Below are 72,089 nucleotides of genomic sequence, written 5' to 3' on the forward strand. Positions count from 1 at the left end.
ACAAAGTCCTTTTAGTCATTAGTCAGTTTATTTAGTCTTTAACACAAGTCAAACAAACGGTTAGCACATATAATAAATACAAGCAAGGGTGCACAAGTAGTTCACATAGTCACAAGATGAGTTTGCAACCTAACCATGGCTCTAGTTCTCTAAAGTTCGAGGATATTGGTTAAGTCAAAAAGGTCCATGGTTAAGAATCCATATGCATTGCACACAAGCCTACCGGGAGGGTTGGAGCGAATGGACAGGATTCCGCGAGTGCGAGATGAGCTCGGACTCGACTCCTATGGTTTGGTGGATTCACAAACATTACACGTACCCAAATCTGAACTTTGCACATGATCGTGGGATATTCCATTGGGCAGGTGAAGCAGGAACCCCCAGAGGGTTATTTCCATATGTAGAACACATATGGTTCAGAAAAGTGAGAAAATGACTCAATCAATAAGCAAAATCGAGCTAACAACACTAGAAATGGTCAAAGCAAGAAGGCAGACCCCTGGCTCGGTATTGGAAGAACTTGGCGCCAGACTACAGGGACTGTCGCCGCAAAAAAGCTTCTGTCGCCAGGCGACAGAACTGTCGCCAGGCGACAGAAACTTTTTACGGGCGACAAGCCCTGTTTTCTAGACGCTAGTTCCTACATGCCTTGGCAAGTTTCTGTGTCCTTCGAATTTTCCAGATTTCGCATCATCTTTTCGATTCTAGTCATGAAAGATATTTCCCAAATTTCCTACGTGTAAAATTCCTATGGATTGACTCATGGGGTGCTCCCATGAGGACCTTTTAATGCATATGACAATAATGTTAATCAAATTACGCACATGAAATACTTAGAATTTTTCGAGTCTCATCCGCTCATTCTAAATAATTGCCAAAATTAAATAAATTTCAGGAATATAAATAGAAATCCTCCCCAGTGGAGTCGCCAAAAACTGTAGGGAATATTTCAAGCATTATGACCCCAAACTTGAACCCCACTGTGATCATACACTAAAGTACGGTGGCGTTCCAAAGGGAAAGACAAAGAGCAAAAAGAGTCGCCAACAAGTTTTAGGAACTTGTAAACCCAAAAGACAATCCAAAGGACCATCAACTACTCCATAAGGTCTTGAACCAAATAGGGTCCGGGGATGAAGGTACGAATCCAATCTACAAAAGAAAGGACCCGCCCTATAAAATAGGCCTCTACTTTGTTCTACTCGTATTCATGTGCGCTTTTCGAATAACATACAAACATTATATTAAACCTACCCTGTTTAATCTATGTTGGTTGAAATTAATGCACAAATAAAACTATTATTGGCGATCACTTGAATTAAAATCACATTAGCCTAAACCAAATTAATAATTATCTTATTAAGCGTGATTTCAAGTACAAATTCCCTTTAACAATCATAAAAGGTGTGATCAAGCAATAACAATAAAAATATAAATCAAGCAACATAAGCATAATAATGATAATAGCATGATAAGACATAATAAAGCTTGATAATAATAGCAAGATCCTAGGCATGATACTAACAAGATTAATAACAAATCCTAGCATGTCACTAAACAATAAAGATCGAAGCTTCAACCTAACATGGTACTAACATGATATTAGAAAGAACAAAGGCATCCTAAACATGATACTAGAAAGCAATAAATAACATCCTAACATGATACTAGAAAGCATTAAAAGCATCCTAACATGATACTAGAAATCATAAAACAATAATAAGCATGCAATCTACATTGAAAGAGAGTAATAAGATTACATACTTTGAAGCCTCGTACCTCTTTCTAATAACAAAATACACAAGTTAGTAAACTTCAATGAAAATAAATAAAGAATAATTAAAGAATTAAAGAATAATCAAACTAAATAAAGTTTAGACTAGTTTTGGACCAAACCCTCAGAAATATCAAACCTTGCACGTCTAGGGCGAAGGCAACTTCGAACTTGGCTAAGAGACTCTAAGTCTTGTGAATGCGGAATATTGTATGTAAAAAGGCTAGTTTAGAAAAAGAGAATTAAGAAAAGAATTAAGAATAAGAGAAAGAGAGAAAGAGTTGATGAGAATATTGTTTGTAGATGATTGTAGATAATTGTTGATGATTGTGAAAACAGGGATTCGGACGCTATTTATAATGAAAATAATCCGGAAAAACATAGAATTTGATAAGGAATAAAACTCCACGCTGTCGCCAGGAATTAACCCTGTCGCGACGCGACAAGGTCTGTCGCGCGGCGACAAAGTCTGTCGCCACGTTTGGCGACAGACTTGTTGTTTGGCGACAGCCTGTATTAGCGCGTTTTTCTTCACGCGGAATCCGATCTTTAATCAACTTGATCTACGAAATCCGTACAGAAGATAAAATATATTTTTAAGATAATAAAACCATATTTTATTCCAAATAAAAATCTTTTAAAAAATAATTAATTATTAAATCTAACAATATTAGAATTAAAAGGAACTTTCTGAAACTTCTAGAAAACCATAATTAATCCTAATAATTTTTGGAATAACAGTTAATATTGGGCCCTTCTCTAGATCATTGGGCCGTATTAAAATAAACAACCGGGCCCAGTTTAGTATTTTGACCATAACTTCCTCAATATTCATCGGAATCGGGCTTATAATATATCGTTGGAAAGGTCTTTTCGAGCCCCATCCAACTACACCATTATTGGACCCTTATGATGGACCAAAATAAACTGAAATGGACGTTTTCAAATAAACAAAGTCATTTTCAAAAACAGAGAGAAAAGAATTTAATTAAAACTAAACCGCAACACTTGACTTTCGAACCACTTTCACATAATTCGATAATAACACAACGTGCAAGGCATTCATCACTGGGTTTGGTTTTGGGGAGACACAAATGGGTGTCTACACTTACGAACCAAGAAAGGCAGTGAAGGGTCAAGCATTTGCCGACTTCATTATCGAAATGACAAGGCTGGTTGCTCCGGACAATCCTTATCAGGTTTGGAAAGTGTATGTAGACGGGAGCTCTACTATGAACGGCTGTGGTGTAGGCATAATATGTCAGTCTCCCGAAGGGGACAAATATGAGTATGCACTACAGTTCAAGTTCCAGGCCTTAAACAACGAGGCAGAATATGAAGCCCTGCTAGCCGGCATCCGCATGTGCAAAGCGGCAAGGGCAACAAAAATTGACGCCTGCTCTGACTCTCAGTTGGTCGTTAGCAATACCATAGTGATTATGAAGCCACCCATCCGGCTATGATCAAATACCTTCAAGCGGTCAAAGCTGAAGCTGGACACTTGAAGAGTTCAATCTAAGTCTAGTGCCTAGATCTAAAAACAATCATGCGGATGCACTGTCGAAATTGGCATCCTCTGCCTCCTGTGATACGCCTTGGTCAGTCTTCTGAGAAGTTATGGAAAAACGAAGTATAACTGAAGAAGAGCCCATTGGAGTACTTGACCGAAGCTCTACTTGGATGGATAGAATCCAGGCATATCTTTCAGACGGCACGCTGCCTGATTCACCTCAAGAAGCGGCTGTTTTGAAGAAGCGAGCAGCAAACTTCGAGATGAGAAACGGAGAACTCTTCAAGGTGGGGTTCCTTAAACCCTTGTTGAAGTGTGTTACCCCAGAAAAGGGGAAGGAAGTTCTTGAAGAGCAGCATGCGGGATACTGCGCCTCTCAGATAGACAGCAGATCTTTGGCTGTCAGGACCAGGCGACAGGGTTACTTCTGGCCCACTCTTGAGTTAGACGCCACGGAGATGGTCAATAAATGTGACAAGTGCCAAAGATTTGGCAAGCTCATCCATCAGCCAGCAACTGACCTGACAGCAATCCACAGCCCGGTCCCGTTTGCTAAATGGGGCATGGACATTCTGGGTCCTTACACGCCTGCACCAGGCGCACAGCGTTATATTCTGGTGGCTGTGGACTACTTCACCAAGTGGGTGGAGCCAGAGGCAGAGGCGGTCAAGAACATCAAGACAAAGGATGTCATCTCTTTAATTTGGAAGAACATCATCACCCGGTTTGGGGTACCTATGTCTATGGTGTTTGATAATGGCCCTTAGTTTGAAACGCCTCAACTCAAGACTTGGTTGGGAGATCAAGAGATTTCTTATTGTTTTGCATCAGTCGGCCAACCCCAAGCAAACGGCCAGGTTGAAGCCTTCAAAAAACTCATCTCAGATGGCATCAAAAAGAAAATTGAAAGAGCCGGTGGTTTATGGGACGAAGAATTAATTCATGTCCTATGGGCCATCCGGACAACTGAAAAGGGGGCAACCGGTGAAACCCAATTTCTCATGGTTTACGGTGTTGAAGCCGTCTTTCCCGTCGAGTATTATGAGCCGACTCTACGAGTCATGCTATACGAGTATACGATGAAGAGGCAAACTAGGAGGCCAAGCGGCTAACATTGGACTCGCTCCCGGAACGCAGGGGACTTTGCGTTACGGAATGCCGCCTTACGTCGTCATGAGATCTACCGTCTGAGAATGACCCGTGCCTACAACAAAAGAGTACACAAACGGCCCTTAAAAGTTGGGGACTTTGCGTTACGGAAAATGGAGGCAACCGGTAGGGCCAATGAGCATGGAAAGCTATCTCCTAATTGGGAAGGCCCCTACTGGATCTATGAAGAAGTAAGAGACGGAACCTACTTCCTAGAAACTCCAGACGGCAGGCGGCTGCCTAGATTTTGGAATGTAGACAACTTGAAAAAGTACTACTTCTGAAACTTGTAAATTTTTGTAAATGAAAAGCCTATCAATGAAAAAGTTGCTTTTTGTTTTCAATTATGTTATTTAATTTTTACATGCGCAATGTTTAAAGCACCGCCTGTGTAATGCATAGACGATCGACTGTCACAATGCTAAAAATTAAACTAAGTTAAAAACTTAGTGGCTAAATTAATGTTCAAAAAACAAGAGGCCAATGGCCGGATGATATTTATTTTATAAGTTCGTCTGCTCCAATATGAGTACGGCGTCCGGCGACGCCCATCCGGGTGGAATCGTCGCAGAGAGTATCTCCCATTCGAGTTACAAAGTGCTCTACCAATCCATACAGACGGCAAAGATTGAACGACCTTATTGGTCAACTCATAGCCGTCTGACCAGAATAATCTAAAGAACGACTAAGTCTCCCAAAATCAGATGTCTAAGGACATTAGCCGGTAACCGGCCGAAGTTCTAACTTAGATTATTTTTTGAAAGTATGAGAGTCCTCCCAATGAGGCAAAAGGACATTGTGTAATTGGATTGCAGACACCCCAGGCAGAGGAGAAGAAGTTCAGTACAACTACATCATCGCCTAGGCTGACGGCTACCCGCTTGAATGCTTGGACGGCTGTGTACTTGGTTTGGGGCAATCACTATTGTGATTGATTGACTTAGGAACTTCTCATACTCTTTAAAGTATCAGAAGTTCCCAAGCCTATCAATCAGCAAGTACTGAAACCAACCACACAGCCACCCAGGGGCAAGTACAACTGGTTTGTTATCTGCCGCATGGAGAGTTAGGCAAAAAATTCAAATATATATATGCAAAATTTAAACGCAAAAGATAAGAAAAATCGACTCAGACGGTACTGTCATAAAATTAAAAACCCAACCAAAACGGCTGGGTAAAGTAATGTTGACTGGATAATCATCCGGGAAAAAGGAAAGATTGTTGGATCACCCGACTCCTCAGTCGGTAAAATTACATAAATACGCGGCACGCAGGCCGGAGAAAACATAAATGGCATATTGCCGCTGAAAGCTTATGGTTGCTAGAGGGGAGGCCTCTGCTCTGATTGGTTAGGCGGGAGATCAGCCTCAGTTGGGTCAACTGGGGTTAGCTCCTGTAGCTCTTCTTCATTCTCCTCTTTAGAGTGAATCTCAACCGCTTCACTGGGTGCAGGCTGAGTAGGCTCCTCAATTTCAGTGTGTGCCCAGGCTTTGAACGATTCAGGCACTGGCATGCTTTTCTCTTTCAGGTACACGACATCCTCAGCATATTGGAAAGCCAGCGCCCAAATACCGTACTCCTTCCCTGGATATAGCGCATCCCATGCAATCTTCATCCGGGTGTTAGAGTCGGTCTCGTTCTCAGCAATAAGGCAGTCTTGCTCCGCCTCCAAGGTGGCCTTGAAGTTCTCCTAGACCTGGGCTGCCTCTTTCTTCAGACGTTCAACGTCTGCCTTAAGATTAGTGTTTTCCTAGGCAACACCCTTTAGGGTCTTGAGGTCCGCCTAAGCCTTTTTTAGGGAGGTTTCAGCATCGTTGGCCCTCTTCTTGGCAGTCTCCAGAGCAGCCGTCAAGTTCTTGATGTTCTCCGCTTGTTTAAGTGCCACGGCTTTAGATTCAAGTTCATTTATTGTACATTGATATTGAGCAACGTCGTAAGAATCCCTAACTAATTTATTTTCTCGTTTTACCTCCTCTCTCTTTCGAGTGTAAGGTCTCTTGAGTCCATCCACCCTCAGCATAGCCTGCAAACACAAGCGGTGTGAAAAATACAGGCAAAAGTGTACTTGCTATTTCGCAAAGAGAAATTATACCTCAGACAGGAGGACCAAGATGCGTTCCAGATTGAATGTCTCTATGCCTGGAATGGCGTCCTTCTCCCTTTTGGGGATGGCGTCAAACATAGCCTTGGCATGCACCTGCACATCCGGCCATCGGGGGGATTAATCTGCACCATATGTAATAGTGGGTGAGTGAGCTATATAGGCGGCACCAACTTGTTGCCGGCTGTCCAACGAAGAGGTTTGTTGATAGTGTGATTTCGCTCGCAAAGGCCAGCCAAGCACAGGCGGGGTTTCGAAAGGATTAGCCATACCTTCGGTAATCTGTAGGTTAGCACCACCTATAGGTGTAGTGAGGCTGGCTGAAGTCAGAGTGCTCTTGACCAAGTCCAGGCCAATGCCGAAACCTCCCAACGTGATGCTCTTCCCCCTGATGCGCATGCGGCCTTTCCCAGATGAAGCTTCTGGAGCCGTCTGGGCGGATAAAGTCTTCTGAGACTTAGCAGGGGTGGAGGCGCCGTCGTCTCGTCCCCGAGCTTGTAAAAGGACCTGGGAACCTCCCCGCCTTGCAAATGAAGTTGCATAGTAATTATGCAACCGGCAAATCATCTTTATGGAGTGAATTTAATGGAGTAGAGGGTCAGACAGGTTCTTAGCTTGGCCTTTATTTGGGCTGCTCTAGCCTCCGCAAGATCCTTGCGGATTTGGCCGGAGGACCGCCTAGGGCTCTTGTCTTCTGGGAGCATTGCCAAAGCGTCTTCTGCAAAAAAGCAAAGAAACAATCAGTTCAATAGACTAACAAGATTGACAGTGCAATAATACAGACGGCAAGTAGCCAGATGTGCAATAAACCTACGCTTTGAAAACATTATGCTCCAACCGCAGGCGGACAAGAACTCCTCGTCTCTTAATGCACTCATGGGTATCCAATTCTTAGAACCTTTATTACGTCCCCGGTTGAGAGAGTTTCTGTTTCAAGTTCAAAGAACTTTGATTTTATTATTTTCTCATAGTCCTCCTCTGGAATCCGAGGGAGGGCACACTTCTGACCCAGAAGGTCAGGCTTCTTTTTATACCGGCAGAACTCTCAATTTTCACGCTGAGTAGGAGCAGACAGTAGATAGAACCGGTGTTTCCAGTTATCATATTTGGATACCATGTCCAAGGTCATCTGATACTTAGGGTAAGTGGTCAAAGTGTCCCACGCCCTCCAGCCGTTTGGGCTGCGGCTAAGATAATGCATGTGGGCGAACGCCTCCCAGCCGGGATGCAGACCCTGCATCTCGCAGGCGACAACGTACCCCAGAATATTAACCCAAGAGTTTGGGGTCAATTGTCAGACGCCTAGGTCATAACCCCGTAAGATGGCCTTCACAACATCGTAGATGGGGAACCGGAGGCCAGCCAAAAATGTCGCCTCATAGCAGCCGAAATAGGCGTTGGCGTTCTCTTGGTCATCCTTCCAAGAGATGGTGCCCAACTTAAGCGGCACCCGGATCTTGTATTCCTCCCCAAGAGGCTGCTTGAGTTTAAAATGCTCAAGTCCCTTCTCCATACTTTCCCTCTCTTTGGTAGAGACGTGGATTTTAAAGGGATCTACCTTCTCGTTCCATTTTTTCCTCTCCTCAACCTCGCTATCCTCAAGCGGGGATAAGGGCTCATCATTGCTCTCTGAGCTAGAGGCGGAGTCACCCCCATTTCTGTCAGAGGGGGCCTTATCATCTTGAGAGCTAGAGGCGACTTCTTCACCATCTCCTTGTTCCGATTTCTCCAAGATGGAATCACCTGGAGTTGGGGGAGCACCCACAGGAGATCTGCTCTCCTCTACAGTCGGGTTTGTCTCCTCAGTCGACTCCTCCCCAGGCGGAAGACCATCTGAGCCTTCCTCTCAATATTCTGGATTTGGGTCGTCCACATAATCCGAGCCATTGTGTCCCGCACAGACACAGAGACGGTCGAATTTGGAGAAGCACAAGGGTGGTCCCAACACCCAGAGGCGGCACTCCCAGTCCTAAACTCAGCCGCACTTGGAGACTGGCTGGATGCTAACCTAGGCTGTGCTGTGTTGGTGATGCATCCATTTATTGTAAATATATACAAGAGGAAAAAGTAAGAATGAGCTGAAGGGGGTAGAGACGGTACCTTTAAATTTGACTCTGAAAGGGGTCAAGCGTTGACTGACTGCAACAGGCGGGTTGAAGGTGATCTTGCTTGTATGTGGCACAAGTGGTTGCTAAACCGGCTGGGGCAGGCGGGTGAAAAGAAGTTTGTGTGTTTGACACAGACAGTGGTCATAGCTTCTCTCTCTAGAACTCTTTGACTTTCTCTCTCTAAAAAGTTTTTGGAAACGTCCAAAGAGAGGGTGGTAAAACTTGTATTTATAGAGGGGTAAATACAGGGGCATTTTCGTAATTTCCCTAGAATGTGAAAAGTTAAAGTTCATAGTAAAAATCCAACCAGTGGCAGAGTGACACGTGTCACAGATGCCACGTGGCGTGCCACGTCACATCTGTGAGAGGCAAATGTTTTGGGTAATTTTTACCCAAGCCACGTGGGCCAACCAGGTGGCGACACGTATTAGACAAAGATTAGTCCAAATTGGACCAATCCCCATTTGACACGTGGTGTTCCCAGAATTTCGGAGAAAAGACGGCCTTTAGGGCTCAAATCCCGAGATAAGTCGTAATTCGGCGCAGCCCATCAGAATTAGGTCAGAGTGACCTAATCTGGGGCACATTTACTGATGACCCTATAAATAGGGAGATTCCCCCTATTTTGGGGGCATCTACAATTTATTACAGCATACCGTACATTCTCTTACATCAGAGAAAACACTTGATCTCGGATATGAGAAGATCTTACTTTTACCTTTCCGCACTTTTTACCTTCTCCAACGCGTTCTAACTTGATCGTTGGAGGCGGAGCTCCTACCAACCGGAATCTCCGTGTTTTGCAGGTACAGACCGCGCCGGACCAGTTTTCGAGCCGTAACTCTCCCGAGGGACAAAAACACCCAAAACAGGGGGGACAGATGGAAAATCGCAAGACGTGACAAAAATGTTAGGAAAAAAAATTGACACAAAAATAATTAAATAGCTAAAGTTTAGGTTGTTAAATATTTGACATGTAAATAGTTATTAAGTAGTCGAAAAAATGATGGTTTCCTTCGAATTTCATTCTTTCTAATAGGAATTCTCAAAAATCAAGTTGTTTTCATGTTGTCTTAGACTAGTTTGAATTAAGTGAATCATTTGGCATGTCATGAATCAATTACCAATTTACTATATACGAAGTATATTTTTACAATCAAATTATCAAAAAACTTAAATTAAATAACTACTCGTAGTAAGTTAACAACCGAAAAACCTTTATATTCTAATAGAATAACATAATTTTATACTCCGTAATATCTAATTCAAGCAATGTGGGATTTAAATTTCAACATACACCTCAAGTAATAATCCAATATATACATACAAAATTTTATCATACAAACAATTAGAAATTGCTTCATATGATTACTGTAGAAAATATAGTTAAATTTTATATAGTAGTTAACTAACTAATGATCGGGAAAAAAAAAATCTTAATATAAATACAAGTTAGAAAAAAATAATTAAAATATATATATATATATATATATATATATATATATATATATATATATATATATATATTTTTAAAAAAAAAAAAACCTGAAATTTTTTTTAAGTGGGGACAGCTATCCCCCCTTGTACCCCCCTCCCTCCGCCACTAGCCATAACCCCTGCTTATATATTCAAATACCAAAAGATATACTTCGTACGAAATAGTAGTTAGTCAAATGTTACTGTTAAAAATAAAAGATTAGTATGTCATTAAAACTAATGATAACTAAAGTGTATAAAACCACCTACATGATAAGAAATAAAAAACAATTAATCTAGCCAAACAACATCATTAATAAGATCAATTGAATTACATTCATCATGGGTTGGATAAAAATTATTTGACTCGTGTATAGGCACTTGATACTTAAAACGTTTCAATGATGCTTCTACTATTTCAAATTGTGATGAGTCTAGTGAATAATATAATTAATTGCAGATTTTGATGAGAATATTTAGTAGTTGGAGTTGGAAAGATTTTAATTGGAATATTTAGCTACTAATATTATAGGCAACAAAATATTACAAATATTTCATTGAAACAAATAGTTTGACATATTTAGATTCTTAAATATCACGAGCTGCGAGTAAATAATTTGCCTTGGAAATGATTTTTTTGCCTTTGTTAGCACCCTTTAAAAGTGTTATACAACCTTTTCCCTCCTTTTTTTTTCTATTTTTGCTCGCGATTTCCACCCAAACCCACTACTATGGCCCCGTTCTCTTCACCTTATTTTTGTTGAATTGAAATTATTTTTACTGAAATAAAATTATATTTGCTGAACTTAAATTAATTTTACTGAATTGAAATTATTTTTGTTGAACTGAAATTATTTTTACTGATTTTCTATTATAATTCTTCTTTAAGAAAACTGAATTTTACTGAACTGAACTTATTTTTACTGAACTGAAATTAATTTTACTGAATTGAAATTAATTTTACTGAACTAAATTTATTTTTAATGAACTGAAATTATTTTTACTTAATATTATTTTTTTAAGGTGAAGAGAACAAGGCCTATGCCTTTTTTAAAAATTAATTCTTTCCTTTTACATCTTTTTTTTTCCACTAAATTATTGAGCCCACTAGTTTGTTTACTAATTTTTAATATTCCAACTCCCACTTACTCCTTCTGTTTCTAATATTTTGTCTAATTTGACTTTATACATTATTTAAAATGCATATTTTAAAGTATATATCTCTAAATCTATATGAGTAAAAATTATAAAAACTTGATACTTTAAGAGTTTAAGGGTATGTTCTATCCACCTGATTTTTACTTATCTGAACTTATCTGATCTTATCTGAATTTATCTGAACTTATTATCCCTTATTAGAACTTATTTTAGTTATAAATTAAACTTGGGTAGCCCTAATTAACCCTTATACAACTTATCTGAATTTATCTGAACTTATTTTTCCTGAACTTATCTTATCTGAACTTATTAACCCTGAAATAAATGAAAATAAGGTGAACAGAATAGATCTTAAAATGAGATGAATTCAACATGATCTCACATGGCTGTATAGTATTTTTTTTTTTTTTTTTTTTTTATAATATTAACGAGAATTTATAGTCAAAGTTATTAAATTATGACTGCAATGGGGCAAAATATTTAGGACAGATATAATATTATATAAAGATCAATTAAATTGGCTAAAATTATGTAACGGTTAAAATGTAAATCTTTAAAGATAAAGTGAGAGTATACGTATAATTCTCCCTCGTCTCTTATTTTTTTTTGCCCCATTATAGATATATGGGTCAAACTTTTAAAACTTTAACCATGAATTCTTGTTAATGTTAAGTGATAATATATTCAAGTGAGATCTTGTTAGAATCATCTCATTATACGAGTATATTTATTTATATTAAGCCTAGTATAATTTTTACGCGTATAAAAAACTCATTTTAAAGACCGTAAAAAGTTAAATAAGACAAAAAAAATAGGGGGTTGTTATTTGTCGCTCCCATTTTACCGGGTAACGCTCCCCTTTTTTCTTGAAATTCCAATTTTACCCCTAATATATAAATACGGTTTTTCCTTCCCGACCAACATTTCTCACTTCTTTACTTCTCTTTCTAACTCTCTTACTCTCAAACTCTTACTCTCTAACTCTCTAAAACAATTTTTTTTTTTTAAAAAAAAATTCCAAAATTGTTCTTCAATTTTTTAAAAAACAACAATCATCATAAACACAAAAGAAAATGGGTGATTCGAGGCGGATTAGGCTGAGATTCGGAGGGAGGACCTTCGGCGGCGCTGGTGGCAGGGGCGTAGGCGGCGGCGATGGTGGAGACGAGGTATTTGTTTTTTTTTTTATTTTCGGATCCGGAAATTCCAGGCAGATTCTCCATGGAACTTCCGGAATTTTTGGGCGGAAGTTCCAATTTTTTTTTTTTTTTTTTTTTTTTTTTTTTTTTTTTTTTTTGGCCCGTTAATAAAATTGTTAATTTTTTTTTTTCGGATTTTGGTTTTTTTTTTGTTTTTTTGAAGTGTTATGGTGATTATTGTTGATATTATTATTATTGTTGTTGTTATTATTGTGCTTATTATATTTTAAAAAATATGATAATTTTTATTATTTTGTTGATATTAGGTTTTTAATATTAATGTTAAGGTTATTGTTGTTGTTGTTAATTTGTTTTTTTTTTTTTTTGGATTTTGTTATTTTGAAGTGTTATGGTTAGTATTATTATTATTGTTGTTATTATTATTGTTGATATTATTATTATTATTATTATTATTGTTATTATTGTTATTATTATTATTATCATTATTATTATTATTATTATTATTATTATAATTATTATTAGTGTTATTATTTTTAAAAATATGATTAGTATTATTATTAAACTAATTTGATATTAGGGTTTTCATGGTTATTGTTGTTGATTTTTTTTTTTTTTTTTTTTTTGTTGTTGTTGTTATAATAATATTATTATTAGTGTTATTAGTAGTACTATTATTAATATTTTTTAATTATGATTAGTATTATAGTTGTTGATATTAGTGTTATTATTATTGTTATTATGGTTATTGTTGTTGTTAATTTGTATTTGTTGTTGTTGTTGTTAGTTATTGTTGTTGTTAAGGTTATATTTGTTGTTGTTAATTTGTATTTGTTGTTGTTTTTGTTGTTGTTATTATTGTTGTTGTTATTATTATTGTGGTTATTATGGTTATTGTTATTACTAAATCGGATTATTTTTTAATTTTATGTAGATCGAGGGTTCTGGTGCTCGACATGCAATATCACGACGTCTGAATGCGTCTGTTAGGAGACAGACATCTCGATCTTCACCGGTTCAGCCCGAGCAGCAGCAATACGGGTCTACTAGTGGTTGGTCGAGAGACCAACAGTCTGGTAGTAGTCGGCCCTTGTACTCTGCAAGTGGAGCACCCATATCTGACGAGGAAGACGAATGTTCGGGTAGTCATGCTGGTGGCCGGGATGAAGAACAGGACCCTCAGGATTTCCATATGGTATATAGGGGTCAGTTTGGGAGATTTGTTGGTAGTGGGTCGAGTCAGCCTACTTCCAGCTCTGCAGAGGCATGGTTAGTGCAGGAACCGATGCCGGGTGGGCCTGAGGATGGGTCAGTTATCCCTAGTTTTGGCGGTCACGTGGCACGGTATATCTGGATGGAGCAGGAGCGTAGTGTTTTGCGCTGTTTGAGTAGGACAAAGTTATGTTCTGACTTGTGTACTTGGCGAGGCCGTCAATCTGTGGAGGCCATTGCGGAGATTGATGCTAGTTGGTTGTCTCACTTGCCCGGCCTGATGTTTAAGAGACTTGATTGGCCGTTGATTTCTGCTTTTGTTGAGAGGTGGCAGCCAGATACGAACACCTTTCACATGCCATTTGGGGAGATTACGATCTTGCTGCACGACGTGTACAACATACTTGGGTTACGGGTTGCAGGCAATATGGTGTCCACTACTCCTAGCACGGACGTGTTACGGGACGAGTGCTCGGTCACCATGGATATGACTCCAGATGATCTGTCTGAGGTTTGCGGCACAAAGACCATTTGGCAGGGTAGTGGGGTGTTGACTGATAAGATTTTTGAGTCGACATTGGCGGTCGACCGGGATTTTAGTGAGCAATATTGATGCATACTTGTGGTTAGTGCTTGGAGGTACACTGTTTGTAGACAAGAGTGGTAACCGTACGCATCCTTCCTTCCTCCACGAGCTATGTCACACGGATGTCCCTATTAACGAGTATGCTTGGGGAACAGCTGCACTGGCCTACTTGTATCGGCAACTGGGCACGGCATCACGGAAAGGTGCTGATTCGATTGCTGGTTGTCTCACGCTTCTGCAAGCGTGGATTTACGAGTACTTTCCGTGCTTTCGGCCACAGCAGGGTACCTTGACCCGGGACCTTCAAATGCCTCGTGCGTCTGCTTGGGATGTAGGAGCGGGATGTCCTAGCAAGAACCTGGAGCGCCTGTTAGCTTTTCGTACTAGGATTGATGCGCTTACCGACCGTTGGGTGGTTATGTGTCCCGGTGTGATCATTTTTCGCAATGATCTTCCAACTTTCGGTGCTGACATCATAATATATCTTGATGTAGAATGGACAACCATTAGCTTTGGTTTTGGTGTCCTTCCGTATCACGTTCTCCAAATCTCTCGGCTTGCTCCTTCGTGACCGATCACATCGCAAATACCGATACGACCGACCATATCTGGTTTTGTTATAAGACGATTTCACCAATATAAATCCCAATTTTATGGAAACACCTTCAGCCCATGTAACAACATCGTCAAATGTAGGAAAAAACGTATCGGTGACAAAATTCCCACTGTAATTCACACCGTCACCGCCTTCCTCAGATTCCATATCCTATACAAATTAAACAAAACATGCTTTATGTCAAAATAATAATAATAAAAACAATAATAATAATAATAATAATTATAATTAAAATAATAAAAATAATAAAAACAATACTAATAATAATAATAATAATAATAATAACAATAACAATACTAATAACAATACTAATAATAATAACAACAAATACAAAACAATAACAATATTAATGATAATAAAAAATTATAACAACAACTACAAAACAATTTATAAGACCATAACGTTAATTAATAAATAAATAATAATAATAATAACAATAACAACAACAATAATAATAATAATAATATTAATAATATTAATATTAATATTAAAATTATATTTCTACTAATTAATAATAACAATATTAATAATATTAATATTAATATTAAAATTATATTTCTACTAATTAATAATAACAATATCAACAACAACAATAAAAATAACAGCAACAACAACAATAATAATATCAACTACAACAACAACAATAATATCAACATATTACTAATAATAATAATAATAATAATAATAATAATAATAATGAAACAAAAAATAAACATATTACTAATAATCATATTAATACAACAAAATTACATTAATTATCAAATACTAAATCACAACAATAATCACAAGACCACGAAAAAAAAATACATAAAAAAAACTTAATAAACGTACTTAAAAAAAAAAAAAAAAAATATAGGGACATCTGCCTAAAATTTCCAGATGTCCCTAGGTACATCCGCTTGAAATTTCCGGATGTTCCTTGGTACATCCGGAAATTTTAGGCGGATGTACCTAGGACATCCGGAAATTTTAGGCGGATGTCCTAATTACCGAAAAAAAAACAACTTACAGAATGTTTCGACGCATTCTCCGGCGTACGTATGTTCCACTCGCCGTCCATGACCCAAGACCCGTCGGCAAATTTAACGTTTTTTGAAAATAGAAAATTTAGGTGGTCGTGGGGACTGATTTGGTTGCAAGGTCGTGGGGACCAATTTTGGGAAGCTCGGGACAACAATGTTGTGAAGTAAGGGGACCGTTTCATGCATTGTGTCCAAATGGGGAACAAGGTCCTTTTTATAAGCCAAATTGCATAAAGGGCATAGTGGTCCATTCAAATCAAAAAGGGAGCGTTACCTGGTAAAATGGGAGCGACAAATAGCAGTTTAAGTTACTAAGAGAATATTACATTAAAAAAAATGTAAACCAAGAAAAAATGAAAAGAAGTGGGTGGAAACTGGAGTAGAAAACCCCAAAAAATGAAATTTTCAAAAAACGCAGCTTTTACACCAAGCAGCATCCATCCATCCGACCCCACTTTCTCCTCGATCCCTGTAATAAAATAACCTCCTCACTCTCTCTCCTCTTCCTACACTACCAGTAATAATAAAGACAAAATCCTTTAAAAATAAAAACAAAATATTTAGAGAGAGAAAAACAAATACACAGTTTCTGCCACCTGCACTCTTCCACCTTCCCTTCCCCACTTCACTACATCACCAACAAAATCAATCCATCAAATAAAAACCATTATTTTAACATTTTTTAGAGAGAGAAACCATAATTAAGAGAGAGAAAATAGAAAGAAGGCGCAATTTTTCAGACATATTCAGTTTTGCCAAATTTTCGCAATTCCTTCAAAATTCCGCGCCTCTTCAACTTCTCTCTCTTTACTTCACTCTTTTCCATACACACTCTCTCTCTTTCTTCCTCTGCTTCTTCGCCTACCTTTCTCTCTCCTCTTTTTTTTTTTTCCCCCTAACTTTCTCCGATTTTCGTCAAACCCTAAATCATTTCTTATTTTTTTTGTAAGCTTCTCATCATTTTTCCTGCTATTACAACAATTTGTAAGAATCCGTTTCAATTTTATTTTTTTCTGTTCATGAATGTTTGATGCTGATGTTGTTCTTCAGTTTTTGATTTTTTTTTTCTTTTCATTTTGTGATTTTATTGTTGTTTAGATGACTGCATTTTGCATGAATTTTGTGGTATTGTTACTGACGTTGCTGGAAATTGTTGTGTAATCGGATCATATACTGCGAGTTTTTGATGATTTTGTGATGATATTGATATTTTTTCAAATTTGATTGGAATTGGTGTTGATTACAGGTTACTCTAATGGCGGAAATGGAGGTAGAGAAATATGTGGAGGTGATAGAGAATAAGGTGGAGATGATAGAGAAGAAGGTGGAGGAGGAAGAGAAGAAGGTGGATGAAGGGAGGAGGAAAAGTGACAGGACACGTGGAAAGCGAGTGTCGTATAATGAAAAATTTTTGGCGAAAATTGAGGAAGTGAGTCCGAAGAAGAAGAGGAAGAATCAGCGGAGTAGTGGTGGTCGGAAGTCGGCGAAGGTGCCGGCAGTGATAAGGGAGAATGAGGGAACAGAGATGGAGATCATGAGGGGTATGATTGGTCACGGTACTGATCCCGGGAATGGGTTGATGGATTTGGGGTTGAAATTAGAGGAGGTTCAAAAGGATGGTAATGGGGTGGAAGTGGAGAAGAGTGATCACTACAAAGTTAAGGAAACTCTTAGAATATTCAACAACTATTACCTGCATCTTATTCAGGTGCGTGTGTTTTTATGTTTAAGTATTGTTTTTTGAATTGTAGTACTGTTTTCCGACCCCACTTATGGGATTAAGGCGTTCAAGCACAAGAAGAATAAGAATTGTGCTACTGTTTTAACATGTTAAGTATGTGATTATTGTTGTTTATGATTTATGTTAGGAAGAGGAGAATAGATGCAAGCTGTTTGAAGCAGAAAAGAAGAAGGTTGATGTTATTTCTTCACGTTTGATTTTCATTTTTTCATTATAATTTGTAACATATGTTTCTGATTTTGATGGTTTTTTTGGGTTCTTAGAAGGGTTTAGTGGACAAAAGAGTACCTCATAAACGTCCAGATCTTAAGGCAATTACCAAGGTAAGATGTGCTTGATTTTTGTGTGGTATTGGCATTGTAATTTATGTGGACATTTTTCAAGTCTGGTATTCTAGGGTAACTTGGTTTGTTCTGCACATGCTAGTATGCACATTGTAATAGCAAAGATTGTATTTGCAATTGCTGCCTGTACATGCTAATTATATGGTGAGGGGTGCTAGAACCATTAATGCAGAATTTCAATGCATTCATGATAGATTAGACATAGTTGTTTTCAGATTTTACAACAAAGAAAAAGGAAGATGAACCAAGTTAGTATCAGTATTACTCCCTCCGTTCAGAAATAAATGCCTCAATTCAATCAGCACAATTTTCAACGTGTAATGTTGACCTATAATATACATTGTCCAATTACTCCAATAATATTTTTAATTATAAAAAATTATTAATTCTAAAAAGTATCCACATGATTATATTTAGTCTTTATCTAAAGCACAAACGGAGGTCAAAGTGGTGTATCTAAATTGTGCAAAAGTAAAATTGTGGCATTTACTTTGGAACAAAGGGAGTTATAAAAAAAATTGTAGGATAACTTTGGCCAAGATTTTTATGTCTACAATATTACATCATGGACGAAGAACTTGAAGAGACACTATATCACAGAATGTCTTTAATCAATTATGTTAAGTGTTTCTCTATCAAATATATGTTGATTCAGCCATAATATGTTCCCTGTGTATACTAATGTATTCACTTATTTGATAAATTGTTTTCTTTTGTTCAATCACTGTACCTTTTTGTTTAAAATTTTCATTTTTTTTTTTGCTCCAAGTATCATTCTACAACTGCTGCTAAAGACAAAGTTGTTATGTTACCTCAATATTTCTTTTATCTTCTCTTAACAGCACAGTTGCCTTTTTTAATTACCTGATGTTGTGTAATCTATTCATGACTAAAACAAGTACTATATTTCTTTCTCTAGCTATTATATATTAATGATAAAGTAAAAGGAAGGTGTGTCAATGTTTCTGCTTGTTTGTATATTGTTCAGATTTTGGGGCTTTATAGGGGTTATAGAGAAATAACATTTTTATAGCTGTCATTTTGCTGCCGATGCTGATTTTAGCATTGAAAGGCTTCCTTGTGGTTTAGCAATTATGTGTAGTTTTAAATTAATATCTTGGGTATGTGAGAACTTTAATAAGAAAAAAGCTTTGTATTTACTCATTTAAATAGAAAATATAGTTGATGTTATCATGCTACCCAAAATGGCTACTTATCCTGTATAGTAATACATGTCCATTTTGAAACAATAATGGATTCAGTCAACACCAAGGCTATGCACTTACATACCCTGGTTGCTTATATAAAATCAAGTTGAAGGGAAATGTGCGTAGATAAGTGAGTGCAGCTTGCTGATAAATGAGTGTCTTTAGAGTGATTGGTGCCTTTGGTGGGTTTTTGTAATCGTAATCTTGAGTTCGAATCTAGTTAACCCATCTTCAACTCCTTCTTTCCCTTTACTTATTTCCTTATTTATGATATTGTTAGATTTTTTTCCAATCATTGCTATTTCATTCTTCAACGTGTTTCTACGTCTATGTTTGTAGATCAACTTTTAAAGAAATAATTATGAGCAATAATTGGCTTTCCATTTAATGATCCAAATGTAGAAATACTACCTGATAAGGTAGTAGTTATGTAGAATAAATACGGAGTACAGGATAATGAAGGCGGTTTTGGGTTATTGTTTTCATAATTGTGCATATTCTGAACTTAGATTCTGGATATGCCACTGTTTCAAAATAGGTATACTGAAGATTGTGGAGAACATAAAGTTTGTGAGAAATATTTTCTACTTCCTCTATTGAAAACAGTTTGTCTCAAACCTGCTACTAGAATTAAGAGTTCTAAATGATCTTCCAAACTATCAATATAATTTTTACTGTGCTACTCTTCATCACATGTTCCAAGTTTGGTGCTTGGTAAAGTAAATCATTAGCATTACAACTAGCATTTTAAAACAACTGCCACTCTTTTCTGTATGTCTCGATGTGCGTTCCTCACTGGTGATGCTTTAAAAGATTTAAATTTTTTGTCTGATTGTGCATTTGTGCATATCCATTACAAAATTTATGGGTGCCTGTGATATTATGGAGTTTTATTTCTCTGTTTTATCTGGGAATATTATTTTATGGTGTAGTAAATGTAATTCCTTTTGCTCTCATTGTATTTTGCATGTGAATTGTTTATGTTGGAAACCAAGTCTTACTTGATCCTTGCTCATGGAATGTGGCAGATGTCAGATACTGGTAAAGTGTTGTATCCCATCAAGCAGTTTGGGGCTATTCCTGGTAGGTGTAGTACACTCTAAATTCTAGAACAAATGAACATAGTCTCACTGATGAAAAGTACTCCGTAGTATTTATGCCTTTGCTGTTTCATGGATGCAGGTGTTGATGTTGGCCACCAGTTCTTTTCACGGGCAGAAATGGTTGCAGTAGGTTTCCACAGTCACTGGCTTAATGGAATTGATTATATGGGCGTCTCATATTGCAATGGGGTAATGCATTTTGTCATTTCATCAACCCGCTGTCCTTTGACTGATGAATTTTGTTTTGTTAGGGTAAAAATGATTAGTAATACTTTTTTCATATGCTCCTAGTGTACTTTAGTATTACTAGTTGATATTTTGTTTTTCTCAATTGCATCTTGAGAGTTGAGATGCTTAGTTGTTTGGTCCTTTAGAACTTTACATTCTTTTCTGTGAGATTAGACTTTCATACCTTCAGTGTGCTTTTATAATATGAATACTTGGGATTTTGTGATAATGTATTTTACTTAAGTTGTGAAAGGTCCTTACATGCTCATATCATCTTTAGTCTTTGTACTCTTTCTTGAGATAGTGTGATGCTGAATTTATTAATGGTTCTGTTTTCTGAAATTCTATTTTTGTTATTTTGCAGGAATATAGCAGATATACCTTTCCTATTGCTGTTGCTATCGTCCTTTCAGGCCAATATGAGGATGATTTAGACAATTCAGAGGATATTGTCTACACAGGTCAAGGTGGAAACAATCTACTAGGTGATAAGAAGCAGAATAAAGATCAGAAAATGTTGCGCGGCAATCTAGCACTGAAGGTTTGCTAAAGCAGATACTAGATTGAACTTTTTTGAATATGTTTGTTAGCTTCTCTCTGTAAATGAATTGTTCATGTATGCATATCTGATTTGAGTAGATTTTGAAATGTATAGAGGTTGTAATTGCAGGAAGTTATCATTCAGTGATTAGAAATAGAATGAGTATAAATAGTTACATCATGACTATCAGGATATCTTTGCTGCTGTTTTTTTTTTCCTTTTTTTTTAATCTAAAATTATATTGAATTTTATCTGGAATTGCCGAATAGTTTCCGCTGCTTACTACTCTTGTGAATTTTTAGTGAAGTATATCTTTTCTGATCTCAACTGAAACATAGATACTTTCGATGGCATTTCTTACTAAAATTGCCTCTGTGTTTATTTATTGCCTATTCCTGCTACTTTTATCTTTTAAAGTTTCAAATTAGGCTTTATTTAGTAATGTGCATATTATATTTTAAATTAATTTATTTTCGTTTGTGTATAATTCTTTCAGTAACCTATTTATTTACCTAATGTGTTTCACTTTTCACGAATGGTTCCTTAAGATGATTCATTTTAGCCAACCTTAAATCATTTGAAACTAAGGCTTTGTTTTTGCTGTATAAATTTTCTAATAAATTGTATCGTTGACAATGTATATAATTGTTTATTTGCAGAATAGTATGGAGCAGGGACTGCCTGTGCGAGTTGTTCGTGGCCACTCTTCTAAAAGCAGTTATGTTGGAAAAGTGTACACTTATGATGGTTTGTATCAGGTAATTATCTGTTAGTCTAGTAATTTCAGTGAGGGTTGGTATTTGGGGGGACATTACAATAAAAGAAGTTGCCTCAACTTCTTTTCCATTATGTAAGACTCTCTCTGTCCCATAATATAGTACTCGTTTATCATTTTCCACCAGAATAAGGGTTGTATAGAGTGTAAATTTTTTTAAAGTAAGACGTAAGAGTATATTTCATGGGAAAAGGTACAAAAAAGTAAATTTGATGAAGCTTTTAGTGTGTAGATAGTTTATATGGAAATTATAATAAAAGTAGATAGTGGCGTGAAAATTTAGGGAAATATAGGGGTAATTTATATAGGAAAGGTAAATATAGGTGTATTACGGTAATACTACATGTAAATTGAAAATAGAATTATTAGAAATAGGCACAACATTCTAGGACACCTAAAAAGAATGCAGACACTATACTGTAGGGACTAGGGAGTACTTTTTATAAATGCAGTTTATCTTGTGATGTCCTATGTTTCAATTGGAACAGTATTCAATCAGTCACATTATTATGTTGTTATAATCTTGTATCGTGGTTCATGCAAGAATGGTTTTTGGTGACTTGCAAATGATGAAACAATGCGCGATAGTTTAATGTTTCAATAAGTAATTTTTGCTGTGGAGATATACATGTTTCATGTGGTATCCTGCAAACCTCTTTCTTTTTGTGCTACATCGCGTTTAATATAAATGACTAATGTTTTGGGCAGGTTGTGAATTATTGGGCAGAGAAAGGCATCTCTGGTTATACTGTTTATAAGTTTCGCTTGAAGCGGCTTGAAGGCCAGCCTGAGTTGACTACCACCCAGGTTTCTGCTTTCTCTCAAATTTTTGTATGTTAAATTGCTAACAAGATTGTTGATGTGGGCATGATGTTCTCTTTCTTTCTCTTAATTTATTTATTGATAGGCTGAATTTCTGACTTGTGGAAGTCCTCATTATTTGTCTTCATTGTTGCTTTAGACTTGTAATATATTTTGAGATGTGTTTGGGAACCAGTAATGGTCATGAACTCATGATCTGCATGAACTCAAGAATTGATGTTGAAGTTTAGCATAAATCTTTGTCCTTACAGAATAAATTGCTTTTTCTCCAGCTGTAGAATTTGTGGGAAAAACACGTATCTGGATTGCTCAGGTGCAATTCAACTGTGCTTTGTTCTTGATTAGGATCTTACAATGAGACCTCATACCTTGACTATTTATTTTGGGTGCAATATCTTCAAATTTTTTTTTAAAAAAGAAATGCCTCAACTTGGTGTTCTGCTATTACATGATCTGCATCTTTGTTTAATTTATCTTGAGCACATCTTTTTAATGTATGCATACCAGTGGGTTTCCCGCTGCCAGTCCCAAGCCTGGATAAAGGAGGAGGGTTACGGTAGGCCAGTGACAGCCAGTATAAAACTTCGTCACATCCCATGACATGAGCCAAACAGATACTTTCGTGGGGGCGTTCCCTACTCAGCGACGCGCTGCACTTCCTAGACCCGGGTGTAGTGATAAGTATGCAAGGGTTGCTAGGTCGTCGCCCAGAAGCGACGCGCCACATTGCCCGAGTGTGGTGTCAAATGAGCAAGGGCGTGCCATTGGGGCGTTCCCTACTGAGCGACGCGCTGCACTTCCCAGACCCGGGTGCAGTGATAAGTATGTAAGGGTTGCTAGGTCGTCGCCCAGAAGCGACGCGCCATATTGCCCAATTGTGGTGTCAAATAATCAAGGACTTGGAGTTGGGATCAGGAGGGAGCGTGGGAGAAAAGAATTTAGTTTGCGGATTGGTTCTTGGAATGTGGGGTCTCTTACGGGAAAATCAGCAGAATTGGTAGAAGTAATGAAAAGACGACGCGTGAACATCATGTGCCTCCAAGAGACAAGATGGACAGGAGAAGGAGCTCGAGGCTTGGTTTTGGGGTATAAGGTATGGTATGTTGGGCAAGAAACGAGCCACAGAACAAGGAATGGTGGAGCTAGGAACGGAGTTGGTGTGGTTCTCGATGAGAGGTTGGCAAAAGAGGTGATCGAGGTCTATCGGAAGAACGATAGGTTGATAAGGCTGAAGTTGCTATGTGGCAAGGAGATTGTGAATGTTATCAGTGCTTATGCTCCCCAAGTGGGTTTAGATGCAGAAGAGAAACGACAATTTTGGGAGGACCTAGACGAGGTGGTGCAGGGTGTCCACCACTCAGAGAAGTTATATATTGGAGGGGATCTAAATGGGCACGTTGGGGCGAGCCGAGATGGCTATGAGAGTGTCCATGGAGGCTTTGGGTATGGGCAGAGGGACGCCGGTGGTGAAGCTATTATGGATTTTGCCCAATCATATGATTTAATTTTGGCTAATACTTGGTTTAAGAAGAGGGATTCACACTTGATAACTTTTCGGAATGGAGCAAATGCAACTCAAATAGACTTCCTGCTCACAAGGAGCATAGATAGACAAAGTTGCATAAACTGTAAGGTTATCCCAGGGGAGAGTGTGGTCACCCAACACCGGCTATTGGTAATGACTATTCGTCTGAAAGAGAAGGCGAAGAAAAAAGTTAGACAAGAAGAACCAAGGATAAGATGGTGGACCCTAAGGGATGCAAAAGCTAAGGTTTTTACAGAAAAGGTAATTGAAGAAGCGGATTGGGATGGAGAGGTGGATCCGGACATGACCTGGTTACGAATGAAGAACTGTTTCCTAAGAGTGGCCAAAGAGGTCTTAGGGGAAGTAAGGGGAAGAACTTCGGTACAGAGAGATACTTCGTGGTGGAATGAAGAGGTGAAAGCAGTAATTAAGCAAAAAAGGGAATGCTATCAAGCCTTAGGAAAATGTAGGAGTGATGAAACCTTTGCAGCGTATAAGGAGGCTAAGAGTAAGGCAAAGGCAGCTGTTCGCCAAGCAAAAGAAAAGGCATATCAGGAGGTTTATGAAAAGCTTGATTCCAAGGAGGGAGAAAGGATCATTTATAAGATGGCAAAGAGAAGACAAGAGGCAAGGAAGGATATTGGCATGGTGAAGTGTGTCAAAGATAAGAACCAAATGGTCCTAGTGCAAGAGGAGGGCATCAAGGACAGGTGGAAGGGGTACTTCGATGAATTATTTAATGGAAGTAATGGAGTTGTGATAGGAGATACCTCTATGAGTGATGAAGAAATCAACATGGAGTATGTGCGAAGGATTAGGAGAGTAGAGGTGGAGATTGCACTGAGGAAGATGAAACCTAAGAAGGCGGTTGGCCCTGATGGGGTACCGATAGAGGTGTGGAGGTGTTTGGGTAAGATTGGTATTGATTGGTTAACAAACCTTTTCAACAAGATATGGACGGCTACAAGGATCCCACAAGATTGGAGGAAGAGCACCTTGGTCCCGGTTTATAAAAACAAAGGAGACGCTCAAGATTGTTCTAACTATCGAGGAATTAAGCTTATGAGCCATACTATGAAGTTGTGGGAAAGGGTGATTGAACAAAGGTTGAGGGCATGCACAAGCATTTCAGATAACCAATTTGGTTTTATGCCTGGGAGATCTACTATGGACGCAATCCATTTGATAAGACAAATGATGGAGTTTTATAGGGTAAAGAAGAAAGATCTTCATATGGTCTTTATTGATTTAGAGAAGGCATATGACAAGGTGCCAAGAGAGATACTTTGGTGGGCAATGTTGAAGAAAGGTATCCCACGAAGGTATGTAGACCTAGTTAAGGATATGTATCGGGATGTGTCAACAAATGTGAGGACATGCGGAGGGTTGACAAAAGATTTCCCTATTACAATCGGATTGCATCAAGGGTCTGCATTAAGCCCTTTTCTTTTTGCAACGGTTCTAGACGAATTAACTAGACCAATTCAAGATGAGGTTCCATGGTGTATGCTGTTCGCAGATGATATCGTTTTGGTGGATGAGACTAAGGATGGGGTTAATGTCAAGTTGGAGCAATGGAGGCAAAGGTTGGAATCTAGAGGGTTTAAGCTAAGTCGGAGTAAGACTGAATATTTGGTATGTCGTTTTGGCACTCAGAGGGGGACAAGCAATGAAGTGGTGAGTTTGGATGGAAAGGATTTGACCATGAGTGAATGTTTTAAGTACCTAGGGTCGATCATCCAGAAGAATGGTGACATTGATCAAGACGTGACCCACAGGATTAAGTCAGGGTGGCTTAAATGGAGAGCGGCCACGGGAGTGCTATGCGACCGCAGCATTCCCTTAAAGTTGAAGGGAAAATTCTACAGGACTGCCATAAGACCAGTGTTGCTCTATGGTACAGAATGTTGGGCTTCTAAGAAAGAGCATATTAAAAAGATGGAGGTTACGGAAATGCGCATGTTAAGGTGGATGTGTGGAAACACTTTAAGAGATAGAATCAGAAATGAGGTTATTCGCAAGAAAGTAGGTGTGGCGGGCATTGTAGATAAATTAAGGGAAAATCGTCTGCGTTGGTTTGGACATGTAAGACGGAGACCCGAGGGTGCACCGGTGCGAAGAGTGGAAGAGTGGGACCATGGAGGGATTAAACGAGGAAGAGGGAGACCAAAGATGACTTGGTTGGAAGGAGTGAGGAAGGATATGAAGTGCATGGATTTACGTGAGGATGAAGTTTTGGATCGTAAGGGATGGAGGAGAAAGATTTATGTTGATGACTACACGGAATAATCAAATTTGGTTCATGTTAGCCGACCCCACTTTTGGGATTAAGGCTTTGATTGATTGATTGATTGATTGATATATGGTAGAACAGTTTCAGTGTTCCAAATCTATTTGTGACACTTCTCTCCCTAACAGTTATCATTCATAATTCCTCCGTTTCTGTTTTATTTTTGTATACACTTAAGCCTGTGTTAACCTAATGGGTTATATTTCATAAGTAGAAGCATTAAAGAAATATATTTAAAGCCTAGTTTCTGGTATGGGCTTCAGATAGTACGAGCATATAGTTGATTGAAAAACTCTTTAGTTGATATCCTTTTTTGATAGTGTTATTCTGTGCTTTTAGTGCTCTTTTATCCTCCTGTTTATTGTTTTCTGCTCAATTTTGGTAATGTTGGAGCTCCTGTGTAGCTGAATCCCGTGGAATCTTTGGCTTAGTTTATTGCTTCTCGCTTGCCAACCCCTAATTATTTATTTTATTATAATAACTGAAATCTTTCAAGTGGATGCTTCTCAATGCTGTTTCTTATATTGCTTAAACTATTGTGACAGGTTCAATTTATCCGAGGACGTATTCCTGATTCTGTTTCTGAAGTTCGAGGGTACGTGTTACAGTTTCTTAGTGTATGCTAATCTATTTCTGTAGGTAATATTGACTATATTTCATGGTGTTAATGCTGATTTTCTTGTTTAATTTAGGTTGGTTTGTGAGGATATTTCTGGAGGTCAGGAGAATATTCCTATTCCTGCAACAAATTTAGTTGATGATCCTCCTGTACCACCTACTGGTGAGTTTGCCTACTCGTTCATGTTTGTTTGCTGTTTTTTGACTTTTGTTCTTTAGCTGTGGTTTATAATGAATGGCTAGCCAAGTTTATTTTTGGTGAGTTAATTTTATGCTATTATAAGGGTAATTTAATGATATGAAAATATATTGACCTAGGTTCAGTATATGAAGTTGGATATAACTTGGTCAGATTTTGTGATTAATGACATCGGACCTGTCTTGTTCCTAATATTGAATAGAAATTTAGGAATAAAAGATTTGGTTGATTATGATCACATTCCATATGGAAATGAATCTTTTAGTTTTCTCTCTCTCTTTTTTTTTTTTTTTTTTTTTTTTTTTTTTGAAGGGAAATGGATTTTAAGTTGGTGTTGATTTTTGGGAACAAAATCATGAGATATAATGAGAATGGATTTGAACCCGCTACTTTGGGAATCCATTCTTGTCTTACACCCCTCCCTCTCTCCCCTGCTCTCTTATTTTCTTTCCCTCTTCTTTCATTTTTCTGACTCCCTCTCCCACATCTCCCTTTTTGTTACTCCTTTTCACCCCCTGTTATTTGTTCATTTTGTCATTAATAAGCTTTGAAAGTAGTTGCATGTCATATAAAAAACTATCTTAAAATAAAGGCCTTAGGATGTCAGGCCTTAAATTCTACAAGAACTCATTGGCTTCTAAAATCCTGTTACTTAGATTGAAAGATGTCAGTTAGAATGACCCCTTGTTTGAAATTTTAAGCATTTGTGTCTTTAATTATGTAATTGAGAAGGATTCTGTTATTCTATGTTATCATTGTCAATTAATCTGTGAGATGCTATGGCTATTTAGTATGCAGTTTATTGTGTGCTCGATTTCCTTCTATTTGATTGAGATGGCACATTTTAGGTTTCAAATACTTCAAATCTATCCAAGTTGCGGACAATGTTAAAATTCCTGCCCCTACTCGTGGATGTGATTGCATCGATGGTTGCACCAATCCTAATATATGTGCTTGTGCTCGGCTTAATGGTTCAGACTTCCCATATGTTCATAGGGATGGTGGCAGGTAAAACAATATTCAAAAGATAGTAGTGTTTGAAAGCTTTTGAAACTCTTCATTTAGTTATAAATGAGCTTGTTTACACTTCTGCTCATTTCTTACATGATGCTTGTTTTCTTTTAGGCTCATTGAAGCAAAGGCTGTTGTGTTTGAGTGTGGCCCAAAGTGTGGCTGCGGTCCTTCTTGCATCAACCGTGTTTCCCAGAAAGGCTTGAGATACCGCTTTGAGGTGCTAATGTTTTTCCAATTAAAATTTATATATTTACTAAATTACTTTTCTGATATGGTATAACGTTGGTTTTATTCTACGTAGGTTTTCCGTACGCCAAAGAAGGGTTGGGGTGTGAGGTCGTGGGACTACATACCAGCTGGTGCCCCAATATGTGAATATACCGGAATTCTGAAGAGATCGGATGAGGGTGACAGTGTTTTGGAAAACAATTTCATCTTCGACATAGATTGCCTTCAAACCATGAAGGGACTTGATGGGAGACAGGTATTAGAGGATGTGTTTTATCTTTTGAGGTTTAATTTAATTGTCTCACCCTAAACTTGTTCACTTTCCTCATGTCATTAATACCATCCATGGAAGAGTGGATGAAAGTGGATTGTATGAACTTTGGGGTATTAAAGTAGGCTGCCTACTGGTGGCACTGCAGAAAGACCACATTTGTTTGTCAGATTGCCTGCTTACCTAAATTTATGAGTATTTCCTGGCCTTTTCTGGGTGGATGAATGACATTACGCTTTGAGGATTTAGATTGTTCAAGTATTTAAGATATTTAAAATCTCACAAAAGTCGCAATGAATTCTGTATTGAAGTCTCATCTTTCCTTGTCAAATGATCAAGACACCAGATGATTATTTTTCTTTTCTTTTTTTGAAAATGTGGTTGCACACTTGCACCCATTTGTAGCTCTACATGTACTGATAATATTTTTATATGGATAATTAGCATAGTGGACAGTTGTGTTGAACTCCTTTCTTCTTTTCACTGATACCTGTTTGATGTCTGTCTGTCACTGTACCTGACCAAACCTGTATACAGTATTAGGTGTGATTGCTGGTTAAAGCTGAATACTCCTCATTGTTATAATGTTTGTCATCAGATGAGATTGCGAGACGTGTCTATCCCCGCTGAAAGTGCTCATGAGAAACCTGAGGAGAAGGTTGTTGATAGTATGGTGGAGTTCTGCATTGATGCTGGTGTCACAGGAAATCTAGCCAGGTTTATCAATCATAGTTGCGAACCAAACCTCTTTGTACAATGTGTGTTGAGTTCGCATCATGACATCAAATTGGCTAGGGTGATGCTCTTTGCTGCTGACAACATACCACCTCTACAAGTAATTGGTTTCTACTTTTAACAATTTTTATTAGTAGATAATTAGAGTTACTAATGCTCAAAGTCGTGTGTTGCGAAGCATGAAAGTCAAATGCTTTTTTTTAAAGAATAGAGGAAGTATATGTTTGTGAAGCTGCTCAAACTCGTGAAGTTTTAGTGTTGGTTATATTAATTCAGATTTTTCAGTCATTGTGGGTACTTGTTTGCCATTTTAAAGCTGTTGTATTAACTGACAATTGTTGTTTCTTGATAGGAGCTTACATATGACTATGGCTATGCGCTCGACAGTGTCATTGGCCCTGATGGGAAGGTAAAGCAGATGGCTTGCTATTGTGGTGCTGAGGGTTGTCGCAAGCGACTTTTTTAAGCTGCTAATTGGCTTCAGCAACCAGTTTTTTGTCAGTCTGTTACTGCTGGACAGTGTTTGAATTTGTGAATGTGATAGAATGCTGTATAGAATGCTAACAGTTAGGTGTATTCTTTTTGCTCTTATGAGAAAACTGAGGGCTCGAATCCAGCCTCGAGTTTATAGATATGAAATACAGTCTGAGGTTGTGCTGCTTAAAAATAGAAGAGTATAGGGGCCAATTTTTTGTAAGATACAATATATTAGAACTGATATTAGAAAAAAATGTAGTTAAAGGCGATGGTCAAAATTTTTTGCTTTCAGCAGTTGGTGTTTCCTCTTGCTATATTCATTCACTACTTGTAGATTCAGTAGTCTATTTTCCCACCTCTTCAGAGTTCAGATATATAAAGGTAACTGTACATTTGACATTTGTTTCTCATGGAGTTGCATTTTCCGAGAAGCGCGGAAATAATATAAAAAATAAAACTCTGCATATATATGTTAGCCACAATAAGAATATGTAAAGGTAAAAAATCAGCTGCCATTGTTCTTTTGGCTATGATGTGGGTTTATTAAAGACATAGTTGTAAATAATTCATCAGGTAAACATCAATTTCCTAGCAGGGCCTTTTGAAAACTTGTAACAGACATACGTAAACTCTCAAATGCTGTTTACCCATGTAGATATACCCATTTTATTGTCTAGGATATTGCCAAGCTCAGTCTCAAACATTGCATGACAATTGCTTAAAAGCCATACATTAGCTCCCCTTAATAGAGGGCGAACAAGCTAGTTTGTATCCTTAAAACCCCACAATCCTCATTGAATGTTGGAAGCTTTTGTTGTTATTGTTGTATTGAAAATTCTCGATGATCAAATTTGATTTGATCACCTTAAGCTATCGGCTATCCTATGTGACACAATGTAGACCACAATAAAAGAGTGGTCCCCCCCCCTTTTTTTTTTTTTTTTCGCCTACTTTTTTATCAGATTTTATTTGATCACCATAGAGACATCTTGTGTGTAGTCTTAGTCCATCATTATTCAAATTTAGGCTTTGGGTACAATTCTGACGTAGAACAAATCCAAGTTCTCTTCCTTGAATCCTTGATCCTTACCCACAATATAAGAGTAAGTAACATAGAACAATTAAGCCTTTTAATTGTGTTTCTATTGAGAAAAGTACAAAGTTGATTGAAGTTCACATGCATATAGTCTTTAACTGGTTAATGCAATGTAACCTAATACAATAATGCTAGTTTTAATATTGTAAAACTTTGCCTATAAAAGGGCAAGTTCACATTTGTGAACTGATGCAGTGAAAAATATAATTCTACTACACAATTTACTCTCCATTTCTACTTCTTTACTTATTTACCTATTTCTATTGGTAAAGTTTTAAACAGTTTCACTATTGTTGTCATTTTTTGAAAACATTTTTTTGTACTTTTTGACTAGTTAGGTAATTTTTTTTCGGGAAGTAAATCACCTACTTGTTAATTTACAAAAGTTCTTATGATACAGAGTATTAAAATATTGTAATAATCTGGTAATTTCCTGCTCCAATTTCCTCACATAGCTCTAGCTCCGACTTAATTAGTCAGGCGATTAAAATATTGTAGGAGTGCATTCTCTTCATCACAAAGGACCATCCTTGGGTATGAAATTACGAAAGTAGGCTAGGGCTTATAAGATATTCAATATACTAAGATGTTGAAAGTTACACTTGGTACGGAATGTAATATTATGACACTCTTGAGAGTAAAGGGAATCATGGATCTTTTTTACTAGCAGAGTACATCAGAAGCACTAATTCTAGGCTTATAATATACAGGACAATAACACATTTGAATATTCTATTCCTGAGATGTGTAATGTTTAAAGCTAAACTAGTTACATAACCCATCATGCAGTTTTTTCTAGCCATACATTAACTATCATGCTCATTAGATTCCTCAATAATTTTGGAGCGATATTTACGAGCTGCTCTTTTTCCATTACCAACCTTCAAGACTGGAGTTTCTTGCTCATCTACCTCCATTTCAGCAGCTTCATTATCTTCTGTGTCCTCTGCACTAATAATTAGAGGGACGCTTTTCTTCTGCACTGGTTCCCCCATTGCATGATCAGCCTTTTTGCCAGTATTGAGAGAAGCATCACCATCTTTTTTCTTTGGGTTAAATATTACAGGTTTTGTAAGATCAGCAGGAGCTTCTTCAGGTTCTGACTTGGACTTCCTCACCATATTAAGGAAGTCCGTGTAGGCTTGACGATTACATTCTTCATTCATATCATCTGATGAATCAAATGTATAATGGGTATATCTCAAAGGATGGCGTACATAATATGGTACCAAGGAAGAATCATGCAGCTGTGAAGACGATTCTTTAAACAAAGGGTAATCTACACCAGAACCTTCTGACATGACAATTTTATCACTATCTTCAGATGCACTGTGATCATCTCTTTTGCAGATGGGCTCAAACCGCACTCGTTTTCCAGCCTTTGAATCCATCTGATCATCTTTTCGCTTCAAGATTGACTTGGGAATGTTTTCATCTTCAGGAACATTATTCTGGGCACCAGAAACATCATCCTCCATTTGATCAGAAACATGCAATGAATTGAAACTTTTTGCAGTTTCCGCATCTTCTTTAAGCCTGAGCTTTGCAGCCATGTGATTTGCACGTGGGTCTCTGGGGGCCTCCTTTAATGTTTCAGGGAGCTCATTATAGGAATTAATATTTGATGTATAATCATTCACATCAGACATGTATAGTCGTTGACCAACATTTTCACTTCCAACAGCCACTTTGTCGTATTCGTCCTCTTCAGCCTGGAAACAAAATAATTCAAAGATAAGATCTCAGACCACACAGACACACACACGCAAAATTTATCAATAAAGACCATATTACATAAAACTATGAAAATTGCAGAAGAAAGGGGAAATTTGGTACTTGCAGAAGAAAGGGGAAATTTGGTTCACAGTAGACACAAATGAAGCAGACTAGTGTACGACATAGAATCTTCAAAACTATATTGCCTTAAAAAAATAAAGAAAGAAAAAGTTAAAAAGAGCACTCCTATACATTATCAAATCACTAACATAGTGAAACTTTAATACATTACTTTACAGAACATAAGCTACAATCATGAAACATTTTAATCAGCTGCCATGAGAGAAGCACGTAAATGAACACATTTACATTCTTGCACATTACACTACCAAATGAGTAAAAAAATAAAATAAACCAATTGCCAAACATCAATGTAACAATGTCAAACTTTGGCCAGCCCACTAAAATTGTCCATGACCATAACTCAGGACATACACAATTATTTTGGTGGACTATTCACGACACTTCTAAAGCAAACAGGGTGCATTTAATTGACGTGTGCAAGGTCATTTAGAAAATATAGCAATATGCAAAGCTCGTCAATTACTCAATTACTCCGGTGATTCCTAAGTAACTCCAACTCTCCATGTTAATTCAAGAATCCATGTATAATCAACATTGAGATTTGAGACACGGGTAAGACACTTAATGACACATGATTTGGACCATGATCATGCAACAATATTATAACTTTATAAGATCGTCAAGTTTGACACTTGGACAGGTACACAAACCTGTGTCTGACACTTCTAGCAAAGTTTGAGTAACACAGGTTGTTTATCATTTCCAAAATAACATTACTACATACTTACAAATTATAACAAGCAAATCATTTACAGGAGAAAACTAATACTATGTATAATATGTAGGTAGCAACAGAAAAGAGAGAACTTTCTTTTAATGATAAAAGGGGAAAAAAATAACTCATCAAAATGAAACTAGGAAAACTATTGCACACATAATCAATCTCAGCAGCTTAAAACACCATCAAGTCACTTGAAACCCATAGAAACAAGTACAACCTAAGTAAAGTAATAAACAAAGGAAATTAAACGCTGGAAACTAAATGTAAGCAGAAATACATATTAAGTGTAAAGCAAGCACCACACAAGTACATAGCCATGTAGCGGCAATATTAACCAAGCTAAACTTTCCACAGAAATTCTAAACTGAAGGCATTATTGACTTTAAGGCTTATCTCATTCTCCTCAAATTAAGCTGAAAAAAATGACCAATATCCACAATAACCTTTAGCACTTTAGATATACATGATAGAGTTCTCATTCCACAAATAAAAATACAATATTTCTCACTTAATACATAGATCAGCAATGTTCAATACAGACCTAAAGATATATCTTGCCAATAGTATCAAAACCCAAAAATAACAAAACCTAACATGGATCGTTAGCCTAGTTCCTTGAGTATGATGTGTTATGTGTACATTCATTTTCTATAAGACAAAACACCAAATGCTTATACTGGTAATGGACCTCCTTCAAATATATAATCAGTTATAACTCATCAGAATATAACAGCCATTTATGGCCTGTTCTATTCTCAGTACGACTGCCATTGCATTCTCTAGACAATATAGAATCCAATACAGTTCTTGGTCATATAATAAAAATGGAATAACTTTATAGACTATCTATTCATTCAAAAACACAAAAGCAACCTTAAATCGAACATAAAGCAACTAGCTGGTATCTACGAGCATATCAACCTATGTCTTTTTGAATTTCAAAAACCACTAATAAAGCTCTATTCTGAAAGCAGAAGAAAAACAACTAATTTAAATTGGAGACCTTACTAAAATTTTGAAAGTCAACAGAATATAATTAATATTGAGAAGATTTGAGACAGCTATTCATATTAACTATACGATTATCTGATTACCAATAAATAGTACCACAACAACAAATATTTCTGAATATATATCAAAACAGAGCAGTCACCAATATCAATCGTCAAGAAAGGCAATTTGGATGGATTTTTTTTTTTTTTTTAAAAAAGTTTGTATTCAATTGTTAATTTTTGTTGCAAGCTTTTATTGTTGATTAATTAGGGATATTTTGGAGGAAGTTCCAGTTTATCATATGCATTTGACTTTGATTTAGTATATACTTGTTTTGTTGAATGCATCTAGAGTTTGATTTAATTTAATTAGGTTTGTTGAATGAATTTGCCTTTCATTTGATTCAATTAGATTTGTTTGAATCTATTTGACTTTCATTAGTCAATGTATTTAATGTTGTAGTTTCAATGAAAATATTTTCATTTGATTCAACTTTTGATACATAATATTTTCATTGAGACAACTACATCAAATGCAGTGACTAATGAAGTCAAACAGATTCAAAAAAAGTTAGTTGAATCAAATGAAGGTCAAATGCATTCAACAAATATAATCGAATCAAATAAAAGTCAAATGCATTCAAAAAATCTTATTGAATTTTAGTATATAAGTAATTTTATACACACTTAAAATAGATTTACACATTGAGGGTGTGATCTGATAGTTAAAGTCTATGACTAATTACTTATATACCTTTTTTTTTTTTTTTTTTTTGAATAGAATTACTTATATACTTTATTAGTACGATTGAGTATGTATGTCTAAATTAAGTTAATTAAAAATGATTTGAACAAAATATGTTCAAATAATGTTTAGACAAACACACTCAATCATCGGGGTAAAATTCAAATCTATTAAGAAATGTTTAATTATAGTATATGCACCTTAACAAAATGGACAAAAACTAAATAAATGCACGGAGTAATGCAAATAAAAGTCAAAAATAGAAAACCACCAAATAAAACTTAGATCACAAAATATCGGGAAAATACAAGTATATCATCATTTGAAGGTTATCAATAACATGTCATTTGCTTCATATGGTGTGAACAATAAGTGCAATTAGTGTTGTTATCTCAATGGAAGGCAGACCTATAGTCATAACCACTAGGTCATCATTTACATCAAATAGTGTGAAAAAGTTGGTGCATTTAATATTGTTGTCTCAATGGAAATATACTTAGGTTAACAGAGAATATATATTGGTATATCAAATATTTAAGATGAGTTAATTTATATTTTTTTTTATACAAAATATTATCCATTGAGACAACATTAAATGCACGAACTATCCACGCCATTTGATGCGAATGATGACCTAAGGGCTATGACTATAGGTATGTCCTTCCCCGAATTTATTCGATTTTAGATACAAAATATTTTCATTGAGACATGAAAGTTAAATGCACCAACTATTCACACCATCCGATGAAAATGATGATCTTGGGGCTATGACTATAGGTATGCCCATCCCCGTATCTATTCGATTTTTGATTCAAAATATTTTCCCTTGAGATTAAATTAGAGTAAAAAATAGAAGAACACTAAGTAAAACTTAGATAACAAAACATTAGAAAATACAAGTTTATCATCATTTGAATCAATGGTATGAACTAGGTCATCAGTTGCATCAACCAGTGTGAAAAAGTCGTGCATTAAATGTTGTTGTCTCAATGAAAATATACTTGGGTTAAATGAATGTATATTTTGGTATATCAAATATTTAAGATAAGCTTATTTATGTTTTGCTTATACAAAATATTTTCATTGAGACAACATTAAATGCAATGACTTTACACACCATTTAATGCAAATGATGACCTAAGGGCTATCACTATAAGTCTACCCTTCCCCGAATTTATTCAATTTTTAATACGAAATATTTTCTAATGCAAATGATGACCTAAGGGCTATCACTATAAGAACGTTAAATGTACCGACTATTCACACTATTTGATGAATATGATGATCTAGGGGTTATGACTATATGTATGCTCTTTCCCAAATCTATTTGACTCTTGATACAAAATATTTTACCCTGATATTAAATAAGTAAAAAAATAGAAGAACACCAAATAAAACTTAGATGAAAAAATATTGGGAAAATACAAGGTTATCATCATTTGAAGTTCATCATTTGCATCAAATGATGTGAACGGTCAGGTTAAATCAATGAAAATATTTTGTATCAAAAATTGAATAGAGTCATTGTGTAAGATAAATATACTATATTTATCTTAATAATATTTGAAAAAATATTTATAAGTTTTAGGTTTAAATTTATTTTAATTATTTGTCCAAACTTTATTTAACTTATTTGAACATATATGGACAAGTATATCATATTTTGGTTAAGAAGCAAAAAAAGTTGCTTTAATTTTGGGGTAAAATTTAAATCTGTTAACCGATATTTTGTGATCTAAGTTTTATTTGGTGTTCTATTATAATTTATTTGTCTAAACTTTATTTAACTTATTTGAACATCTATGGACAAGTATATCCTTATTTATATTTTGGTCAAGAAGCAAAGAGACTTGCTTTAATATCGGAGTAAAATTAAAAACTATTAAAATATATTTAATGTTTTATTTGGGCATACTTAAAATAGATCTACAGATTGAGGGTGTGATCTGAAGTCTATGATTACTCATATACTTTATCAATATGATTGAGTGTGTAATGTGTATGCCTGCATTTATTAAAAAAATATTGATTTATTTACAAAAATGTCACAGATAAGCTTGTATTTTCCTGATATTTTGTGATTCAAGTTTAATTTGGTGTTCTTCTATTTTTGACTCTTATTTGCATTACTCTATACATTTATTTAGTTTTGTCCATTTTGTTAAGATACATATACTATATTAATATATATCTTAATAGATTTGAATTTTACCCCGAGATTAAAGCATGTTTTCTTGCTTCTTAACCAAAATATAAATAAGGATATACTTGTTTTGATCTTGTTGGCCTTGGCACCTTGTAACATTTGACGCTTTGAACCTACATGAACATATTCCCAATTTATTTGTTTTCCTTGGCTCGACATAAGTTTTGAATGTATATATGGATATCACTTTGAGGTTTTATTTAGAGCTAGTTAGGCTCTTTACGAAGGTTTTTTTTTTTTACTACTCCCTCCGTCACCCAATACAAAGCCTATTTGGGTTTCTTTCATGAGAAATAAGGAGATTGCAGATTTTTTAAAATTAATGATTAAGAATACATATGTGCATGTGAGGTTAAAGAGAGAAATAAAATGAACTTGGGAATTATTGAAGAGAGGGAAAGAGAAAGTGTTGGGATTGATGTCAAAAGCCATCATTAGTAAAAAAAAAAAAAAAAAAAAAAAAAGAAGAAAAAAAAAAGATAACAACTCATCAAAATGAAGGTAATATTATCGAAAAAATGCTACCTTTAAATAGAAATAGGCTTTGTATTTTAGTTTACCCAAAAAACAATACATGCTTTGTATTCTGTAGCGGAGGGAGTATGGTTTAGCCAATGAGTATTGCCTTAATGGTTATAATTGAACACATCTCTAATTAAAATCTATGTAATCGCAACCTATCATATTTGTGAAAATCTACTCTTAGCGCTCGTTTGGTATCACGTTTTTTTAATTTTTATTTTTTTAGACACGATATATATGTCATTAAAAAAAAAAATTAGTTAAACAAATTGAAATCATAATATTTCAGAGCTGAAAACAATGGAAACCACTTTTTGTGGCTTCGTATTTTTGGTTTTTTGTTGGGAAAAATACAGATTACTTATTTACCTGATCTTGATAAATTACACAACTTTTTTTTTTTTTTTAACATGTCACGAAAAATACTAAAGTTCAGTACATCATCAATTTATAAGAGGGGTCATCATCTTCTTTTTTTTTTTTTTTTATTTTTTTTTTTAACTTTGTTTTTTTTGTTACTACTTAGAGCTTTAATTAAATTGATGAATGCATATTAGAATCTATACTATATATTAAAAGACGTTTCTAAACCAGCCTACATGCCACATGGCGCCCTCCTCCATTAATCGAGTCTTTGAACCGACAACCTTAAGTTTAAAAGCTAAAGTGTAGCCACTAAGCTATCACCATATTATATGTTATTTTACCAAAACTAAATATAAATAAGGATTTCAATCATAGAATTAATGCAGTAACTTGGGGCACTAATAACTAGTTTACAAATTATAACAAGCAAATCATTTACAAGTGAAAACTAATACTATGTACTATGTAGCAACATAAATGAGTAAACTTTGCTTTTAATGATAGAAGGGTTAAAAAAAAAAAAAAACTCATAAAGATGAAACTAGGTAAACTATTGCACATATAATCAATCTCAGCAGATTAAAACACCATCAAGGCACATGAAACCCAACGAAACAAGTACAACATAAGTATTGTAATAAACAAAGGAAATCAAATGCTGGAAACTAAATGTAAGGAAAAATACATATTAAGTGCAAAGGGAGCACCACACAAGTACATAGCCATGTAGCTGCAATATTAACCAAGCTAAACTTTCCACAGAATTCTAAACTAAAATAATTATTGACTTTAAGGCTTATCTCATTATCCTCAAATTAAGCTGTGAAAAATGACCAATATCCACAATAACCTTTAGCAATCTTAGATATAAATGATAACGCTCTCATTCCCAAATAAAAATTCAATATTTCTCAATTGATACAGAGATCAGCAATGTTCAATACAGACGTAAAGATACCTATCTTGCCAATAGTATGAAAACCCAAAAATAACGAAACCTAACATGGACCGTTAGCCTAGTTCCTTGAGTATGATGTGTTATGTGTACATTCATTTTCTATATGACAAAACTCCAAATGCGTATACTGATAATGGACCTCCTTATTACGGCTGCCATTGCATTCTCAGGACAATATAGAATCCAATACAATTCTTGGTCATATATTTAAAATGAAAGAATCTATTCATTCACAAACATAAAAAAGCATCCTTACATCAAACAAAAAACAACTAGCTGGTATCTAAGAGCATAACACCTATATGTCTTCACATCGATTCTGATTTCAAAAACCACTGATAAAACTCTATATATACTGATAGCAGAAGAAAAACAACTACTTTAGATTGGGGATCTTATTAAAATTTTGAAAGTCCACAATACATGCTTGTAATTGAGAACATTTACAACAGCTATTCAATAGAAACTAAACGATTAACTAATTACCAATATAAACTATACGATTAACTAATTACCAATATAAAATTATAAACTATACGATTAACTATTTACCAATATAAACTATACGATTAACTATTTACCAATATAAAATATAGCATTAACTAATTACCAATATAAACTATAGTATTAACTAATTACCAATATAAACTATACGATTAACGAAGAACATTAATGACTATGTATTGAAACAGAGCAGTCATCATATCGATCATATCATACATTGTAGAACCAATATCAATCATATCAAGTAGTTGAAGCAACAGCAACACAATCACATGAGAAAAGGAGAGAGAAAAAACCTCAAAATCAAGAGTACAATCCTTTCCAATAGAATTCCTAACATCCAATTCATCATCATCACCACCCACATCCTCATTACACTGATTCAACGATATGACCTCGCTAGAACCCTCGCCGCCATTGTTATCGAGCTCGGTAAGATCCTCTTTGAGCTCCTTACCACAACCCAAATCATTAGGGTTAAAATTGGAGCTAGGGTTTTGGTGAGATGAAACTGATTTATCCTTTGCCGCGAAGAAGAATTTATCGACGTTGGTGGGAAGAAAAGCGTAGTTAACAGCGGCGTTTTCGTGGTGTTCTTGGGTGGGGATGGAAGCGTCGGATTGTGGAGGCCATTGACGGGTTTGAATTTCATCGTCAGTGAGACACCAAAGAGAGGAAGTTAGGGTTGGGGAAGATGAAGAAGGAGAAGAAGAAGAAGAGGAGAGAGAACCAAATGTTTTGTCAACACGAACTCTGAAACTGTCCTCCATTGTTGGAATAATTTGACGCTTATTTGGTTTTTTTTTTTTCGCAGAATAACTGGGGTTTGTTTGCAGAGAGCTTCTAATTGGAGTACGGAATACTGTTTGATCTAATACGAAGTATGAAAAAATGATTTAGTTATTTAAAAATATTTAGTAAATATATAATCTGAAAACTCCCTCAAAAGAGAGGGCTGATACTCTCTACTTTGCTTAGGGTCTTTCTACCGCCGTGGACGATGTTTTTTTAGTTTTTCTTGCGACGGCGTTGTAAGGATGGCGGATGAGATTGCTTCCAGATGTGCTCAATTGCGAATTGCTGATGACGAAGAAGGAGGAATCGTTGACTTGGGTGCTGTTGATTCTTCGATTGCGAACGAAAAATTTGACCTTATGCTTATTGGGCGAATTGTAACTGATAGACTGTATAATGTGGATGCCTTCAAATCTACCATGACGAAGGTGTGGGTGTTGTCGGACAAATTAATTATTAGGGTGCTTAGCCCTAACTTATATGCTTTTCAATTTTTCAACTGGAGGGATAAGGAGAAGGTTTTGCAAGGTTGTCCATGGTGCTTTGATAATATGTTACTTGTTCTGAAGGAGGTTGATGGCACTAAACAGCCGGAGAAGATTCCCTTATTCCATTCCCCGTTTGGATTAGAATTAAACACTTGCCCCTCAATTGCCGCTCTGATTCTGATGTGAAGGAGTTGGTATCTAATATGGGTGAGGTTGTCGAAATTGAAGACGATCCTCTTGGCCTTGATTGTACACGCAGAGTAAAGGTAATGCTGAATGTCACAAAACCATTGCGCCGGATTCAACGAGTCCGTGACAAATGTGGAAATATTGTCTTAATGGAGTTTGCATATGAGAGGTTACCTTTTTTCTGCTATGCGTATGGTGTTATAGGACATTCTGAGCGGGATTGTGTTATGTTGTCCGAAGAGAGTAAAAAAGAGAAGCTTGGATGGGGAAGATGGCTGAAAGCTTCCCCTAGAAAGGGCCGTATGAAGGAGAAAGAGGAACTGGACGAAGTACTTACAGCGAGAAAGAAACTTTTTGTGACCCGAACCCCTGTTTCTGAGAACATCAGAGTGAATCTTTACTCCATGAGGGGAATGATGTAGTAGAGAAGGGTGGGGAGAAATATAATTTTTTAATCGAGGGGATTAATAATCCTGTTCATTTGTTGGGTGGTAGTGGGGGTTTGACCAATGCTGAGGTTAGTAGTAGGAATAATCATGCCGATGGGGATTTGAATGATGTCGAGGGGACGGATGGGAGGAGTGTAGGTGGGCAGGGCTGTGATGTGTAGGGTAGAGGTAGTAGTGTTGGGATGGGTGTTGGTTTGAGTGAGGGGAAGATGACTGAGCAGCCTAGTGGGGAGGGAGATAAAAATGTGAGTGAGGTGATAAACGGGAAAAGGATTCTATTGGGTGTGGAGGTGGTTTTTGCTGAAGGGGAAAAACAGAAAAATTCGAAAGGGACAGTGAGGGGGTGGAGGAAATTAGCAAGGGGGAAAGGGGGGTTAGATGATGTTGTGATGGGAGGTGATTCGGATAGGGCCCTTGGGAAACGGGGTAGAACTGATGATGAAGAGGAGGTGGAGGATGTGAGAGGATCGAAAAAGAATGCTACTAGTGACTCTTTGAATGGATGGCGAGGGGCGGAGGCTACTAATGAGCAGCTCCGCCAGGCTCAATGAGTATTCTGAGCCTAAACCGTAGAGGATTGGGCAATCCCTCTGCAATTTCGGGTCTCCGGGACCTAATTCGGAGAGAGGCCCCGTCTTTGGTGTTCTTATCAGAGACAAAGCTGAGTAGTATTGAGTTCAGGAGAGTGAAGGATACAGTAGGTGATTTTAATAGCCTTGCGGTGGATTCTATGGGGCGGTCTGGTGGGCATAGCTTTATTGTGGAAGAAGGATGTTGATGTTACTCTATTTTCTATGTCTGTGCATCATATTGACGTTGAGGTTGCTAGGGGGTTGGGGGAAGAAAAGTGGAGACTTACAGGTTTTTATGGGTGGCCGGAAGTTGGGAATCGTCATCTTTCTTGGAATTTACTTAGGGAGTTGGCCTCCCAATCACAGTTGCCATGGGTCTGCATTGGAGACTTTAAAAAGATCATGTTCTCGTCTGAGAAGTGTGGTTATAATGATAGAGCCGAGTGGCAAATGGCAAATTTCAGGGATCCGGCGAAATTCTGTGGTCTGCGAAACTTTTCTTACACGGGGTATGACTATACCTATGACAATAGGGATGGTGCTGCGAATACTCAATGTCGACTTGATAGAGCCCTTGCAACCGATTCTTGGTTGGCTATGGCTCTGAATGCACACTTAGTTCATATTGATAGAGAATGGTCCGACCATGCTCCTGTTAAGCTTGTTGTTTGGAGTAAGGGTAATGATCGGCTAGGTGACAAACCATTTAGGTTTGAGCAAATGTGCAAGTGGATGAGGGGTGTGAGAATATTGTTGATTTGGCATGGATGAAGGAGTTATGTCTTCGTCGTGTGCAATTACTAGATATATAATTGGATCAAATTATGGAGATAATTAAGTCTGGACATTTGGGTCGTCGTTTTGCCATAGCTAGAGGTACTTACGATCTTTGGACTAGTAAAATAGGCCAAAGCCCAATTGGACGGATCCTATAAGGTCACACAAAGGGGCTAGATCGAGCATTAGAGGACGAGGCCCATCACGGGCCTCATCACTCTAGGTGGCCGGCCATATGGGGCTTTGAGAGGCTATTGGGCTTCGTGCCCTAGTCTAATTATAATGAGATTATAAATAGACTAGGTGCCTAGGTTTGCAGGTAAGGAATTTACTGATCAATTAGATCAAACCCTAATTAGCAAACACGAAACCAACCCCCTCTCATACTCCCTCTCTCACGGCTCTCTCCTCCTCCTAGGCGCGGTGGTGTCTCGTGGTGGTGGTGGTTCGTGCGGTGGTCGGTTGTCCGAAAAGGTGGTGATCGCGGTTTTCCTCAATCACTCGACCAATCTAGTATTGGTGGACGGCTCGTTCGAATCTCGTGGACTAAGTAGAGGAGCAACACTTGGGGCTCTATTCTCTCCCTGATTTGCCTGTCGAATAGCTTCGTGGAATTCACGCTTCAAAGGTATGATTATGTGTCTTGTGTGTTATGCATGCGATCCTTGGATTAGGTACTCTATTGAATATGATTCATATATATTATTTCCGCTGCGTAGTACCTATAAACTCCAACAGTGGTATCAGTTAGCCTCTTGCATGAACGCGCTAGATCATAATAATATGATTATTTGATGTCCACGTTAATTTTATAGTCAATTAAGAGGGAGAAATTAATTTAATTATGGTTCGATTATTATATTTAATGTGATTAAACTTTTGGAATCGATTAAATGCGATTTAATTATGCTCAAATAGCCATGAAGAGGACCGAATTATGCCCTAAAATTGTTCAAAAAAAAAAATTTTCGAACACCCTAACCCTAATTTTCGAATAATTTCGAAATTTATAGCCCTAAAATATGATTTTTGTGCTTGATTTTGATCTAATTCGATTTGTTTTATGTTTCATAATTTTAATTGGGTTGATTTATGCATAAAAATGTTTTATGTATGATCATAGATTTAATTTTAAAAATTATAATTAAATTGGGATTAATTTTATGATGAACCCTAATTTTAAAAATTGAATATGATTTAATTTTAAATCTTATGGACTAATTTAATTTAATTAGGATAAATGTTATTTTAATTAAATTGAAAACACAAAAAAAAAAATTATTTAAGGTCGGCAACCGCGGCTGGGTGGCGCAGCCACGGCGGCTGCCGACCAGGTGGTGGTCCAAGAGGGAGGGGAAAGGGAGGGCGGAGGTCCGGTGGCCGTGGACAGCAGCGTGCAAGTGTTGCACAGCTGCTGCCACGGCTGGAGCAGGGCTGCGGCTGCTGCCTTGCGCGGCAGTGGCTGCTGCAAAGCCGCCAGCCACCGTGGCTAGCCAAGGCTAGCCAACCACGGTGGCCTGCAGCCCAGCAGTAGCAGCTACCACGCTGCTGCCCTTGCGGCAGTGGCTGCTGTCACGGCAGCCAGCCACCGTGGCTAGCTTCGGCTAGCCAACCACGGTGGCCGGCGTTGGTGGTTGCGGTATTTTCAAAAAAAAAAAAATTCTGTTTTGAAAAATTATTTCAGGATAACTACGAATTATTTTGGGATAAAGTCAGTTTTATTTTGGATAAGTTAAAATATTTTCAAAATATGATCTTTTGTTTCAAAAAGATAAAGTTGGTTTTATTTGGATAAAATCTTTTATTTTAGGATAAAATCAAATATTCAAAAGTTGTTATATTTGATATTATCCATATTTAAGTTGTTAAATTAGTAATTATCCTAAATTAAAGTGGTTAATTATGGATAAGATTGATGAGGATATTCTGAGCATATTCCAAAAGGATAATAATTGATTTAAATAATGTGATTATCCCATAATTAGATTAGGATGTAATTGATTTTAAAATTATTTGATTGGCTAGTAATTAGGATAGAATCTCATAAGTTAGTTAGGATAATCATGGAAGATTAAATATGATTTATCTTTCTAGATTAAAATATGATTTGATTCTATCTCATGACTAAATTAAATATATGATATTTTATGAACTGTCATGAATAATATATGATATTATCTAATTATGATTAAAAATATAAGATATTTTAGGAAATGCGTTGTCTTTATTATGATCATTCGATGTTATAGTTTAGACAAGCATGTTGAGTGATTTATTATATGACACTTTTCTAATATATGATATTATGTTGCTATATATAGACTAGTGTGGCCCATAGATTCTTAAATACGATCTGCGTATCGTGATGTATTTTTGTAATCTAAATACGGTCTGCGTACCGTTGAGTATTTTTATAAATTTTATTTGATGTAAATAGAATAGTTATTTAAATGGTGTTAGCCCAAAAGAAGCCCATGAAGTGAAGGCCCAAAGGAGCAAGGTGGATGAAGATCCATGATGATTCAAGTGGGAGCATTTTCATTTCTAGTTTTCTTAGGACTAAGGGGCCATACTACGTCATATTTATTTTATTGCATTAATAGATTATGCATGTTTAGGTTTATTTATGTTGATTGATGATGCGCTAGAGTTCACTAAATAATCACAACATAATAAATCTAGATCCCAGTAATATTGAGGCAGCTTTTCCAATTAAAAACCCGATGAAACCTTTGACATTTATGATGGGTCATGCCAAAGCTGGGCATCATATTTTTCATTGGGGAGTGGGGGTAGGACAAATTCTACACTTTTAATTGGTTATACTCAACAAGGTTACCTAAAGATAAAGTTTAGAACCTTGAAGCTAAGGGTAATAATTAAACATGTGATGGTTAATTATTCAACCAAGAGTTACAAGAGTTGTAATCAGTAAAGAGTTTACTCACCTTGAAAATGTAATGGTTGATGGCAGGGCCAAAGTCTGGTTAATTATTGCACGAATAAAGGGTCTTGGAATCACTTAAAATTCAATTGGGGTCATTTAATTATTGAATAAAGTGTTTTAAAGTTACCAAATGAATGTTATTTTATGGTACTTTAATTTTATTAAACATAATTATTAAACTTTGCCTTATTTTGACATAGATGGGTAGCCGTAATAACAATGACAGCAACGTTTACAATTTGCGACCATTCCTTGAAAAGGATAGGTTGACAGGGGAAAACTTTTCCAACTGGGAAAGAATGCTAAGGCTTGTTCTGAAATCTGAAGGTAAGGAGGATGTCATTGATACCCCATTACCAGGACCTCTGCCAGAAAATCCAACTGCGGCAGATATCAAGAAGCACAAGGAAGCTCATGATAGAGCTATGCCTATCACTTGCTTAATGATTGCTACCATGGAACCTAGTCTTCAAAAGCGTTTTGAGGACCAGGATGCCTACTCAATCATGGAAGAGCTCAAAGCTTTGTTTAAGAAACAAGCTAGAGTTGAAAGGTATGAGCTTCATCGTGAGATTCTGGATTGTAGGATGGAGAAGGGTGCCACAGTTCATGATCATGTTTTCAAAATGATCGGCCTAATTCAAAGTATGGAAAAACTGGGGTACCCAATTAGTGATGATTTGGCAACAGACATCATTCTCCACTCACTTCTAGAAAGTTTCAACCAGTTTATCATGAACTTTAACATGACTGCGAATGCAAAGACTATGAATCAATTGCATGCAATGCTGGTTAGTGCTGAGAAACAAATCCCTAAGGAACCTAAGAAGGAAGTTCTTATGATTCAAAAGGGAAAGGGGTTCAAGAAGAAGGGGAAAAAGGCTAGTGCCAAGAGCAAAGGCAAGCAAGTTGCCAAGGCTCCTGAAAAGCCTAAGGCTAATCCAAAACCCAAAGCTGCAAGTGAGAGTGAATGCTTTTACTGCAAGAAGAAGGGGCATTGGAAACGCAATTGCTAGAAATACCTTGATTTCCTCAAGAAGAAGAATGGAGCATCAACCTCAGGTATTATGTTATAAACATTTTAACTTTCACTAAGGTATGTGATACCAAGTTGTAGAGCTTAACATTATGATGTTGCGCAGGAACTGCAAACAAGTGAAACTAGCATGGAGATGGAGCTTGAAGGTGCACTGGGAGTATTTAAGTGGCCAGAGATAGCTTCATAGTTTTATTTTCTGATTAGTTTATCATGACTTTTAGAACTATTTCCAGTTTTTGATGAGACAATATTTCGGTTTTCTTGTTTTGAATACTGATTTGTTTTACTTGGCTTGGACAAATGTTGATCCACGACCAAGGTAATAAATTATTTTCATTTTGCTAGATATGAGTTAATTTATGACATTGATATAAGTAGATCACAATTGTAAATTTAGATGATTCAAAGCAAACTTACTTATAACAAAGTAAAGTTAGGTCACATAAACCATTTGCACATCCAAAGTTATGGATGGACTCTTACTCCTATATGATTATGAATCACTTAAGAATTAGAAGTCATGCTTGATAAGGTATAATGACAAAGTTACCTTTTAGTTGAAAGGGTGAAAGAGCTAAAAATGACCTTTTGGAACACAAACATATGATGTGAGTGTACCATAAATTCAAAATTAGCAAGAGATTTAATTTTTTCATTGATTTTATTAACGATTTAAGTAAATATGTCGATAATTACTTAATGAAATAAAAGTTGGAATCATTGAAATGTTCAAAATTCCAAAATGAAATGTAAAATCAGTTTGAGATAAACAATTTAGCACCACAATATGATTGTTTTGATAAATATTTAACTCAAAATAAATGATCATCTAAAGGAATTGTTGAATTAGTTCACAATCCAGGAACATTACAATTAAAATGTATGTATAAAGTAGGAATCAAACTTTGCTTGCCATGGTTCGATCCAAGATTTAATGATTTACAAATATCGTTTTGAGGATATGCATTAGAACAACAACAATTGAGAATATACTAAACATAAACTTAACCAAAGCAGTAGAAAATATGTCATAAGAGTTATAGACTGGAAATGTTCCAAAGTTATCTTTTCTAACAGGATTCAAGGGTTATGAAATCTATGTAAAATGTTTAAAAAGATGACATAATAAACCCTAAATCAGAGGTATTATTCCTACAATCGCGTAGAAACAAAATGTTTGTTGCTCGCGATAGTGTCTTTATAGAAAGAAATGTCTTCCTACAAAGCCAAGTGAGAGTAAAGTTAGATCTCGATGAGATTCGAGACGAGCAACAAATGGATGTAGATAACACTACATTAGAGACGAATGCGCATGAAATCAGCTAATTTGATAAAACATGTGTCGAAGCAAGCTAATTCAAGTAGCGAGACTTCTATCGTCCTACTAGAATGAAAGGCTTCAAAGAGTTGAAGAGAATAATTCTATTGTCGCTCATACCTATCGTAGGTTACTTAGGATTAAAACAAACAGTTTGTTGGAATTCTAGTAAAATGTGGATTCTAAAATTTTCCTATTGGAATGGTTGGAATCCATACCTACAAGCAAGCTTTGGACAAGTGCCAACTCAGGAAGTAGCTTAAAGCTAAGAAATCCAGAATGGACTCCATGTCTGTAAAGATGTGCTAATCCATGAAAGTCTTGCAAATGGGGTCAAACCTATTAGTTATGTAAGCCTATTCGGATTATTTCTAGTTTTGGAAATCAAAATCACCTTCATGAAATGTTCTTGATGGATGGGATATATATGATACAACCTAAGATTTTGAAATCCAGAAATTCCTAGAAAGTCTTGCAAACTTCAGAAATTCATTTATGGATTGAAGTAAGCATTAGGGAGTTGGAATATTTATTAGGAAATCAAACAGTTTGATTACCTTGGAAGAATGATAAGAAATCTTGTAGAGACAAGGAGTTTAGTGGGAGCAATTGGTCTTCTTAATCTAGTATGTAGTTGACATACATTTCATATGAAATGATATATCAACAATGGTTAGAAAAATTGTTTATATATGAGAGACTTAGGAGGTGTTGAGTACATATTGGGAATCAAAATCCACAAAGTGAATCTTGAAGAATGACTGGACCTAATCAAGGGACTTATGTTGATAAGGTTCTTGACAAGTTCAAGATGCAAGATTCTAAGAGAGGATCTCTTCCCATGTCTCATGGTTTTACACTCAGTAAAACTCAGTGCCTTAAAAGCTAGTAGAGTTGAGTTGTAAAGGTAATGTACCTTATGCTTTTGCAAAAGGGTCCATTACATGTGCCATGAAATGTACAAAGCAAGTTGTTACATATGACTTGTGCATGTGTAGCAAGTTTCAAGAAAATACAGAATAAGCATACGGAAAGCTACCAAGAACAAATCCTTGAGTACTTGAGAAGCGCTAAAGGAATTTTTCTAGTTTATGGTGTTAAAGGTAAACAAGTTGTCAAAAGATTTTACGAATGCAAGTTTTTCCAAACAGGCAAGATGATTCTAGATTTCGATCTAGATGCATGTTTTGTTAGTATGGAGAAGTATAGAGAGCTTGAAAAGTTCAAAGCAAAGCACTATTGCATGCTCAATGTCAGAATATGTGTATTAAGCTATAGTCGGATAGTTTTAGAGGAAGTTTGGATTAAAATGTAATATGACTAAAGGGTCACCTTTGCCCAAGAACAAAGGAGCCAGGGTCACATCACAAATCCAAGCAAATGGATATGAGATATCGCCTCAGTTATGAGATCATTGACCGGCGGAAGGTCACGTTCTGCAAAGTTTATTATGAGTGAGAAATCACTAAAACCCCTTCCTTAGACAAAGATATGAAAGTCATATTAAAGTCTTGGATTGAAGCAAATTATGTAAATTTAAGTTGTGTATGTTTGTGAAAACATATTACATAAGAAAATACATCAATTTGCAGAATTATGTTTAAAATAGAAATTATTATTTCTCTTATTTAATTATGGTTTGAAATTAAATAAAATGTCCAAAATAATTATGAATTGATGGGCTCACTAGGTTAATGACCTTTTGAATGAAACCCCACAGGTGAACAAAATTTATATATTATTTAAGTTCCTAGTTCGAGATCATTAAAGTGGACATAAATGGTTTCAATGAATGGACTAGCATGTAAGATTGATTGGATAACGCAGTTTCATGGGCTATAGGGGCATAATGATGCTCGGTCAATCACTTGGATATGCATGAATGATGCATGATCGAACTATTGACCTACTTTGAAGTTCAAGTATAGAGCTTCCGGATATATTAGTGGATTTCTTTGACATGAGTGGAACATTGATCTCATTCAATGATTGTTTTAACTGTGGTACATTCAAACGTCTGGCCGTAACTGGAGATTATAAAGGATGTTTCCCGGTTACTTCATGAGTTGAGTGGGAGCTTTGGTTGCCATAAGATTGGATTGAGTCTACCTATTAAATTAGGAAATGTGTCATGGCCACTTGAAGAGGGAGAATTCAGAAAATACGTGGCCGCGTTCAAATGCATTACTCAGTAATCATTTGGTTTTGTAATTCTAACTCAGATTTCAAGAAACGATTTGTAGATTAATATGATCTCGACATGTGATGCAATCATATTATCAAATCGACATATACATTGACTTAAGGAATTTGAATATTGCACCCTTGTCTCAGACAAGTGGGAGATTGAAGGAGTTATGTCTTCGTCGTGTGCAATTACTAGATATATAATTGGATCAAATTATGGAGATAATTAAGTCTGGACATTTGGGTCGTCGTTTTGCCATAGCTAGAGGTACTTACGATCTTTGGACTAGTAAAATAGGCCAAAGCCCAATTGGACGGATCCTATAAGGTCACACAAAGGGGCTAGATCGAGCATTAGAGGACGAGGCCCATCACGGGCCTCATCACTCTAGGTGGCCGGCCATATGGGGCTTTGAGAGGCTATTGGGCTTCGTGCCCTAGTCTAATTATAATGAGATTATAAATAGACTAGGTGCCTAGGTTTGCAGGTAAGGAATTTACTGATCAATTAGATCAAACCCTAATTAGCAAACACGAAACCAACCCCCTCTCATACTCCCTCTCTCACGGCTCTCTCCTCCTCCTAGGCGCGGTGGTGTCTCGTGGTGGTGGTGGTTCGTGCGGTGGTCGGTTGTCCGAAAAGGTGGTGATCGCGGTTTTCCTCAATCACTCGACCAATATAGTATTGGTGGACGGCTCGTTCGAATCTCGTGGACTAAGTAGAGGAGCAACACTTGGGGCTCTATTCTCTCCCTGATTTGCCTGTCGAATAGCTTCGTGGAATTCACGCTTCAAAGGTATGATTATGTGTCTTGTGTGTTATGCATGCGATCCTTGGATTAGGTACTCTATTGAATATGATTCATATATATTATTTCCGCTGCGTAGTACCTATAAACTCCAACAATGGAATGGTGCTTTTTCTTTGGAGTCGAAGCTTGTTTCTTGCGCTGAGGGATTGAAAAAATGGAGTAGTGAAAATTTTGGTGCAACATTTCGTGAGTTAAGGAAGAAGTAGAAAAAATTGAAGAAATTAAACCGAGGGAATCTTTCGGCCACTCAGTTAGAGCAGCGTAAGGCTCTAATCCGTGACATTGCTAGTTTAATATGCCATGAGGAAGTCTATTGGAAGCAACGTTCGAGAGTTTTATGGCTCTCGAAAGGGGATCGAAATACCAGATTTTTCCACCAGAGAGCTTCCTGTAGGAAAAGCAAAAGTACCATCCGAAAGTTGCAAGATGAGAATAGGGTCCATCATTCCGGGAATGAGAAGATTGGGAGTATTGCGGTGAATTATTTTCGGAATATGTTCACTTCAGCAAATCCACCTATGATTGAACAAGCTCTACAAAATTTTCAGAGTCGTGTCACTAGTGAGATGAATGCGATTCTCAGAGCTGAGTATACTACGGAAGAGGTGAAAATTGCTCTTAGTCAAATGCACCCTATTAAAGCCCCGGGCCCTGATGGTATGTGTCCGTTGTTTTTTCAATCTTATTGGCATATTGTGGGACCTTCGGTCTCTAATTCTGTGTTGGTCATTTTGCGTGGTGATCCCATTCCTGCTTTTTTGAATAAGACATTTATTGCTCTCATCCCGGAAAAAATGATGCTGATTGTATGTCGGATTTTAGGCCTATCTCTCTTTTGTAATGTGATCTATAAGATGGTTTCGAAGGTTTTGGCAAATAGCTAGACTGAAATTATTTTTAGACAAAATTATTGCAGTTAATCAGAGTGCTTTTACTCCGGGTAGGCTAATTATTGATAATATTTTAGTGGCCTTTGAAATATTTCATCACATGAAGAATTTGAATAACAAAGAGGGATGTATGGCTTTGAAGCTCGATATGTCAAAAGCTTATGACAGGATTGAGTGGGATTTTTGGAGGCGGTCCTTGCTAAATTCGGTTTTGATGTGTCTTGGAGAAATAGAGTTATGGATTGTGTTCGCTCGGTGTCTTTCTCGGTTCTAGTCAATGGAAGGCCGACAGAGGAATTTATTCCTCATAGAGATACTCGTCAGGGTGACCCGATCTCTCCGTATTCATTTATTCTGTGTGCTGAGGTCTTCTCTCATCTCTTTCGGAGTGCGGAGGAGAATGGTAGCCTTCATGGTATTCGTATTGCCCCTACGGCCCCATCTTTTAATCATTTACTGTTTGCAGATGACTGTATTATTTTTTCAAAGGTGACTTTACAAGATGTGAAGGTGATTAAAGGGGTTTTGGAGACATATGAGCTGGCTTCAGGGCAAAAAATTAATTTCGATAAGACAACTGTGACTTTTAGCAAAGGGGTTCCCGATGTTAGGAGAGTCAAGATTGCAGATGGCTTTGGGGTTCGTATGGTGGATGTTCATGATTGGTACCTTGGCCTTCCGACGGTGGTTGGGAGATCAAAGAAGGTTATAACGAAGGGGGTGAAGGAGAAGTTGTGGAAGAAGTTGCAGGGTTGGAAGGGGATGGTGCTTTCTAAGGTGGGTAGGGAGGTCATGATAAAGGCAGTGGCCCAATCTCTCCCTAGCTACGCGATGAGTGTTTTTAAGTTTCCATCTTCTTTTTGTGATGAGTTGAGATCGTTAGTAACTCAGTTTTGGTGGGGCCAAAAGCAAGGTGAAAGGAAGATTCATTGGCTTGTTTGGAAGAAATTGTGATGGACTAAAAAAGAAGGGGATTTGGGGTTTCGAGATTTTAAGCTCTTTAATTGGGCTCTTTTAGGAAAACAAGGTTGGAGATTACTTATGTCCCCGGGCAGCCTTTTGGAGCAATTATATAAGGCTCGTTACTATCCAAATTCAAGCTTTTTGGAAGCAAACATTGGCTCACTTCTGAGTTACACTTGGCGGGGTATTTGTGAGGCTAGATGGGTGGTAAGGAGAGGTATGCGATGACACGTAGGTAATGGGGAGAGTATCCGGGTGTGGTCCGATCCGTGGATTTCGAGTACTCAATCGCATCGTATTATTTCTCATAGAGGCGATGCCGAGGCGGATATGAAGGTGAGTGAGCTTATTGATATCTCTTCTCATTCTTGGAAGTCGGATGTGATCTCACGTACTTTTCTCCCTTTTGAAAGGGACATAATATTGAGCATTCCTTGGAGTCATAGAATGTCGGTTGATTGTGTTTGTTGGGACTTGGTAAAGGATGGAGTTTATTCGGTGAGATCGACTTATAGGGCGGTCTTTGATGATAATTGGAAGGATGAAGAGGAGGAGCCTTCGAATGGGCGTCGCTTTTGGAATAGAATTTGGAGCTTGAATGTGTTGCCTCGAGTTAAGGTGTTTGGGTGGAGGGCTTGTCAAAATGCCCTTCCCTATTATGATCCCACTTGTGGGGTGTGCAGCAGGGAGTCGGAGTCCGTCGTTCATGCTTTGAAGGATTGTAATTTAGCTCGGGCTATTTGGAGTAAAAGTAAGTTCTCTTCGCTTATTTCTCACACTTTTTGTAATGTGGTTGGTTGGTGGAATTTTTGTATTGAGAAATTGGAGGGGGATGAGTTTGAAGAGCTCATTACCTTGTGTTGGGCAGTGTAGGGTGCGAGAAATAAGTGGGTTATGGAAGGGGATGATTTTGATCTTGAGAAAGTCATTGCTTATGTTGAGAAAATTGCAAAGGAGGCTCGTGAAGGAGGGCAGCTAAAGGTGAGCAGTGGTGGGGTTGGCAGCAGCCACGCTGTGCAGTGGAGTCCTCCGCCTTCTGCTTACTTCAAAGTGAACGTGGATGCTGGAGTGTTAGGGTCCGTAGGGTCGGGATTGGGGGCTGTTATCAGGGATTATGGTGGGTCTATTCGGTGTTGTGGGGTGCTGCAGGGAGCTGAGAAATGGGACACCAAAATAGCCGAGGCAAAGGCAATATGTCTGGGGTTAAAGCTGGCAAAGAAGGAAGGCATAACCCGAGTCATGGTGGAGAGTGATTGCTTGGGAGTGATCGAAGCTCTGCGTGGGAGTTCAACTGGCTCGAGTTCTTTTCATCTCATTGTTGAAGACATCTTAGATTTATGCTCAAGTTTTATTGTTGTTGTTTGGTCATTTGTTAAAAGGAGCGGGAATAGGGTAGTGCATAAATTGGCTCATTTCCAATCTTGGGAATTTGGTCAAAGAGTGTGGAATAATAATTTCCCGCCTCACGTCTTGGATGTAGCAAACAATGATTTATTAATCTAAGTCCCTTTTGAGGGTTGTTTCAAAAAAAAAAACGAAGTATGAAGTAATAATGGCTACGACTTGTGAATTATGATGATACGAATTTATAAGCTGAATTATAGGATGAAAAATTTATGTGGAATTTTATAATCGTCGTATAATAATTAAGAGTAATAAAGTACTTCGTCGTTTTGTAATAATCTCAACACTTTGACTATAATTTTTATCAATATATAAAAAAATTATATTGTCATGTAAAATGTATTTTTTTTTGAAAGATTCATGTAAAATAGTGATTAGTCTTTACACATATTTATATTACATCAAGTTTTTATACTTTTTAATAATACTCTCTCTATTTCATAATAATCACAACACTAGTTTTTTCATCCTTTTTATAATAATTGCAACACTTCCTTATTTAGTAAGGACGCACTATTATTTTATTATTTTTCTCTCCTACCAACCACATTTACACTATTTCTTTACTCCGTATTATTTTCTCTCTTATTAACAATTAAATATATCTCCATTACTTCACTATACTTTATATTATAAAATTACTCTTTTGGTCCACACTCTATAATTTTCCTAAAACTTTGTGCCTACTATTGCAATTATTATGAAACGGATAAAGTATATAATTACAAGTATTAATTATCAAAGTTGTGGATCTGCACGTGTGCCGATGAAAGTGTTATGATTATTATGAAACAGAGGGAGTATAGTTGATGGAATTGTGTTTAATTGTTCATAGAAGAGAGAAATAATATATATATATATATATATATATATATATATATATATATATATATATATATATATATATATATATATATATTTATATAAAAGTAGTGTAAGATGTTGTTTGGTTGGAGGTAAAAGATATGAGAAATTCCAATTGTTAGGAAATACTCCGTTAAATATGGGTGTGTTATTTGGTTGACATAAAATTATCAAATTGGGGGAAATGTCATTTCCAAGGGAAGTTTCAATTCCCGTATAACATGGGAATTCACTTACCAAGCGAAAAAGCTACACATACAACCATTGTATGTGGGGACCACGTACAATGTTGCATGACAATTTTTAATTGGTAGTTAGAATGGGCCCCAAACTCCACTACTTTTGAAATTTCATTCAAATTCAAATGAAATTTCTAGTTCCTAATATTTGAATTTCAAATATTTTTGTCTTTTCCAATGCTTACATAAATTGCATTTAGTTTTTGGATTAAATTTAAAAAAAGAAAATAATGTTCATTTGTCTTCCACCATGAACGAACAACAAATTTCCAAAGAAAGAGCCATGGAAGTTGAAGGTAACATGAATATTTCGTCCGTGAGTGATACTATTAATGGCATTTTTGCTTTTATTATTCCACTATTCTCTTGATGTATGCTATTATGGGTATCAATTTTATGTACATGCTCCTAGCAGATGAGCTTGAGATCAATTTAGTTGTTGAAGAAGCAGAAGAATTTGGCATTGTGGCTGTACTCAAGGTCCTAAAAAGGTTTTCTTCACTTATTTTACTGAAGACTTATTTCTTCATATCCGCTCCACAATGCGATATTAATCCATTGAGACTTGAGGAGTTGGGGCTAAGCACTTCCTAGCTTAGATCTTTAGTTGGATAGAATGCCAACTTAATTTGTAATTTTTTTTAATTATTGTGTATTTAATAATTTGTATTATAAACAGAAATTATAATGAATATTGATACTTTTTTTTTTTTGAGGAATATTGATACGTTTTTATACACTTTGTATACATCAGTATCTGCTTTAAATTAGCTTGCAAAAATGCCAAAAAAAAACAATGTCTTATTTTATCCGGTTTTGGTCAAGAATCAAAGTTAGTAATGGCTGAAATAAAGTTTGACACTTAAGGACGTCAAAAATTGTAGAAAACCTCAAAAAACATTGAGCACTTTAATTTGTAAATTATTTAGTAACACAAATAGTTATGCAATATTATCTTCAGAACGTTAGCATAGTGTTTATCCCGCAATCTTGGTTATAAAATTACATTGATGTTATAATGTTTCGAGTTTGATCCTCCGTAAGCGCATAATTTGTCCCTTTTCTCAATTATATTTTTTTACTCCTATCCCGACCAATTCTCCAGTAACAAGATTATGAAAAATAAGCTGTAAACAACCGAGTATATATATATGGCTATAAATTAATTATTTGAATTAAAATCTAAATTATTTTCCAAGGTATGAATTAAACATTGATTATTAATCTTAATTATAACTTACAAAATTATTTATTGGCCTTTAAAATTTTAATGGATAGGAAACATTGAACGTTAGTACTTAAAGCGAAATTGATTATGTTTAATGGTTTTTGTTTGAATTAATTTCATGTGTTTAAAGAAATAGGCATTGAAAAGGAGCACACCCCCATTAATCTCCACGATAAACATAACATGTATATCCCATGGCACAATGGTAAACAAGTTATGAAATGTGAATAAAATACTATAAATTTTGAAAAAGCAAACTGCAAAATGAATAAAGTGGTTTCCCACATAAAGTAACGTCCGTTACATAGATTTTGATGACATTGGGTTAAATTAACCCAGAGAAGATACTTGGTATTACGAAGTTGAAAGGAATAGTGTCCTTCAAACAAGTGTATTATTCCGATGGGGGGTTCGGAATTATTAGAAAGCTAATTTTTGAGTGAGGTCAAGTGATCGAAATGCCTGGGTGGAGGCCGCTTCCGATCAGTAATATTAATGCATAATTAATATTACAACTTAATCTTGACTGAACCCTTCGGGTCACACCCAAGCAACTAACGAGCCGAAGCGACGAATTAATTAGGAATTAATTAATAAGTCGACCGAGTAATTAATATTTAGTCGTCGGAAATTCGAGCTTAGAGCTTCGAAACCGAGCGTCGGAAGTCGAGTCGAAAATAGTAAAAGACGAGACGTGAAAATAATAATAAATCAACAAAGACCAAAATACCCCTAGCATCAAAATGCCCCTAGAAAACCGAGTGCTAGGGGCATATGGCCTAGCATGGTGGCTAGCATGCGCACCAAGCCGAGCCTAGGCTGGATGGTGCGTGCTAGCGCACCAATGCTAGCATTGCATTGTTGGGCGCTGCCTTGTGCGTGCATTGGCTAGCAGCCATGCCACAGCAGCTAGCACGCTAGGCGCGCCAGCTCGCAGCAGCATGGCTGGGCCATTGCATGCTGCCTAGCAGCTCGCAAGCAATGCATTGCTTGCTGGCCGAAGCATGGATAGCAGCGCAAGGCAGCCCACCTTGGGTGCCTTGATGCCCAAACGTGGGTGCCATGTGGCGCAAGGTGAGAGGGTAGTGAGGTGTTGTGTTGGCCGGTTTTGGGAGAGGGAGTGGGGAGCAAGTTTGGTCCCCCCCTTTCTAATGGTCCTCACCTAACCTCTCATATGAGCTTGCCACTTGTTGATTTATTACTAGTTTGATTATTAATTTTATTTTAGCTTTAAAATAAAATGGGAAAATCAAATTCTCCCACATTGATGGGAAAGCTTTTCACACTCATAATTTTCCCTATAAATACCCAAGTTGGGGTATTGGAAAAATCACTTGAGTAAGAGTTGAAAATGGCATCACTAGCAGTGAAAACCTTCGAACTCAAGAGTTGAAAAAGGTATCACCATTGTGAAGACCTTTGAACTCAATTACTCGGGTTTCGGTCGGGCCTTGCTAACTCCAAGGCATTGGACCTAGTCAGTGTTCGAGTTGTGGGTAGACTTCCGTTGGAGGTCGTCGTATTTTCGAGGCTAGCTTTCGAAATAAGAGCCCCTCGAGGTCGGGCGAAGCACACGTCAAAAGTATAATTATTATCTTAATCTTGTCATTAAGTTAATTATGTTTATGGTTTTATTTATTGCGAGTGTGGTCTTGGTTTTGGATTTGTTTCCGCGGTGAGTCGGACTCACCAAACCCCAACAGAAGTATATTTTAGTATTTTACCCCTTTTCTCGTTGTCTCAGTGGAGAGGAGGAGATAGAATTCGAGAAGCTCAACAATGGTGATCTGAAATTTTAAAGCTTGTCCCCTTGATTTTCTTACCCAAATATAATGATTGACTTTTGTGCATTTGTAATGCTTTCTTTGTTCACTTGCCAATGCTTGGAAGGAGTGAGTAGTTGTTATTCTATTGGGAAATAGATCTTTCCTTCTATGGACCTCCATTTTTGGTTACGATTTCCTCCCACTAGATTGATTTAGGGACAATTCAATTTCAAGTTCAGTAGAGTAACAAACCAGTGGAATTGAACAAGCGAAGCTAATAATTTCCGACACCACGCTGCGCAGGAGAAATCCCAACTTTACTGGTTCAAAGAAAGAATTAGTAAATATCCATCTACTAGTCAGATTAGAGGTCGTACCATTTTTTGTTCCGTTTGATCGGCCATAATAGCCAAAATCAACCACCGTTGTCGTTAGCCAAAATCAGCAACCTCCGTCATGCCGCTAAAGATGTTCGCCTCCATTATTTTCCGAAATAATTAACACTACATACACCAATTTCCCTAGCACTAGGCAAAAAAGCAAGCTACGATAGTACACTTTCCAAAATTCCCCCGATAAACTACGCTGCAATAATACAGTTCACGCGTGAAAGGTTGAAGGAGGGTTAGAGGACGTTGAGTTAATTTTTAACCAAGGGGTTACCTGACGTCAATTACTTGAAGCAACGTCTGTCTATCTTTTCAGTGTGCTAAAGTTTGTTTTTCAATTTTACCCTTACTTTTGCAGTGCGATTTTACAGAAATAGGCCTGGATAAACATTTTATGTTTATTTAGGAGATAAACTTGAATTCTCTAGTACTCGTAATAAGTTCCTAGGTTGGATAAGTAAAGTAAATCAAGTAATTAGCAATCAAGTTTCACATCAATAATAAGCATCGAATAAGATCACAATTAAATTTTATTTAAAATTACAAAATTTGCTCAAATGTTGCAAACAATTATACTTTGTCTTTAATATTACACAATACTAGTTTGACAAAATATAAATGAAAGGAATAATTGGGGTTATTTTATTTATTTATTGGGGTTTTACTAATCAATTGTGATAGTTTTTTTTTTTTTTTTTTGACAATATTTGTGATAGTTACTAAACAAATATGAAAGAAAATATTTGTTGTACTAGATGTGTAGCTACCATTTTTAGTAAATGTTGTACATAATATGAAATGGAGGTATAAAGTTATAAACAAGTGCCAAACTTGCTGTTTTTATTCTCATTATTTTCGTTTCTTAACACATTGTAAAATAAACAAGTTTGCCACATTTTTTTTACTCAAGTACTTGGTTCTAGAGTAACTTATACATCTCATTCTTAAGTGTTGATGTATGTGATTTATACTTGGCTCTAGTGTATGATGTATGTGATTTTTATTTTAGAGAAAAGATCATATGATTCTAATTACGAATCAAATGTATTAATTACAACTTATTAATGCTAAATAATCTCATGTGTTTACAATTTATTTCATTAATTAAAATCATGTTACTAGAAAAGTGGTTTAATTATTGTTTATTTGAATTTCACATATACACGATTACTAATATATTCTTTTTGTTACCAATTTATGTTAAAAATGCAAATTTTATATTAAATACAAGAACAAAAAAAGGATCGGATAGGAACATATTATTTGACTATTGGGGGGGATCTAACTCGTCTAACGGAAACAAGTAGAAGCTATTTCAAAACTTTCATATCAAGGGTCTGTTCTGATTTACTGAATCGAGCTGAGCTAAACAGAACTGATCGAATTGAACTGAATTGTTTATGAGAAAAGGAAGTTATGAACTGAACTGAAATGAGCTGAGTTGAGCTTAACTGAGCTGAGCTGAAATTAAGCTGAAGAGAAAACAAGCCCTAAGTAAACTATCTTTACTTCCATCGACATTATGTGATCGAATTCATAGGTGTAAATTGTAAAATTTATAAACCTAGCTAATTTCATAAATAACAACTTTATTTAGGGCCTGTTCACATTTACTGAACTGAAATGAATATTTTATGAGACAAGGAAATTAGGAGCTGAACAAAACTGAACAAGCCCTTTTTTTTTTTTTAATCATGATACGGAGTATTTTATTTTGCAGTTAGCAAATTTTGAAGCGATATAATGAGTTCAAAATTTTGTCAAAATTTGAATATTTGAGAAAAATGACATAACATTAATTAAAATTTAAAGAAATATTTTAACTCAATCGAACATAGTGGATTTATTTTAAAAAAAAAAAAATCGAACATAGTGCATAGTTGAACAAAATCGAATTTGTTTGAACTAAACTGATCAAAATAAGCTCATGAATTTTAAGAATTTTTAAACTTCACTGAAAAATTCGCCGGCTTTAATGGCTTCAGTCTTTTTCTCCGGTAATATTTTCATCTTCTTTGGCTTTAGTGGCTTTAATGGGTAAGCCTTTTTTTAACAGTAAAAATGTATGGTTGGAATTTGAGCCTAAGAAATGCATAATAATTTAATGCTCTACTTGGCAGTATACCTTCCCACCAAGATTCCCTCCTAAAATGGTATTAGGCGGTAAAATGGTGAAATATTCCCCCTAATTTTTCCTCTTCTTTTTCTTTGCTCTCGTTGGTGTGGCACAACCTTATTGGTGTTGTATGTTGGGACCACATACAACCATTGTATGTGTATCAGCTCCCCTTACCAACACCCCCCCCCCCCCTTGGTAAGTTACAATTCCGCGATTATTGTGAAGCCTACTCACATTATCTATTACATAATTTAATAGTCATGTTTTCGAACTTTTGACCACAACACTTCAAACTCTTGATCCTCAACTTCTGTCAACTTCACTTTTAATTTTTAATTTTAAAATAAAAGAAAACTATATCAATTCCTATTAGAGATTCCTATAACATCTTCATATTTTATAACTTCCACTAAACAAATTTAATAACTCCCATAATCATATATGCAAAAATAAATTAATATTACCGTAGTAACATAAAATCATTTAGATATACGATTAATATATCCCGTGCTTTAGCACGGGTACACCCTAGTAGAGTAGTAGTTAGCACTAATAATTTAGTCTCTTTCTTTTTCTATCCAAATTAGTTAATTTAAATACGTAGTAAAAATAATCAAGCTAACCATAAAACATCGTAAATCAAATCCTAGAAAATTTAAGTTCCTATATTATCAACCAAACAAACTTAGGTCAATTCCTAAGGAAATGGGTAAAGGAAATTATTTACCATGAAATATAACTTCTTATGGGAACTCATTTTCCATGTTAACCAAACAATATCTAAGTGGGTTGGTAAGAGAGTGTTAGGAGAATATAAGTAGTGGATCATTACCAAATAAGGAAGTGTTTCAATTATTGTAAAAATGATGTAAAAGGAAAATGTTGCGATTATTACAAAACATAAGAAGTATAAGGTTTGTTCCTTAAAGATTGTCTCATTCTATAAATGGCTTGAGACTACAACTCTACTCTCATAAAAACTACTTTGAGTCATACTACTTGTCTCTGTCATCAATTCACTCAACCAAAACTTAAAAAATAAAAAATGGACATGGGCAAAACAATTAGGGATGGAGGGAGTAGCTGCTTTGGCTTTGTTCACAAATGCAGTATAGTGACTCCGATTGCACAGTGCTCACTAATCGTACAATTTAAAAAGTACAACCTTAAAGTTAAGTGCAAAACTGGATTATGTAAGTTGTTTTATACTTTTTAGCCAGCAAAAAAATGAGTTAGAGGATACAAATCCTCATCAATGTTCATGCTCTTATCCTTTTCTTTTAAAATCACCGTGTAATGTCCAATAAAAATTATTATAAGAAAGGGAAATTTTGCAAAAAACCACCTTTTATAAGCAATTTTTTGCGAGAAACCACCTTATAAATTTTTTTTTTGCAATGACACACCTTAATCAAATTTTTTTTTGCAAATCAATACCTTTATGCTGGAAAAACCCTATTTTCCGACGTTGACTACCCCAATCCACCCACGAAACCACTTCTCTCCCCAGCCCCACCCACGAAACCACCTCCCTCCCCAACTCCACCCACAAAACCACCCTTTCACGGCATTGACCACCCTAAACACACCCTTTAACGGCGTTAATCACCCTAAACACACCCCTTTAACGATGTTGACCACCCTAAACCCTCCTCTATAGCCCTAGCCACCCTTCTCCCTTCCACTATCAGCGCCACCCCTAGCCGCACTCCCCCAACCCTAAATTAACACTTGAACCACCTTAAATCCAGATTTCGCGAGGCGGTGGAAAGAAGGGAGTTTAATTTCGTTGGTGGGGATGAGGAGGGGAGGTGGTTTCGTGGGTGGAGCGAAGGAGGGGGTTATTCATGAATTGGGTTGAGGGGGAGGTTTCGTGGGTGGGATTGGGGTAGTCAACGCCGGAAAATAGGGTTTGACCCCATTTCCGGCGTAAAGGTATGGTTTGCAAAAAAAAATTTGATTAAGGTGTGTTTTTGCAAAAAAAAAAATTATAAGGTACTTTATTGCAAAAAATTGCTTATAAAAGGTGGTTTTTTTGCAAAATTTCCATAAAAAAACTACCATAAAATAGGTTAAAAGTTACTCAAAAGGACTAAAAAGATAACCTAATGACTTGTTTTCATTGTCATGTTGAGGAGATTTACAAGATTTCTCTTACAGAGTTAGAAAGTTGGCATTACAATTTATTTCAGATTGTCACATTACGACTTAGGACATGTTTTGTTGACTATGTAGACTAGAGTTGAGAAGCGGATATCAATTATAAATCTTGTATGATGTAATTATAAGATCTAGGTTTTTCTTCCTGTTTTCAATTGAGTTACAACCTTAATATTTCAATCTCCATTAATACTGAAGTTAGAGAAAAACAAAAAAGGCACAAAGGAATACATCAGCAAAAATAATAATTCGTGTAAAAAGGTCAGACTCACAGGACAATCAGCCATCGGAAGAGTAAATCTGCAGCAAAATTTGCCTCCCCAGTTGCTTAATTTTTGTGACAGATGCACCACAAGAAACCTGCTAACATCATTCAAGGACTGCATTGACATACTATATATTATATACAGCAACACCCACAAATGGCTCAGAAAGGGAGTTCGTAGGCTAAAATATCAATTATTCTGTAGATATCAAAGCCTGTCGTAAATAAGCAGAAGCCTTCCTTCATTTGCTGGTAGCATTCTTGTGGTTCCTTCCTCAGGGTCTCGAAAGGCATAAATCTCCACTTACTGTAGTTTGAAAACATTTTGATGTCACTCATGTCTGGAGAGCAAAAGATCGCCCATTAAAAGCAGTAAATAAATGTCTTTTTCACCAGAATTTGCAATTTTTGAACCATCCTCCAACAATTTTCTGACCAGACTCCATCTTACTTCAAGCATATAGCTGCAGTATAAGCTATCTTGATTGCATCTTGACTTGGATAATTTGACCAGTCTCCCTCCCTTTCACCACCTGTACCAAACAAAGGGCTAATTATTATACAACATTCCTTCTAACCAGAACAACCCACTAAAGTGAGTCACTAAACCCCTGGGCACGAGTAGCTGATAGTATGCCATTCCTTGGTCCTGAAAAGTTTCTAATCCTAAAGGAATAACATATGACACAACCACGTCAATCAGTAAATCAAAGCAAATGCATATAAATCTTTTTAAGATTGACCTGAATTCTGAAAGAAATATAAGATCATACGAAGTCAAGAGCTCAGTGAGCCAAGGCCAGATTGTTAAATATCAAAATGTCTGGAAAAAATACAGCAATTTCAAATAATTCTCAAATCTCAATACTATAAATCTCTCTTTGTAGCTGCTGCCTCAAACAAAAAAAGGCTATAAATCTATAATTATCAAAATGGACGAAACATGAAAAGCATAATAAGCATTCCGGCCATTCCCAGCACATAATCTCCTGCGTTAGCAAGACTAAACATAAAGTTGATACTTCAGAACCTAATCAAGCTAGCTGATATATTCCAAAAATCTAAATTTAATTTATGCAGATTCTGCTTAGATGATATATTTACTACGGTTTGAACTCTCTTCCCCTCTCTCTAGCCTGGAAAGCATATTCAAAGTTCACACTAATTATCAACGAGCTTGTCCCAGTCTATCAAATGGTAAACAAATTTTGTTTATCACTATGATAAACTTGTATGTTCTGAATCATCAACAACCCATGCCAAATACAAATATACAATCACTTCTAGCAGCATAGTATCAAAGTGACAAAGTAGGTATCATAATCATATTAAAAATTTAGAATGTAACATTGCCTTTATCATCTCATTGAAGTCTTTGTATGTCACACTTATTATGATTAACACTTTCCTCAGCTGTGAGAAAACAAATATAGGTAAGAGTCATGTGTGATGTTCCACTCCTCAATAGAAATATAGCAATTTCCACAACCGGAGGAAAGGGTGGAGGACTTCTTTTTCTAATACAGCCAGATAATTTCTGTATTATTTCCATCTTTGCAGTGAGGGTTACATCTGTCCTGTTGCCTACACCACTTTAGAGTTCCAAAAATGTAATTTGGAGTACAATTATAGGTGGGCCTGGAATGGTAAAGGGTTACTTGCCTAGATTATCCTTTTAAAGATGAGAAGAGTAGTCTGTAATCATCATGTACAGGGGTCTTTACACCAACCCTGATGGAAGTTTCTCCAATTTCCTGCAAACTCTATTTAACTAGCCTATTCCTTTCTAGTTAAATAAAATTTCACCAATTCTGAATTAAATTAAAGTTATAATAATGCTTAGTTCTGTTCTCCTTATCTACTTTTTTCAGGAAAAAATAATTCAGATAAGATACATTCAAATAAGGCCTAAATTAGGGCTAACTATGTTCAATTTATAATTAAAATAAGTTCAGCTAAGTTTAATCAAATTAAATAAGTGAAAAATAGGTAAATAGAACGCACCATAAATAATTAAAGAAGCAAAAAATGGACTACTTACAGGCCCCTTTTAGAACGTTGATCATGTTACAAGTGATGCCTCTAACTACAAGGCAAAAAGTCTGCTTCATACCAACATGTTTGGCATACTTCTGCACTAATCCCATAAAAAAAAAAAAGGTGAGATAGCTCTTAAGGTGAAGAAAAAAAAAGAGTAGAAAGCAAGAAGGCAAAAGAAATTAGCACAAATATTTGGAAATATTCCATATGTTGGCACATTCTATGTAATCCAAGGGAAATGTGCTTATCAATAAAAAAATAAAAAAAATTGAATTTCATATTCGATAAGAAGCATGTGCATTTGCTGACCATCCAATTAACACATGAGAACTAAACCCGTTAGACTAATTTTCCAAAAATGATAATTGATTTTCTTCATATTATGGTAATTGCATCACATAGCATTTACTTTGAAAATCACTTCCACAACTTAAATGAAACTAATTCTCCTTTTCACCCAAAAAGAAACACAAGATGTCAAAGACAAAAAGTAATACACATAGTTACACAAGAGGCATGGAGGCCATAATGGTAGTAAAACTGCTGGCTGCAATATAGCCACATGGCCAAATCAACTCATCCAAATACAAAAATCTCAAACATTAGATTCACATCATTAACAGGACTAATCACTGCATCATGATTGTCAATCTCTTCACTTGAAGGAAAAAAAAAAACAAAAATTTCCAGCACAAATTATTTTTAAATTGACGGAGATGAAATGGAGGTTTGGCAGGTAAAATAGGATTGAGAAGCTCACCATAAAGATATCAATGGAAGCTCACCATACAGATATCGATGGAAGCTCACTATAGTGATATTGATTATAACATTTCTTATCTCCCCTGACACAATTTAAACAAGAGACCAGTTTCATGCATGTGAACCAAACTATTTGCAACAAAGGCCAACAGAAACTTATGGAGAAATGATAAAAATAAGGTGTGCATTTCAGAAGTTCAGAATCTTGCAATTTGTCTTTCCTTTTTGATGCACAGCCTAACCAACCATCTGGAAGAACCACTAAATGTTCTCTTCTGAAATTGAGATACTGTAATATTCAACATTGTATTAGACATTATTTCCAAAACCATTATGTACAAGTTGTCAAAAAAGAAAAGACTTAACCTGTTTTCAATGTAAATTTGCTTCACAGACATCATAGTCATACTCTTATAGTTCCTTTTTCTTGGAAACGCATTATACTGCAACAAAAATCATTTCAGATTGGAGTAGTTCATTGTACTAACAAATTCACTGGGAAAGATACTCCATAGTCAGTAATAGTATTAGTTTCAAATGAAACACATTCTCAGTGAAAGCCTCTGAAGATCAAACCCAACAGTAGTATTAGTGATAACCATCTTAACAACACCAATAGCAATGGAAAAAGAAGACAAATGCTCTATAACATCTATAACACCCCAAAGTAAAAATGAGGAAGGGAGAAAACCTTATATTTCATAAGTATTTGGAGGGGGGGGGGGGTCACGGGGAAGTCTGAAAAAAGCCGTTAAATCTAACACGAAGAAGTGAGTAACTAAAATTTTCAAAGGTTGTTGCCACAATACCTTATGTGAGACAAATAATTTGGCAATTGAGAATAATAACATTTAATCTTGCTACATTGTCAGCCAGGATATTTGACCACAAAATGCAGTAGTGTTGAGCTAAAGAAGTGTATTCTATCCTTAGACATCAACAAATTATCCTGAACAACAAATCGATTTCACAAGATCTTTACAATCCTCTACAATTGTGCATAACTAAAACGATTCAATATACTTCTCAAATGTAATTTACCAGCAAGAGACAAACTATGATATCCTTATTTTTTTTTTTTAAACAGTTCGGGACAAAGCCCATGTTGAATTCTCTGCTGCCCAAATACCCCAATCAACTTCCCATGCACACCTCCCCTCCTCCCCCCCCCCCCCCCCCCCAAAAAAAAAAAAAGGTATACTCCCTCTGCCACCCTTGAATAGACCACCTGTGGTTAGAGGTCATCTGTGAGACATTGGCTAGGTGTACCACAATAATCAGTTAATTGCCCTTAATAATTTAAACAATTATTGAGAATGAGCATATGATTATGGTAATTATGATAAAACGCATTAACTTCTCTTTTTTTGTAAGAAAAGTATCGGAAATTTCATAAATTATAAGTGCATATATGAGTGGCCAATTATTTTGGGACATACCAATATAGATATGTTGTCTATTAAAGAGCGACGAGGGATAATAATATAGGTTGCAAACTTGCAAACCTAATGTCTTCAAGCTTACAATCACTTAGAAGGGCTCAGAATATGCAAATTCAAGATTACACTGTTGGCAGTGAAACAGAGGTCTAACAATCAAGAATCTCATCTAAGCAAGCATAGTTGGAGATTTAGACAAGATTACAGCTTACAACCTATTGAAAAGTTCTAGCTCTAAACCACCTGCATCAAGAAAACATAAAACATAGCCAAATTCAAGAATTCTATGACAACAAATCTAAAACTATCATTGGTGAATGCAGTGAATCAAACTAATTTTTCTAACTTTTATTTCTTTTAGGATGATAAGAACAAGGCCTAAGGGACTTAATTTTAATATAGACAATAATCAATGCAAATTCAACCTGAATTTTTTTTTTACTTAATTGTACTCACCAATAATCACCAATAATCGCCACAAGAACAATGCCCATCTTTGAAATGGTGGAATCGACTGGAGTCCCTCACTGTAATCTCCCTCCCAACTACCTTAGAGATGATCTTGATTGCAGCATGGCAATCGGAACAAGCCCTTAGATTCTTCATCAATAATATTGGTGAACCTTCAGGGGTGCTGATCAATGCAAATGCTATAGCTATGCGTTCACTATGGTATTTTAAACATTCTGCTCTAGTATCTTCATCCCAGTTATGAAGGGTACAACTAGTATCTGGTCTATAACCTTCCTCTTCCATTCTCATCGATAAGGACTCAATTTTCCTTCTGATGTCCTCCCATCTCGGATGAGACTTGTCATTTGCTGAGAAAATATGCATCTTGTGGTTGATTTCCACCCAGCTATAAGCAGGTGGCTTCTTAAGTCCTCGTTCTCTCATTGCTTTCTTCACCACAGCAACTTTATCCCACTGACCAACTTCCGCGTATATATTTGACATGTTTACATAAGCAGAGGCATCTCTCACCTCCATCTTGAATAGCTGTTCAGCAACTTCTTTTGCCAGCTCTTGGTTTTTATGGATCCTACATGAGTTCAGAATGGATGAAAGCATAATTTCATCTGGGTTAAAGGGCATTTCAAACATCAGTTTCTTTGCTTGTCCAAAACGTCCACTTCGGCATAAGATATCAACCATAGTGACATAATGCTCTCTCCTAGGCTCCATATGGTACAATTCAGTGATACTGTTGAAATACCTTATTCCTTGATCAACAAGCCCACAATGGCTACAAGCAGTTAGGATATTAAGAAAACTTACCGGGTCTGGGCAAAGACCCTCTGAAACCATTTCGTCAAATAACCCAATGGTACCATAACCATCTCCATTCTGAGCATAGGCAGAGATCATGGCATTCCACGACACTATATTCCTGTCAGTCATCTCTTGGAAAGCCTTGATAGCGTCTCTCATAGAACCACATTTTGCATACATATCAAGCAATGCACTTCCACAAAACACATTGGAAAAATATCCTGACCTATACACCAAAGAATGCAGCTGTCTTCCAAGTGAGAGTGAGGCTAAACTAGCAGTAGCCCTTAAAATACTGGAAAAAGTTGCTTGATCAGGGTTGACTTGTTCCCTGCGCATTTTGATGAATACGTCAAGCCCTTTTTCATGGTACCCCGTTTGTACAAGAGCAGATATCATTGCTGTCCATGGGACTGTGTCCTCGTGTGAGAGAGATTGGAAGATCAGATTAGCCTCCTCAAACCGTCCACATCTAGCATACATGTCTAAGAGTGCATTTCCTACTTGAAGTTCTGATGATGCTGTTGTCACAATACACTGGGAATGAATTTGTCTACCCATTTCCAAATCAAGTGTATAAGCTGCAATGCTTAACATAGTAGAAAAGGGAAAATTATTCCTATCAAATTTTGTCCCCTGCAAATCCTGGAAAAGTTTAAGAGACCTCTCATAGTTCCCTTCCCTTGCATGGCCGGTTATGATAATGTTGCACGAAACACCATCGATTTCAGTCATTTCGTGGAAAAGTTTCTCGGCTTCCTCTACATGGTCATGCTTTGAATAAAAATCAAGCAAAGCATTGCTAACAAAAACATTCCAAATAAAATTTGTTTTCACCACAAAACCATGAAGTTGCTTGCCAAAAACTATGTCCCCTAACCCAACAGCAGCACTTAAAACTGCAGTAAAGGTGAACTCAGAAGGTCTGAAACCCATTTTCTGCATTGTCAGAAAAAGATCAGCAGCTTCTTCATTTAACTCAACATTTGCATACCCAGTAATCATTGCATTGTAAGTAACAGAATCTCTTTCTGACATTTCATTAAAAAGCTTAAAAGCTAAGTGCAAGCAATGACACTTGCAATAACAACCCAACAAAGTATTGCACACGGCACGAGCTGAACTAAACCCCAATTTCACAACATGAGCATGTACTTGAACCACTTGGTACATACAATCATTATCATCGAAACCCGACAACAATGTAGCAAAAGTAACAGAATCCAGCATAGTCATAGACCTATACATATCAACATAAAGCTTAAAAGCGTCCAAAGGGTATCCACGGTTAGCATAACCGCCAATCAAAATGGTCCAAGTCACAGAAGTTCGAGCATACATTCCATCAAACAATTGTCTTGCAGTAACAATATCTCCAGACTTGACATACCCTGAAATCAAGGTGTTCAAAGAGATTATGTTTCTTTTAGGCATTTCATCAAACAGTTGGTGTGCTTTGGAAAGTTGACCTGTTTTGATGAGTTTTTCAATCTGGAAATTAATGCGGCTTGTATTCGGGTCAAAACCCGTTTTGATGATCCGTGCATCAATGACATTTTTGGTGTTGGATGTTTGGGTTCGAACGCAAGATGATAGTTTGTGGACTGCGTTAGTCCAATACTTATGGTTCATCAGATACTTGAGCACTGAGTTGTTTGCTCTGTTTATTCGAAATTAGAGTACTCGTGTATCTCTCTGCTAAAAAACGAGATACTCCCGAAAATGTTCTGTATACTTTGATCAACACATAGTTTTAGTCAATCAATTGAATTAAATAAAATACTCCATGTGTTTTTAATTACTTCTCTATTTCTCCATATGCGGAGTTTTACTATAAATTAAAGAAGTAATTAAATATAGAGGTAATAGGGTTGGTTGAAGAATAATAAATTGTTAAGTGTAAAAATTAGTTGAGAGAATTGAATTAAATATGATTTATGTACTACAAAAGTCAATAAAGTATAATGTATGTTGGGTCCACTATATTGAGTTTCCTAATGTCCGACATCATGCGGAACAAAACCCTCCCAAAATCTGCACACAAATTAAAGTAACTAAACATGCATATTAATTAATAACCACATAATTAATTAACTAAGAGAGAGAAAGAGCTCATACTTGAAAGTGTACGCAAATACTATACCTTTGATGCGTGCTTCGCTCTTTCTTAGAGCTCATACTTGAAAGTGTACGCAAATGCGCAAGTCTCCAAAGGCTCTCACCCTTGAGACCCGACCCGAACGGCCCCTACCCTGAAACTTAGTCAGGGCTAGACCAAAAAATACTTAGAGTATTAGAACGAAAGTGTTCTCGCTTGTGGAAATCCTTTCAAGTTTAAAACTCAAGTGCTTTTTCCCAATGCCAAATGATTGGTATTTATAGGGAAATGAGCCCTTGAATTCCAATCTCCCATCAATTTGGGAGAGTTGGTAAAAAGGCAATTTACAATTTAATTTAATTCAAAAATCAAATTAAAATGCGAATGAATCAACAAAGAACAAGTGGCAAGAGGAGAGCAAGGGGTTAGGTGAGGACCACAGGGGGAACCACCCTCCCCTTGCTCCCCAAGCTAGGGGTGAGCATGGGACGGGTACCCGTACCATAGTACTAACGATTCGGGTACCCGATAACCAAAATCCCTAAAAGTGATATCCATAATCCAAACCGATAAGTTCGGGTACCCGGATTTCGGGTACTCGAATTTTCGGATCGGTTATCGGGTACCCAATAAGATATCCAATAATGATAATTAAACTTA

At 36.4% G+C, this 72,089-nt stretch overlaps 5 protein-coding genes, 1 long non-coding RNA gene and 1 pseudogene across 8 annotated transcripts; 4 read left to right on the forward strand and 3 right to left on the reverse strand.

The window, feature by feature from the left end:
* Window positions 1-16,435: 16,435 nt before the first annotated feature.
* On the forward strand, window positions 16,436-30,279 carry LOC145562470 (histone-lysine N-methyltransferase, H3 lysine-9 specific SUVH4-like). 2 transcript variants are annotated; one of them, XM_081622765.1, is made up of 17 exons: window positions 16,436-16,853; window positions 17,116-17,139; window positions 17,173-17,577; window positions 17,738-17,782; window positions 17,874-17,933; window positions 20,191-20,245; window positions 20,345-20,454; window positions 20,858-21,034; window positions 21,694-21,792; window positions 22,518-22,616; window positions 26,992-27,041; window positions 27,139-27,227; window positions 28,112-28,271; window positions 28,389-28,494; window positions 28,579-28,761; window positions 29,375-29,611; window positions 29,864-30,279. In XM_081622765.1, exons 2-17 carry the CDS (start codon window positions 17,125-17,127, stop codon window positions 29,975-29,977), a joined length of 2,004 nt encoding a protein of 667 aa, XP_081478891.1. In that variant the 5' UTR covers window positions 16,436-16,853; window positions 17,116-17,124; the 3' UTR covers window positions 29,978-30,279. The 2 variants fall into 2 exon arrangements, with proteins under 2 accessions (XP_081478891.1, XP_081478890.1); XM_081622764.1 differs by having other exon boundaries at window positions 17,116-17,577.
* A 1,384-nt stretch (window positions 30,280-31,663) lies between these two features.
* LOC145563975 (uncharacterized) lies at window positions 31,664-41,135 on the reverse strand. The gene is made up of 2 exons (XM_081624352.1): window positions 40,255-41,135; window positions 31,664-32,796 (listed from the first exon to the last, which is right to left on the reverse strand). The coding sequence occupies exons 1-2, from the start codon at window positions 40,726-40,728 to the stop codon at window positions 31,891-31,893; spliced, it is 1,380 nt and encodes a 459-aa protein (XP_081480478.1). The 5' UTR covers window positions 40,729-41,135; the 3' UTR covers window positions 31,664-31,890.
* Window positions 40,996-41,427, forward strand: LOC145565258 (uncharacterized). The gene has a single exon (XM_081625321.1). It carries the CDS (start codon window positions 40,996-40,998, stop codon window positions 41,425-41,427), a length of 432 nt encoding a protein of 143 aa, XP_081481447.1.
* A 1,246-nt stretch (window positions 41,428-42,673) lies between these two features.
* On the forward strand, window positions 42,674-43,222 carry LOC145565259 (uncharacterized). Its single transcript, XM_081625322.1, has one exon. It carries the CDS (start codon window positions 42,674-42,676, stop codon window positions 43,220-43,222), a length of 549 nt encoding a protein of 182 aa, XP_081481448.1.
* An 8,609-nt stretch (window positions 43,223-51,831) lies between these two features.
* Window positions 51,832-52,415, forward strand: LOC145565260 (uncharacterized). Its single transcript, XM_081625323.1, has 2 exons — window positions 51,832-51,936; window positions 52,080-52,415. The coding sequence occupies exons 1-2, from the start codon at window positions 51,832-51,834 to the stop codon at window positions 52,413-52,415; spliced, it is 441 nt and encodes a 146-aa protein (XP_081481449.1).
* An 11,346-nt stretch (window positions 52,416-63,761) lies between these two features.
* LOC145563976 (uncharacterized) lies at window positions 63,762-66,739 on the reverse strand. The gene is made up of 3 exons (XR_014094701.1): window positions 66,619-66,739; window positions 65,860-65,955; window positions 63,762-64,351 (listed from the first exon to the last, which is right to left on the reverse strand). It is a non-coding gene; the product is annotated as an uncharacterized LOC145563976 (long non-coding RNA).
* Window positions 66,740-66,830: 91 nt separating this feature from the next.
* LOC145563977 (putative pentatricopeptide repeat-containing protein At2g01510 pseudogene) lies at window positions 66,831-70,969 on the reverse strand (annotated as a pseudogene). The gene is made up of 2 exons (XR_014094702.1): window positions 68,516-70,969; window positions 66,831-67,063 (listed from the first exon to the last, which is right to left on the reverse strand). The product of XR_014094702.1 is annotated as a putative pentatricopeptide repeat-containing protein At2g01510 pseudogene (transcript).
* Between the last annotated feature and the right edge of the window lie 1,120 nt (window positions 70,970-72,089).

This window comes from Chenopodium album, chromosome 10, assembly GCF_948465745.1.
Source record: "Chenopodium album chromosome 10, dcCheAlbu1.1, whole genome shotgun sequence".
NCBI classification, from domain to species: domain Eukaryota; kingdom Viridiplantae; phylum Streptophyta; class Magnoliopsida; order Caryophyllales; family Amaranthaceae; genus Chenopodium; species Chenopodium album.

What these genes read in the sequence shown, in the direction of transcription:
- LOC145562470 (XM_081622764.1), top strand. Translation starts at nt 17,125, where the DNA reads ATGGCGGAAATGGAGGTAGAGAAATATGTGGAGGTGATAGAGAATAAG. An exon ending in TTGAAGCAGAAAAGAAGAAG is followed by an intron (nt 17,783 to 17,873) that starts GTTGATGTTATT and finishes TTGGGTTCTTAG; the next exon opens with AAGGGTTTAGTGGACAAAAG. An exon ending in TCCTCCTGTACCACCTACTG is followed by an intron (nt 27,228 to 28,111) that starts GTGAGTTTGCCT and finishes GGCACATTTTAG; the next exon opens with GTTTCAAATACTTCAAATCT.
- LOC145565259 (XM_081625322.1), top strand. Translation starts at nt 42,674, where the DNA reads ATGTCTGTGCATCATATTGACGTTGAGGTTGCTAGGGGGTTGGGGGAA.
- LOC145565260 (XM_081625323.1), top strand. Translation starts at nt 51,832, where the DNA reads ATGAGGAAGTCTATTGGAAGCAACGTTCGAGAGTTTTATGGCTCTCGA. An exon ending in TTCCTGTAGGAAAAGCAAAA is followed by an intron (nt 51,937 to 52,079) that starts GTACCATCCGAA and finishes CAAAATTTTCAG; the next exon opens with AGTCGTGTCACTAGTGAGAT.
- LOC145563975 (XM_081624352.1), bottom strand. Translation starts at nt 40,728, where the DNA reads ATGGAGGACAGTTTCAGAGTTCGTGTTGACAAAACATTTGGTTCTCTC. An exon ending in ATTGTACTCTTGATTTTGAG is followed by an intron (nt 32,797 to 40,254) that starts GTTTTTTCTCTC and finishes TTTTGTTTCCAG; the next exon opens with GCTGAAGAGGACGAATACGA.
- LOC145565258 (XM_081625321.1), top strand. Translation starts at nt 40,996, where the DNA reads ATGGCGGATGAGATTGCTTCCAGATGTGCTCAATTGCGAATTGCTGAT.